The sequence below is a fragment of the Telopea speciosissima genome, chromosome 11 (assembly GCF_018873765.1).
Source record: "Telopea speciosissima isolate NSW1024214 ecotype Mountain lineage chromosome 11, Tspe_v1, whole genome shotgun sequence".
NCBI classification, from domain to species: domain Eukaryota; kingdom Viridiplantae; phylum Streptophyta; class Magnoliopsida; order Proteales; family Proteaceae; genus Telopea; species Telopea speciosissima.
Genome location: NC_057926.1, coordinates 40,930,953 through 40,994,514, shown reverse-complemented (window position 1 = coordinate 40,994,514; position 63,562 = coordinate 40,930,953). Strand labels below are relative to the sequence as shown.

At 42.0% G+C, this 63,562-nt stretch overlaps 2 protein-coding genes across 2 annotated transcripts; both read left to right on the top strand.

The window, feature by feature from the left end:
* Nucleotides 1-5,913: 5,913 nt before the first annotated feature.
* LOC122646576 (AT-hook motif nuclear-localized protein 10-like) lies at nt 5,914-19,393 on the top strand. Its single transcript, XM_043840153.1, has 5 exons — nt 5,914-6,657; nt 6,742-6,794; nt 8,481-8,612; nt 18,416-18,577; nt 18,671-19,393. Exons 1-5 carry the CDS (start codon nt 6,186-6,188, stop codon nt 18,938-18,940), a joined length of 1,089 nt encoding a protein of 362 aa, XP_043696088.1. The 5' UTR covers nt 5,914-6,185; the 3' UTR covers nt 18,941-19,393.
* An 8,968-nt stretch (nt 19,394-28,361) lies between these two features.
* On the top strand, nt 28,362-44,886 carry LOC122646486 (AP-2 complex subunit mu). Its single transcript, XM_043840050.1, has 13 exons — nt 28,362-28,694; nt 30,512-30,689; nt 31,542-31,632; nt 36,329-36,423; nt 36,720-36,809; nt 36,913-36,961; nt 37,078-37,216; nt 41,365-41,481; nt 41,909-41,999; nt 42,075-42,217; nt 43,061-43,175; nt 44,311-44,355; nt 44,450-44,886. Exons 1-13 carry the CDS (start codon nt 28,612-28,614, stop codon nt 44,528-44,530), a joined length of 1,317 nt encoding a protein of 438 aa, XP_043695985.1. The 5' UTR covers nt 28,362-28,611; the 3' UTR covers nt 44,531-44,886.
* The last annotated feature ends 18,676 nt before the right edge of the window (nt 44,887-63,562 follow it).

The window sequence follows — 63,562 nt, the reverse complement described above, 5'->3', positions numbered from 1 at the left end:
CAGGAAACCGGTAAACTTCACTCAAATAAAGTGAAAAAAAACCAAGCTCAAAGTTAATTAAAGAGGGAAAACTCCCACCAGAGCCGGAATAAAAGGCTAGAGAGCTGAAAAGCGGCATAACTGACCACAACGGCCGGGAGAAGAACAACTCATGATGGAGTATTAAGGAAACAAGTCCCCACTTAGAATTTTTTCAAACAACTTCAATTTTTTTTTTTTTTCTCTTTTTTTTTTTTTTTTTTCTTTTTTTTTTTCTCGGGCAACAGAAAGTGGAAGCCCCAACTCCACCAAGAACAATCCATCATCCAGCCAAAGTAAAAGAGCAGCATTAAAGCGTTCCCAAAAAAGAGGAGAGATAGCAGGTGAAAACCTAGGTAGTAAAGCGAAGACCCACCAGAAACCCAAACAGGGCAGGTACAACAAAGATGGCATGTTTTCGCATCTTCAACTCAGAGGAAGAAGAGCCCGATCTCATAAGATAATACTAGGCACAATTAGTTCCAAACCATCCTGCCAAGAACTAGTGACGAATCACAATATCAAGCCAACCCACCCCAGCACAAGGCCGACAATCTCCCAAGAAAAAAGCAGCCCAGACCATGGGGGGGGGGGAGACGGAGGGACAAGATGAAAAAGAAACGAAGGCTAAGAATGGGGGAACCCCAAAAGGGAGCAACCACTCTTAGCAAAAAGAATAACCAACCAAAGCACCGAGTAGCAAGAATCCACATCGAGGATCAAGCCAGGGTAAAGGGGGAGAGGAGAAACCCCAACAGGAAATAACCACCCACAGCAAGATAGATTGCCAACCAAACCACTGAGTAGCAAGAACCTACACCAAGGATCAAGCCAAAAAGCTGTGGAAAAGAGAAAAGAAATCAAGCTAGTGCCAAGGGAGAGCACAGTCGAGAACGACCAGAGCAAACCATGCCCAATAAGGAGAAAGAGGAAAACGCAAAAACAAGAGCAAAAAGAAAGAAAAGAACATGGTCATCAATTTTGGTCCTGAAGCATCTCCTCAAGCTCGGCATCCTGAAAATGACCTGGAAACACTTCACTTAACCCAGGAAAAAAAAAAAGGGGTATAAAAAACGAGAAAGACAAAGGCTAAAAGGGTAAAGAGTTAAAAAATAGAAGACTAATGTATTGGGATCAAACACGAGCTCCAAAAAGATCCCATCACGAGCTCCGTTGCCTGTAGAAGGTTAGGAATAAACTATTGTTATTTACGATATGACTCTCAGTTACTTTAGGATTGCGAGAACGGTTTAGTATGAAAAAGAAATAGTTGGGGTCTTATAGCTCTTTAGCCCCCAAAAAATTGCAAAGTTGATCCTAGAGTTAGGATTCCTAATTTAGGAAAATGCATTAATTAGATCAATTAGTATCCATAATGCACTTAATCATCTAACTTAGAGTTAGCAATTAAGATTAAGCCATTGATTTTAAGGGGCGATGTTCTCTGCCTAGGAGTGCACAGGGTGTAAGTTGCGCTCAGACACAGGGACGAGATGGCGCGGTCATTTCAGTCAATCAAGGGGGCAGCGCGGTCATTTTGCCCATAGTACATTACTACATTTTCCTTAATTTTAATTAGCCTAATTAAGTTCATAAATCTCAACCAAGATAGGTTAAACCTTTCAAGAATTTGGTTAACTGGGTGCAACATAATACATATAACTAACAAGTGTATAGCATATAGTGTGGTCTAGGAAGACCAACCATTAGTCAGGCAGTTGCTGGGTGCCTAACTCCTTCCTAGCCCATAACCTAACATTTACCCAGATATCTAGGGCAGACTAGCCATTGAGTCTTAGAGTTTATTTAGCGTTCCTTCTATGAAAGAGAGACATCAATTATGGATACTAAACCTCAAATATGGGTGGCAACTCCCGTTTTTCTCACCATCCTTCCAAACACTTGGGGGCAAGGCGGACCTTCCATCCGTACACCTACACCAATTAAAACATAGTTTTGTAACCTCTTTTTTTTTTTTTTTTTTTTAGGGGGGGGAGATTGTCTTTTTCCAAATCACTTTTTTTCTTTTGGTATATTGGCCAAATCACTTATAGTCTTATACCCTCTTTTAAATGAGGTGATTTTTGTAATTTCATTGTCCTCCCTTTATCTATTTTTCGTTTCCTTGTTTCAGAATTGGACTCTCCCCTACACCTTCTCCAAATTCCTTTTGGGAAATTTGCCAATGATTTGAGAATTTTTTTGGTATTATGGAGCTTTGTTGATTTTATACTGATTTTGGCTCTCTATTCACTGATGTGGAGGATTTATGTTCTCTACTTGGGGAACCGAAGAATGACTGTGTATCACTATCCAGTTACATTCCCTGGAACTATTGCTTTGGAACTTCTCTGAAGTTCGAGAAATAGCGCCAATGAGACTCCTCTGAAAGTCTTGGGTATGGTGCAGTTTGGGGCTATGAAGAGGGATTTTACTGTCAATGCTTTAGGAAGGTGAAGAAGCATGACTAGCATGACTATCTATGGCTAGATGATAGCTTAACTCTCTTTGAATGCTGCGTAATTTCAAATTGGCTTCCTAAATTCACCCAAAAAAATTGGCTTACTAATTGATTTTATTGGTAGACATTTCAGAGTTTCAGAATTCTGCCTTCCTTGATTGTGGGTGTGAAAATGGCACATGAAACTGGTCTAGACTCTAAACTCTAGTGACTATAACATCTCATTGAAGAATAAGGACCAATGGGCAACGTTTTGAATATTTCTTCAAATATGTGGGGATAGTTTCTATGCATGATTGTGCAAGCCGTGCATGTGAGAGGGCGGGGGCTTTGGGGTGTAAATTTGGGGGGTTTATGTTTTTTTGATTCCTATGTGAGAGGAAGACACGACCGTGCATGAAATCTTTGCCCTAAAGATATTTTAGGATTACCATTTCCAAAAAAAATGGATAGTATTCTAATGGGGAAGGATAAGCAAAGTGTGTCATAACCCTCAACCCTTCTCTCTCTCTCTCTCACACACACACACACACATTTGCTCTTCAAGTCCAGTGATTCCCTGAATATTCTTCATGGTTTTCCCCCTTTGATTAGTTTCTATCCTTGATGCTCTTCACTTCCCTGAAGCTCATGTGCCTATTTTGTTAGTTGGCAACCCAAGTTTGATAACACACCCCAAAAACGGTTCTGCCATGTTCTCTAATCGTCCACCGCTTCAAGCATCGTGAGTTGACCTGAAAGAGTTCTTGAGGTGGTCGACTGGTCGTGAGATCCAAGAGATGGATACAATTTTATAGCGCCACTACAACTTTGATGGGATCAAAAGTCATTTGAGCAGAGTTCTGATTAACCCATGAAATATTCTTAGAATGCATTCTAGCTAGGTCGATTTTGCATTATTGGACGATAAAAATAACTATTTTTATCGCCCAAGAATGTGAAATCGACTTGGTATGCATCCAAGAATGCATACTTTTTACACTCTACATTTCTTCCAACTGCACTAGAAAATTGTTGTTTTCTTTTGTCAACTAAAAACCAAGATATTTTTTTTTTGGGGGAAATTTCCTTCTATCACCCGTGGGGTTTCAAACAATTACGTCTATCACCCCTGAGGTTTCAAATAATAATGTCTACCATCCCTAGAATGTCATTTATTTCATAAACTTTCCTTGTATTTTGAAAGATTCTTACAAACGTATCTCCACAGTTAAATGAGAACGATTAAGTGACGATGTCATCCCCCAAATATTAACTAAATGCCCATAATTCCCTTTAAAGCTTTCATCATCTCCTGTCCCCCTGCGATTTGGGGATTTTGACCATAGAAACCAGAGCAGGTGAGGATCATTGGACCATTTCATCGAAAACACATTGCGAAACCAGTGGGAGATATTTGGGGACTTGAGGTTCTTCTCCAGAGGGAGATCGACTTGGGAAGTGAGCATCTTGGTTCTCCTGCAACCCAATTCAAAATATTCTTCTTTTGGAAGTAGCGAACTTCCATCTTTACATCTCTGAAAGCTAGAGCCTTCAGTTGTTGATGGTTTGACGTCCATCAATGCTGGCCGATTTTCTGACCCGATTCTGAATTCCGGCCGCCTACTGCCCTCTCTGGCTGGAGCTCAAAACCCTCTGCAACCAATGATTCTATCTTTCACAAATCCTTAGTAAAACAGAAATGGGAACTCAAGCCCACAATAAGAGGCCTTTCTGTCCTTTGTGCTCGAAGCCCGCTAGTCTTTGTCTCTGTGCACGCATCAAGAATTCCATCTCTGACATGTCTGTGCAACATATGGAGATCTTGGGTCTTCTTTAACTATGTATTCTTTTTCTTTGTTTATTTGATTGAATTTGTATTAATGAATTAGGTGAATGAAGAAGAGATCTATCGATTGTTTATCTATTGATCGATGAAGTGATCAGAGTTTTGAAAGGGGTCGAATTTTGGGATTCATGAGTTCCCAAGCTCAAAAGAATATTTATTTTTTCAAAAATTTTGAAAGTTCTTGAATAGATCTGGCTTGATCAACAACAAGGCTATGAGGTTAGCATTTTCAAACAAAAGAATGGGGATTTTCAATACAAAGAGTCTACTTTGATTGCAGAGAGGGCGAATGTTGCAGAGATTGAAGATTGCAGAGTTCGTAGGATGGCGGAAGTTGCAGGTAGGTTGCAGAGATGGCTCGACAAAGTCCCACCGAATCAGTAACGATAGAAATTGAACCCTCTTATCATCAGCAACGGCAGTAGCAACAAATGTCCTTGACGAAATCTAGAGGGAGCGGCACTTCTGAGACAAGCAAGGGTTCGGGCTTGTCCCTCTCCAGGTCTGAAAGCCGTGTTAAAGCCAGGGAATGTGCCAGAGAAAGAACAACTAAAGAAGAGGAGAAGGATAAGGAGGATGTTGTCCATCAGCACAATTTGAACCCTAATTTTCAGAACACATATTTCACTAAGCTACTCACCAGTGGTGGAGGTGCTGGGCTAGGGACAGGGATAAGTGGTGGTGTTGGCGAGTTGTCGAGGGCGGAGATGGGAGGCGGGACCAGTAGCAGGAGTGGTGCAGAGTTGTAGGAAAGGGGTTGGAGAAGGAAGAAGAAGAAAGAAAGAAAGGGAAAAATTGTCATTTCCTTCTAAAACTTACAGAGTTATTATCTAGGATTACAGAAGTAATTTTTAAAATTCCAAGGTTGGTAGACTTGATTGTTTGAAACCCCAGGGGGAGGTAAACGTGAATTTCCCCTTTTGTTTTTTAATTCATTTCTCATCCAACCAAACTTAAATATATCCAACCAAAGCATTTTGACAGAAATTAAGTGGGAATTTCGAAAAAGATGCGATCTAGACCAATGCCAAGCCAGTCACATGACTGGACTGGCCAATAAAAGAGACGTAAGAGAGTCAGTTTAGATCTAAAGATTACACGAGAAGTCAAACAAAAGCAAAAGTCAGTAGCCGCTAGAGCTAAGCACTACCAGCAAATCAAATTCAACCAAACAAACACCACGTGATCGATCTATCGAAAAACCCTAACGAACGTTTAAACATTTCTTTCATTCAAACAGAAAGGAGGGAAAAGACACAATCGTACAAGCGAAGCCCTTAAGAGTTAAAACCAGTTTGTTTTTCTCTCTTATTTTATAATAAATCCCTAAAATAAAAATCCAAAAATAAATGGATAATTATATCAAATTAAATAGATTTTAACAAAACCACTACGAGAATTATCTGCACACCTACAACAAGAAAAAATAAAGAAATTTAATTTAATTACGAAAATTTATCGAATTATTTTCTCATATCTGGACTCTGGAGTCTGGAAGGCTAGGGTCGGTGGCCAAAAAGAAGAAAGAAAAAAAGGGTTTTTCGTTTTAAACCCTAAATCTGACAACCCTTTTAAAGTCTAAACCCTAGAATATCCTCTTTTTTTTTTTTTCATTTCTGAATCGACCCAAGAGGGTACCTTCTCTTCCCTGCCTTTCCATTTTTATTTATTTATTATCCATTTATTAATTTAATTTTCGTTTTATTTTCCTTTTCATATTGGCGAATTCTGATTGCAAAAGAAAAACAGAAAAATTCCTCTTTTTTTTCTCAAAATTTTGTTTGATGTATTTCGATTAAATTTTCAGTTGAGTTGATTTGAAAGTCGAAAGGGGGTTGGAAACAAAAATTTTCATCTTTGTTTGTAAAATTTGTGAGAATGGATGCAAGGGAAGCTACGAGGTTAGCTTCATCTGAACCTCCAGGGATGATGGTGGGTCCCAACTCTTACGGGATGAGCTTCCACACCACTTCAATGCTTAGTCCCAGCTCTGCTGGGATAATGCAAAATCTTCGATTACCATATAATCAGGTTGTAACTTCTGTGTCGAGGCCTTCTGATGACCCTTCAAACTCTGCTGGGTTTCATGTCGAGGGCTTGAGACCATGTGGGTTTACTGTGAGCGAACCTGCAAAGAAGAAAAGAGGAAGACCCAGAAAGTATGGCCCTGATGGGAGCATGGCATTGGCATTAGCTCCTCTATCTTCTGTGGTTCCTGGACAAATCAACAACAACCACAACAATGACAACAACCATACTGAGAGCAGCACCCACTTGTCTGAGCCTCCTTATAAGCGAAACAGAGGGCGGCCGAAGGGTTCAGGCAAGAAGCAGCAGCTGGATGCTCTGGGTAAGTACGCATTCTTACTATTATTCACTTGTTTATTATCAATTTCACGAGTTAAAAGTGTTTATGAATATGCGTTGGTGACAGGGGCCCCTGGTTTTGGTTTTATGCCCCACATTATCACTGTTAAAGCTGGCGAGGTATGCAGATTTTACCCATCAATAGAGAAGTTTAATGTATTAACATTGTAATGGTGTAGAGATAAGAAGTGAAAGTGCTACTCAATGAATTGGTTTATTAGTTTGTTGTTACCAAAGAAGCAAGAGGTCATGGGTTCATTAACTTTTAGATCATTTAGTTATTTAATGTCCCTCTTGAATGTGTATAATTGATTTTAGATATTTATAAATTGCATTACAGGTCTTACACTGTAATCTTCCATGTGTTTGTAACCTTTCCCTCGTGTTCTAATTTCTTACTTGTTTCTTGGCTCTTCCATCATTAAATATCTTTTGACTTATGCACGATTGACTACTTATAATCCATTTCAAAGAACCGTTCATATGAGGGATCCCCTCGAATAAGGATGGTTTTGTTTGATTATTTACGAGGTCTTCGTGGCTTGTGTGTTGTTCTTGCTTTAAGAGCTCTAGTTTGCAAGTAGAATTTCAAATAAGGATATACACCAACCCCAAACATATTTGTTTGAGGAAAAGGAGGATATTGACTTTTCTTAACAGCAAACCTAGAAATATTAACCTAAAATAGGAGATTGTTGATTGAATGGCTGGATCTTGTGCAACAGAAACCAAAGTTGTAGCATCACTTTGGTGTTGGCTACATAAATGCCATACCACCTTTGCACTTTCTCAAGATCCCATCTTTTCTTTATCCTTATTCTTGTTGGCCTTCCGCTTGCCCTTATCCTTTGATGCATAGGGTGAGCTAAATGTTAACTTTTTTAATAATTTTTATAGATTTTTTTTTTTCTGTTTTCCTATTTTTATTGATTAATGAATAATGACTTTGTCAGGATCCTGGTGAAGTATAAATGTTTAGAGCTGAAGCCTATAGCTTGGCTTGAAAGCTCAATACCCATTAATTGGGAGCTCAAGTAATTTTATGTGCTATAGGCTGTTGCGAACGAGAAATCGTTCACACTGTTTAATGGTACACCATGATGAGTTGATAATCTGTTGTACATGCACACCAAAGAAAGGTAGTTACATATGCCTGTCATTTGTATGGATGACCCTTGGCAGTCAATTTTTTCATTATCTTCACAAAAAAAGTTGTGTCGATGCATAACTTGAAATTAGGCTGAAATCTCATTTGTTCCTCTATTCCTTCTGGCTGCATTCTCCTTGATTCATTAGTTCAAATTGTATAGCATATTTTTTGCACAGTTGCACATATCATACTTCAAGGGCGATCTTATAAATCAATCATTTAAAATAATGACAGCTGTATGATAAATGTGTTTCAATTATGATAGGGATCCAAGCCATGGGGTAAGGCTTCTGATTGCATTTGTTTTTCTTTGTGATATCATGGTACTTGGATCAAATGATTTCTAGTCTCATCATGATATAGGATAACAACCTTGGGGCTATTACATTGTTTGTGATTATGTACATTCACTTCAAAAAGAAGGAAAAAGAAAGAAAATAAAATAAATGAAAGAAGCAAAACGTAGAATTGTTTTTGCTGTTTCTATTATTTGAATTTGTGTTTATGGAATATGTAATAATATTAAGAATTTGTGCTCAAATACTACTATATGATTAATTGGTGATCTAAAAGGATCAACTGATGTTGAGATGGGAAGTTGTTTATTCACTATGTTCTCTTAGTATTTAATAAGTTTTCATTGTGTTGCATTGTAGGACGTAGCATCAAAGATCATGGCTTTCTCCCAGCAAGGATCACGGACAGTTTGTATCCTCTCTGCAAATGGAGCAATCTGTAATGTCACACTTCGCCAGCCGGCAACTTCTGGTGGCACTGTAACTTATGAGGTCTGGTTGAAACTGCATTTAAATCACATTTCACATCAATCTTAATCATATGCGATATTAGATTACTAACTATATGTATCTTGAATAATGATTATTGATAAAGATAAATACCTGGGCTGAATGTGGAATTTTTTTTTTCCTTTCTGATTTTGGCCATCAATATTGAAATGCAGCACATGGATACCTAAGAGGTCTTTTGAGAAAGATATCCAGGCTTCTTTAATGGAAGTCACCATGTTGGTGTATTTAATAACAGTAAAGGTTCTTTGTGTGGTTAATATGGGAAAGCTTTCTATGTGATCACCTAATTGTTCCACATGGAAGGATGATGTTGGAACTCTGACCATGTGATTCCTAGGGTATGGTCTGGATGTTCTATGGTTCAAATTTCATTGGCCAAATTCAAATATGCTCACTTCCATTTATTGGCACTTTCCTTGTATTTTCAACGATCCATTTGTTTTCCACCATTTTTCAGAAGATTCATTTTTCTATTGGATTTTATGTCCCATATAACTTCCCTTAGATCCATGAGTGGGGCCCATGCACATAGGGTATAAATGACCAAAATGCCCTCTGATTTCAAATTGATGTAATGTTTGCGGAGCATGTCCTAGAATCTTGAAGCAGCAGCAACCCTAAAACCAAAATGGTCCCTTCAAGGTCCACCCCCCACCTGGTGGGATCTTAAGAGGTCCCCAATAGTATGATGCTGTGGAGAGGGGAGTCCATTTGTTATGGAAACTATAAATAGTCCTCTAATCAAATGAACAAGGGAGAATACACGAAATTTGCAAGAGTACTGCCACTTTTTTCATCCTAACAAGAGAATGCTTGAACTTTCTTGTAAGAAGATCATACCTCCACAAAGATCTTTTATAGGTAAACAACTTCAGAGCTGAGAATGTTCTACGCCAGAAAAGCTGATCACATGCAATCAGAAGACAGTGGCTTATGCCATTGTTGTCTCTTTTTATTGATCATGGGTATACTCTTATAGTCTTATCATAAGAGTGAAAACTATGAGAAATTGAACCCCACTTACCATCAATCAATACTTAATTTATGCCTCAAATTTTCTGTCAGTCTCAATTCACGAATTTGTTTTTGATAGCATTACTTCTAGTACTTACTCTCAGCATTTTCATTCAGCTTTCTTCAATTTATTTATTACCATTTCCTTTCCTTTATTATTGTTTTCTTTCATATGAGCAGTGAGACCAACATTGAGACTTTGTTAGTAGGATAGAAAATGCATCCTGCCTATGTTTGCTCCTTGAGTTGGATTCTTTATAGGAAAGAATGGAAAAATGATCTTTTGACTTCTTGATGAGTGGTATTATTTCCCTTGATTGATGGGTATTAATTCGCTCTTAGGATCACATCTTCAAAGGTTTAAACACTTTCCTTAATTTAATGGGTTATAATTTAATAGTTTCAAATTTTTGTGAACTCCAACTCTTCTGGTTCCATTTGTTTCTAGGTAAAACCAGGTAAAATGAAAATTTTAGAAGTAAAATTGTATGTTGTTTATACCGATTTTACCTTATAATATTCCTCTATGAAAATTAATTTACATTGAATATGAGACAGTTGGCTGGTGATTACCAGAATTAATTAAAATAACCTATCAGTTTTCCAGTATGAACTGGTTTTCCATAATTAACATAAGAACGCTTCTACATGTATGGCTTATTTTCTGATCTCATTGGGCTTGTCCCAAGCTGATCCAATGGTCTAACCAGAGTACCTGTTGGTTCTAGTTCGGGTTGGTTTTAAAAAGACGTGGGATTATTGCTCATCTTTTGTTGAAAAACATCTCAACATGTAAATTTTGTTTTCTAAGAATATGGATAAGACGTTGACTTGGAACAAATTCTTCTCTACGTCAAAGAGGCAGTTTATTTTCTGGAATCTGCCTCGGAGCATCTGAATTATTAGATCCTTCTGCACGAGCAAAATTGTCACTAGATAATTCCTTCTATCAAGGGAGTAGAGGGTGTAGACCTGGATTGGAGGATGATTCTTTTTTAACTTTCAAGGGCTAGAACTCTTTGATTGCATGCAATGTGCCTGCTAGATCTGCAAGGCAAAATCTAGTTTGAAACATTAAAGTACACTTCTCTTCTGCTGCTACAATGTGCATTAGTGGGTGCATTGATTTTTGTGCCTTGTGTGTTCTATGATGGATATGGTGTTTATTGTTTAGACACTTTCTTTTGCAAAATTGACATGTTTTCTTCTGGGCATATCATCTAAAAAGTCATTGCCTGCAGTTGTCTTAATATTCATATGTTTCCTTTGTTGAACCCACTAATTATAAAGGGCCATTACCCAGTGCTGTTTACTTGCCTGTGCGGGGTCCTGGGAGGGGGGTGTTTGGAGTCTGTGCTAACCTTTGTCATTTTTGCACCAAGTGCCTGCCCTCAAGACTCGAATCTGGCAGCCCGAACCGTTTACCATTGCTCTAAGCAATTATGTGTTCCTTTATTGTTCCAGAACAATTTCTGGGATGAATACCCTATTCTTTGATCAAACAAAACTTAATTGAGAAAAATGATGAAAAAGATGCGGCAGATTACTGGCCATACTATACCGCATTGGCCCTGCCAAAACACTAAATAACTATTGGGCAGGTGATTGCCTTGCCGGCTGCATGGAATGGAATGCCCCATGCCAAGGCAATGGGAGCACGGGGGGGGGGGGGGGTACCGCACAGTTCATATATGGGGCACTTGTCAAGGGGGGAGAGAGTGAGTGTCAAGGAGGAGAAAGAGTGTGAGAGGGCACATGACTCCGGCTGTTTGGCCATCATTTTTCCATAACTATCTGAAGAGGCTAGAAAAATATTTTACAAAGTTTCGGAGAAGCTAAAGTTTCTGATGGAAGAGACACTGAAAACTTTCAATTTTGTTTCATGGGCAGGTGCATGGGAGGGTTCATTGCAATGTGACCATTAAATGACCTGTTGTTTCCGCTGAGCCATAAGTACTGCATAACTGCAGCATTAGTCATGGACCATATTTGTTTGCCTTAGGGACTGACGTGTGTTAATTTTCATCCTTAAAGAAGGTGCTTAAACTCAGTATCTTTTGCAGAACCTATAATATACTTATCAATCTTAAGACATCATATCCAGATTGCAGTATTGTGCCATAAGGCCTATAACCAACCTGGAATGTAATTATCGAATTTAAAAGTGCCTGTGTCTTCATTATGCTCGTCTGTCCATTTCATAGCTATGCGTCACCTGCCTTCTTTCCTAATCGTTTGGTCTTTCATCTTTGCTTTCAATAACCTTATCCTACAGTCTCTCTTGCTGTTCTCTGTCTGAGTCTGCAGGACAAAGTCAATGTCATTACTTTGTCTATCTTTGAACAATTTTTCTGATGCCCAGTTGACAAAATCCTGAGGCAGAGACACTAGTTTTTAGTCTACTATATATACGTCGGACTCATCCTCCCTGGCCTTCTATAGGAAATTCCTTTGGATTGACTCCATCTCGTTTTTAACAAATGTTTTTGGAATTTGGAAACAGACAGGGCATCTGATCGTTCAGGCCCTATGGTTGGTCACTCAGATTGTTTGATTGAGATGAATGATTAGACTGCCAGTGTGACAGTCCTATTCTATTTATAATAAGTGACATACAGGTACAAATACATTAATGCCCCTATGGGCAGATTTACCCTTATACACATATTACACCCGATATTATAACACTCCCCCTCAAGTAGGTGCATAGATATCACACTTGCCCAACTTGCATAGAATATGATGAAACAATTTACTACTTAACCCCTTCGTAAAAACATCTGCTAACTGATCTCTAGATTTTACAAAGGGAATACAAATCAGCCCTTGATCTAGCTTTTCTTTAATGAAATGCCGATCTATCTCCACATGCTTGGTACGATCGTGCTGGACTGGATTGTGAGCAATACTAATTTCTGACTTGCTGTCACAGTAAAGCATTATAGGAAGGGAAACATGAAGGTCTAAGTCTGTCAAGAGACCTTTAAGCCTCATCAACTCATAGATGCCATGAAATTCAGCTTCAACATTGGACTGAGCAACAACTGTCTGCTTCTTACTCCTTCAAGTAACCAGGTTGCCTCCCACAAATGTGCTATAACTAGTGGTAGATTGCCGATCATCTAGAGAGCTGGCCCAATCAGCATCGATAAAGGCCTCAACTCACAAATGGCCATGAGAAGAGAGGAGGATTCCCTTTCCTGGTGTAGACTTCAAGTACCGCAAGATCCGGAACACAACTTCCAAGTGTGAGGAGTAAGGATCATGCATATACTAGCTAACCAGACTAACAACAAAGGCAATGTTAGGATGAGTGTGGGATAAGTAAATCATCTTTCCAGCCAATCTCTGATATTGACCCTTATCCATAGGGTTACCAGTCTTACAACACTCTTACTAGTGGGGTGAACGTTTGCTTCAAGAAGAGTATTTGAAGGTTTACAACCAAACATCCTTGTCTCAGATAGGGGGTCAAGGGTATATTTCCGTTGAGATAGAAAGATACCCTTGGTTGAACGGGCAACCTCAATGCCAAGAAAATAGTGCAGCTTACCTAGGTCCTTGATCTCAAACTCTTGATCAAGGTAAGTCTTTAGGCGAGAAATTTCCTCTCGCTCCCAGAGACAACAATGTCATCAACATACACAATGAAGATAGCAATCTTGGTTCCAGCTTGCTTAATGAATAGGGTGCGATAAACATTACTTTGCATATAACTTATGGATACTATAGCTTTGTGGAATCTCCTAAACCAAGTACTTGGAGACTCCTTCAGCCCATACAAAGCTCTCTTGAGCTTGCAAACCTTTCCCTCAGTTTTCTGGCATGAGAAACCAGGAGGGATTTCCATGTAACTTCTTCTTCCAATTCACAATGAAGAAATGCGTTCTTGACATTAAGTTGTTGAAAATCCCATCTTAGATTCATAGCACAAGAAAGAATCATAAGGATGGTAGTCATTTTTGCAACTGGTGTGAATATCTCTACTGGTAATCCAAACCATGTTTGGATAAATCCTCTTGCAACCAGCCTAGCCTTGTATGGGTACACTGTCCTATCCATATTTTGCTTTACAGTGAAAACTCACTTGCAACTCACGGTCCTATTCTGAGGAGGAAGAGAGACCAAATCCCAAGTACCATTCTTTTTCAGGGCTTGTATTTCTTCAATCATGGCTTCCTTCTACTGCGATTCTGTGATAGCTTCCTGCCAATTTAGAAGAATGAAAATAGATGACAAGGAAGACACAAAGGTTTGATATGAAGGAGAAAGAGAGTTGTACGAAACGACCTTAACAATAAGGAGTTGAGTACAAGATCGCGTATCCTTTCGAATGGCAATGGGTAAGTCAAGAGATGGGTCAGAATAATAGGAGAATTAGAGTAAGTATTACCTGACCAAGAGTTATGACCTGGATCAGGAGATAACAGCTGGCTAGGTGGTGGTGCAGGTGTCACAGGAGCCACTAGGGTGGTGTCTATTTGTTGCTTACGATGATGACGGGCATAAACTTTCATGGGTGGCTGAACTTGAACAGGAGAAGACTCCCTCTGGACTGAAGGAACTAGAGAAGAGGAGTTAGAGCCAAGAATAGGCACAGCTGGAGGCACATCTTCACCAAACGGAGAAGACTCCCCCCCCCCCCCCAATGAAGAGGTGCCAAAGAGTAATAGGCAGCTGAGTCATGGAATACAACATCCATAGAAACAAATACCCGATGAGAAGGGGCTAGTAGCACTTGTAGCCCTTCTGGGTAGCAGAGTAGCCAATGACAACACACTTAAGTCCCCGGTGATCTAGTGTGCCATGAAGATGGTGCTTCCGGACAAAACAGGAACATCCGAAGACTTTATGAGGGATAAGAAAGGTGGAAAAACCCTGGAGAATCTCAGTCGAAGCTCTGAAGTCAAGGACACAAGTCAGCATCCGGTTGATGAGATAAGCAGTGAGAACAGCTTCACTCCAATATTGAGGAGGAACATTCATTTCAAACATAAGAGCACAGGACACCTCCAATAGGTGCCTATTTTTACGTTCAGCCACACCATTTTAACTAAAGTGAATTAATATAAAAGGAGAAGAACTTCTAGTATTCAAATTGGAATAAGTTGCACAAGTTTGCTTGGCTAAAACACAAGCATCACAAAAGACATCCTTGGGAATCTGGGATTACAATACTGAAATAAACTAGGAAAAGTTTTAACCAAAGGACCAATAGGGGTATGGCCTAAACGCCTATACCAAAAAGTAACTTAGAAGATATTGAAGGAGAACCAGTCTGATGAGCTTGACCCAGTGAAGATATGTCATCGTCAAGCAAATAAAGACCACCATGCACCCTACCACATCCAATCGTTTTTCCTGTCAGCAAATCCTGAAAAACACAGTGAGAAGGGGAAAAGGTCACTTTACAATTCAGGTTGGCGGTGAGACGAATGATAGAAAGAAGGTTAGTAGAAAAATCTGGAACATGAAGAACATATGCCAAAGTAAAGAGGGAGAACAAGTGATGGAACCCTTTCCAGAACCAGTGGAAAGAGAACTATCAGCCACTCTAACCTTGTCTTTACCAGAACAAGGGGAATACCTGAAAAAGAGACTAGAAGAGCCAGCCATATGATCAGTGGCACCGGAGTCAATAATCCAAGGATAAGAGACAACCAATGCACATTGACCGCCAAAGAAATACCTGAGTAGGCAAGGTGGGAATCAGAGGAAACCATAGTAGATGTAGAGGCAGAAGCAGGAGCAGTTGAAAGCTCCAAGCGAGTCATCAAACGCCTAAGCATAGCAAGCTCATCCTGGTACATGATTCAATAACGTGATTTGGCCTGAAGGAAGCGTTCTTGTTGTCGTACTGCAGAGATCACTCCTTTGTGTTTTTCACCTGTCTATTACTTGGGCTAAGAAAATGGTGGATGGTCATTCTTGACCCATTATTTACCCATCCCCAATATTGGTGCTCACCAGAGATGGCTAAGCTGATTAAGGAAGTAACAAGTGAGACGTGCGGTCTTAGGCAATTAGGATTTTCTGGTCTGCATACTAGCCACATCCATGATCGCGTTATGGAAGCTTTCACGAAGCCAAAAGTCTATGATCCGCTTAGATTATAATCAAGCGCTCACACTGTCAGTTTAGCTATATTGATTGGAGTCATGGTAGTTAGTTTCTCTTTGGGAGATTCTGTGACGGAGGCGGGAACACTCTTTATAGAGCTTTTTATTCATATATTGGCATGCATGCAAAGAGAGGTACTAGTACGATTAGGAGCCGGTTCAGAAGCCTCTGTGCAATGTGCAGCCTGGGAGGATTGACCACAGCCACGACCTCGTGAGGAAGAGGAAGTTGGACGGCCATGCAGTTTACAATAGAAGTCCTTGGTATGACGTTTCTTACCACAGTAGTCATACTTGACTAGTTCCCTATCAGAGGAGGCACGATCGGTAGAGAGATCACTGGATCGAGAGGTACCACCCTTAGACTGATTGGACCCAGAGAGTAAGACTGATCGGTCCTGAGTAGTGTGTTGTAACATAGCAGTACTGCGGCTGCCCTCTAACTGAATCAACGAGTAAGACTGCTCCAAGCTAGGGAAAGGGTCCCGGCTAAGTACCTGGGCACGAATCTAATCGTACTTAACATCAGCCCAACTAGAAAATCATAAACATGAAACTTATCTTCCCATTTCTTGAAGGCAGTCACATCCGCAGTACAAGTTGCCTGAAAAGTACCATAGAAATCAAGCTCCTGCCACAAACTTCGCAGCTCATAATAGTATTGGAAAAGAGTCTAGTCCTTCTGCTTGGTTTCATGATGTTTCTTGCACAACTTATAAACCTGAGCATCATTCGCAACCCGAGAATATGTTTCCTGAGCTGCCTTCCAGATCTTGGCGGTAGTATATAACGTCGAGCAATATGAGGTTGCACAGAGTTGATGAGAAAGGCCATCACCAAGGAGTTATCAGAACTCTAATTCCTCTGTGAAGCATCAACAACAGTAGGCCTTGCAGTGTCACCCGTCAAATAACCCGTATAGCCATGGGAATCAATGGAGAGGTAACAGGAGCGAGATCACATCAAGTAGTTGCTCCCATCCCATCGAACAAAGCTAACAAGGAATGAAGGGAAGTCATTATGAGTCCACGCCCCGATCCTTCAATCCCAGTGAATGTAGTAGAATCAGGCGACATAGTTACCACTCAGGTTGATGAAAGAGGTAGATTGAGAAGTGAGGCCTTGAAGAGATCTAAGAGCAACACAAAAGACCAACAGAAGGTCGAAAGAGGGATCAAAACCTTGAAAAGTCGATCCAGGCCTCAAAACCCTTAAAAAGTCTATCTACCCTTAAACCCTGAGAAAAGATGATTTTCATATATGGGTCTCTCAGATCATTATTCAAGGGAGATCTGAGAGCCCAATGGGAGAGAGGAAGACCCTCGGTGGTCTAGGATTGACCTTCCAAGAGTAGAAGATGAAATCGAGAGAAGGAAGATGTTGGGACAAGTTGGAGAAGAGAAGGTGAGAGGCCGATAGTTGAAACCGAGAGAGGAATGGAGAGAGAAAGTCGGCGGGGTAGGGCTGGGATCCTAAGGTGGATCTCAGCTCTGATACCATGTTTGTTTGAGAGGAATGATTAGACTGCCAGTGTGACAGCCCTATTCTATTTATAATAAGTGACATATAGGTACAAGTACATTAATGCCCCTATGGACAGATTTACTCTTATACTCATATTACACTCGATATTACAACACAAACAATTTGATTGCCCAACCTTTGTTCAACTGGAATTTTTTTGGAGAAACCATCAACTTTTGGGCATTTCCAGCCAACAGTAAATGACTTGACCCCAATCTAATTGCTTTTTACAAGTCCTTTAAAACACTGGCTTCAACTGCCACAAGAAATGTGTAAAGAGATTGAGGGATATGTGGGATGCTAGTAGGGGTAGCCTTAGCTAGTTGGATCTTTTATTTTCATGTCATCTTATTGATCACTGGTTCTGACGCTGCTTATCTTGTTCCTTCTTTTTTTATAAGAAGCATAAAAGAAAATTTTGAACTTAACTTGGCTGCCCATATATGGGTATGAGTAAGGTGTGGATACAGTTTCTTGTTATCTCCAGAGCCCAAAACACCTACGGGCCCTTCTAAGTGTTCTCTTTATTATTTGAAGTCAAAACGGAATCATTGTTTAGGGTCTGTGACATGGAATATATACAATTTCTAATGTCTCTCAATCCAAAGTTGTATCTTTATTCAGCAAAAAAAGTAAAAACATTAGGAAATTAATGACAAGATGCATAATACAACAGGGATGAGAATACTGCTGCTATTATATATGAAGTATCTCATGCCAATAATGACATTATATCCTGTCTAGGGCCTCTAGCTGCCACTTAGACTGTGTTCTTACTGGGCAAAAGCTATTTTGCATTAAACCCCAGTGGAAGAGGATAAGGGGGGACAGAGCCAAAACTCAATCTTCCCCAACATTTTAGCATGGTCTCATATAAGCAGTTTAGAGAATCAAGCTGAAGCACCTAGAGATACAGAAACTCTAGATTTTTCTTGGTTTATGTGGCTATGGACCTTGCGGGAAACCTTTGCTTAAAATCTGGTTTGTTGTTTCTTTTTGGAATTATCAATGAAACAAAATATTTCTATAATGAAAGCCGTATTTGATATGAGCTGGAAATTGTTCTTTAATGGTCCGAAGTGTGATTTCTTGGTTTAAATTCCATGTTAAAACTTTTTCATGCAGGGCCGGTTTGAGATAATATCTCTGTCAGGTTCATTTTTACTCATGGAGAATGGTGGTACCCGCAGTAGGACTGGTGGTTTGAGTGTATCTTTGGCAGGATCGGATGGTCGAGTCTTGGGTGGTGGAGTGGCTGGGATGCTAATGGCAGCGGGCCCTGTACAGGTTTCTGTCCAGGACCTTCAGTCTTCTTTTGTCTTATGTATTCAATTCTTTATTTCTCTACTAATGGTTGCATTTCTTGTTGGACAACACCAGGTTGTGGTGGGAAGCTTCCTGGCTGATGGCAAAAAACCAAAGCCCGTACACCAGCCTTCATTAACACCAGCACCCCAGCTTGTAGGATTAGGGGCACCACTTGCCACAGGTAGCTCCCCTTCTCAAGGGCCCACAAGTGAGTCATCTGGAGAGCCCGGTAGCCCCCTTAACCACAGCTCTGGAGCCTGCAACAACATTGGTCAATCAATTCATAGCTTTTCGATGTACCCATCTATGGGATGGGGCTCTCATCCTGCAAACCCTCACTAAAATGATGCCGATGTGACTTTGCTGCTGCAAGCTAACTGTATCCCACAGTCTTAATTTTAGTTAATAGTTTACATTGAAGGTGATATCATTCAAGGTGCTAACCGAGAAAAATTATTGAGGAGATCATCTTGGTCTTGGAAGGATTTCATCTTGGTCACTAGATGTAATTGGGTCTTCCTACATAATAGTTCACAGGGAGGATCTGAAGTTGCTCTCTGCCTAATTCTCATTTCCAATTTTGAGTTGCTGACACATTCTCTCCTTGGACTGAAACAAGTCCCATCTGTTCAAAGCCAAGAATATGGTTACATCACCACGCACACGTCTTCAGGAAATTCTTTTTCCTTTTATTATCAATTATGAGAAGTTTAGCTGTTATTTTTTATCCTCAAATGTAGCTTCTAGTTATTCTGTGTAGATGATTACGAGTATACTAGTTGAATCTTCTGCATCTATGGCTGTTGGTTGAACTTTCTAGTAGGCATATGGGAGATGTGTCTGCGTGTGTGCTTGCTTGTGCTTGTGGCCTTAAAGACTGGTTTCTGTGCAAGAACCAGGATGACAGAGACAGATCAAATGCTCAAGGACACCCTGTGTGCCACCTGCAGACCTTGTTGAGTTTCTGATTTCCCACTAAACTGAATGATTTGGTTTGGTAAAAGGCGCATGATGTCTGTAGCTCTTTTGATTGTGGTAAACTTTCAGGCCTCATGGTGTTCAACCCTTGGGTGGAGTACTACACCGGCTCATGGATTTACCTCTGAGGTGACTATATTAGTTGCTGTCCGAAAATTTGAAGAAAAAGATGCCTTCAAAATCTAAGTGAACAAAAATGTGTTGGGTAGTCAAACTGGATTAGACCATAACTGGGAGCCTTTGCAGGTCAACAACAGATTTAAAACTTCCTTTACTGATCAGTTCGTAGTTTTGCAAAACATGCTATTTGATTAATACTGTAACCTACATGTCCAACCATCCAACAATGTTTCAAAATATGGATTAAAGTGATAACTTACAATGTTAATGGAGAGAGAGAGAGCTCTGCTATGCTATCAGAAGGGCCTAAATATTTGTTATATGGTGAATTGTAAAGGGACTCAAATCTAAGGTTGTGTAGATCCCAAGATTCCCTGCTTTACATGTCAAGTTTCAATCCAAATCGAGTTTGTAAAGTGGCAAAATAAAGTTAGGGACGAGAGGATGGGTGCATGGATATGTGTGGATGATTATAAAAAATATAAGGATGCATGTACATATATGAGAGGGTATTTGGTCGAATTTGAACCTGAAATTTGACGCATTCATGGAAAGGAGTGAAATGAGCAAGGAGAGAGACTCGATTGAAGAGAAAATCACATCTGCTTGGATGTTTTTCATGGCATGAGGAACTCAGATTTTACAAAATCAAATCAATAAAACCATAAATCTAACCTTGGCCTCTATCTAATGGCTGGATTTGCCACATCAATTTACCATGTAATATAAAAATACTGGGCCATTTTGATAAGCTTATCAAAACAGACAAAAAAAAGGGGGTGTACCCAATGCACGAGGCCCCGTTACAAGGTCTGAGGTAGGTTATAATGTATGCAGCCTTACCCTTGCTTTCGCAAAGACTGTTAGACTCGAACCCATGACTACTTGGTCAGAATTGAGCAACCTTGCAATTGCATTAAGGCCTGCCCTCAACACAACATTTAAGAATGGTTATGTTTTATTTAAGGTTGAATCCAAAAGAGCATTTTTTGTGTGATTTGAGCTCATCCTCAATACCTACAAATCTATGTCACCTACTACTTTCAATCTTTGTAGGAAACCAAAAGCTCTAGAGATTTCTTTGACAATTTTGAATAAAAATATATGAGAAAACGTAACATCTAAGAAAGTTGAACATATATTCAAGAAATTCAGAATGTTGAACTGTGTTAACAAATGACACGATTTTAAATTTAGTCTTGGTTTCGAAACTGTAGAGAAAATTGGCCGAGTTTTGGGGATAGTAATACAAGTAATTTTCATAGAATTAGATAGAGTTGTCTCCTTACGTTAAAAAAGAGAAACTGCTAAGTGCAATTTGGCTAAACTTCCTAGGTTGCTTTTTGTTGGTATTAAATAAATTTAAAACAAAAGAAGTTTTAAAATACCTCTTTGTGTATTTCACTTGTTTTTATTTCCTACAAGTTTTTAACCTAGACTTTCCCAATGTTGCTTTTAGCAAAGCATCTGAGTGGGAGAACTTTGGTCTCACATTGGAAATGAAAGAGAATGAACGGAGGTTTATAAATTTAAATGGAAACTACATTGGTAGGGTTCCATAAAAGGAAGGATCACCATGCTCTCTTGTCTCGAGGCGTTAATGTGTGTGGTTTTTCTTTTTTGCTGGCGGTCAGTTTCAACGAAGTGTTAGGATGAGTTTGTATTGACATCGAACATTGGCTATTGAGTGTTGAACCCCGACCAAAGTGGGTTCTAAGTTGAGGTTTATCAAGAACCTTACTGACATGCATACACTTTGTTCGACGTTGAACAAGGTTTATTGGCGTCAGATGAGAATCGTTCGACATGTTGAAGCTTTGGCAATCTTGCGTTGGACAACATCTAGAATGCATTGGATGGGGGGGATTTGGGATCATGATATATATTTATTAAAATGGATGGAGTTGCCACTTAGGAGACTGTGTTCAACACTTTAGTGTGGTCTAGATTTAAATCCTCTCCAATTATTGTATCGCCGAGTGTGGTGCAGTTTGAGGTTAACAGGTCGACACGTGGGAGGTGCAAGATCCAACGGTCCGAGATCGATTGAGTCAAATTTTTTTTCTTTCTTCTTAAGCTCGGCACCATTGGATCTCACACCTACCACATGTCGACCTGTCAACCCCGAATTGCACCACACTTGCCGCAGTCACTTTTGGCGGCACCACGGAAGGCGAGAACTCTCTATAAATATTTAAATAGAGGGGCCCCTCCCCATTTCAAAGGACACCTCCCAAGCTTCGGGAAGTGCGCCCAAACCCCTGGTTTTGGCCTTTTGAGTGTGTGAGAATCCAATTTCTACCCATTTTGGCAGTTTGTCAAACCCCCACCTTGATATTCGCATCCTGGTACCTCTGTTCATGCCCTCAGTGACCCCTTTTCCCCCACCTTTCCATCACACCCCGTTTGGATAATTCCCATAGGTTGTGTGTGACGTCTTTACGCTAGCTGAGGAGCGAGTGTCAGGTCATCTAAACCCTTCGTGATGCCGTTACTCTACCTAAAGTCCAAGTAACAAAAGTCATAGTTTCAACCGTTGCTCTGACTGAAGTTCAAGTAGCAAAAGTCTACTAAAGAGTTATTACTCTGCCCAAAGTCCGAGTAACCAAAACTCATGTTACATTGTTGTTAATTTGTCCGACAAGAGAGAGGCAAGCTGTTTGTCCGTCTCCACCTGAGCCTAGAGATATTCATTACTTTGTATTTATATTGGTAATGCTTTTCCCGTATTTTATCTTGTTTGACAACGTTAGTAACGTTTCTGTTTTGTTTTTTACTAAAAACGCATTTTGGTGTTACTGTTACTAGAATAACGTTATTGGCTTCCTGAAAGGTGTTTGATAAACCTGTTTCAGAAACGTATCCAAAACACTATTAATATTGAAAAGAGTTTGATAAAAGCTGTTTCTGTAACAGTTTTGTATTGATTAATGTAAATTACAACATTGCCATTTTTACTAAAATACATATAAAATCATGGATGGTAGGACATTAAAAATTATTTTTAATAAAAAAAAAACTAAAAAAAAAATATTGAAAAACCATATAAAGAAAATTATGTGTAACCATTAATATTGTAATCCATATAAAGTAAATAACATTAGTACATTAGTTATAACAAACCCACATAAAGTATATATTGAAATAAAAGGTACACAATTATTTGAACAATCATCATTTTTTGTTTATGCTCATATTCTTAAGGTCTTCGAGGATATCATTGTATATTTTTTACTTTTCCTCTGAAACTTGAATTGCTCCTATTAAAATCTTTTTTTTTTCTTCCTCTTCTTGGATAACTTTCTGTAAATATTTATTAACCCGTACAGATGTAGGAGTTGAGGAAGAGGTGACTGAAGTTGAAGTGCCCACACAATCACTTGACATTGGGTTAGGCTGTTTATAACCGCACATGATTTCTTCATCTATCCATTTGAAAAACCTACAACCCGGGTTTTGAATCTGTATAAAAAATAAAAACATTCTTATTAACATTACATAATCTTAAAAGAATATAATCAATGTATACTTATGTGAATATTAGGCATACCCCTGTTGATTTTGGCCAACACCAGAATCTTCGATCGAGGTTTGCTACGATTTTTTATGTTCGTACCTTACATTGTCCTTCTCTACATTGACATAATCTTAAATCTTCCACCCACATGAAAAATTCTTTATGTTGTAGACATTTGAAAAAATGTTTACCTGTATTGGGACCTTTCTTTATTATATTCGTACTACAAATGGAGTTGCACACTTCACATCTAGCATGTGTAAGCATATACTGACTAGAAGTCATCTGGTCAATAAAAAGATGATTTAATAATAGGTATGATATAAAAAATATTTAAACATGCCATAAAGATATAAAGATGTTAAGTACATAACCATTAATCCATCAACATCATCAATATCCATAAGTTTGAAAGTTATCCAAATAAAGTACATAAAAATAAATCGATCACCAATCTCCATAAGTATCAAAATAACATTATTAAGTATACAACTATGTAGTCCAACCATTAGAAAATCTCCATAAGTAGGAATCTGAGGCAACCTCATATCGATGGTCAATTCGTTTACAATTTGGAGGAGTGCTACTGTCATTTATCTTGCATTTTTCCTCTGAGTTGTAGTTGCATTAACTTGTTCAAAAGATTGAGGGGCGGGATTAAGTTCATCTACTATGTGTCTTTCCCAACCATACTCCTCAGACAATTCATCCCTTCTTTGTTCATCTTTGATATAGTTATGCAACCCATAACAAACCAACACAATTGACGCTTGGTCATTAATGCTATATGCCTTCATTGACCTCAAGATTGGGAACCTATTCTTTAGGACTCCAAATGTCCTTTCGATGACATTCCTTAGAGAGGAATGCCTGTGGTTGAACAATTCTTTAGCTGTTCTTGCTCTCCTGCGCACTCCCTGAAAGTTTGGTAAGTGATACCTTTCTCCTCTAAACGGTGTTAATTACCCAAGTTGGTTTGCATAACCTGAGTCCACAACATAATACTTACATAGAAGCATTATGAATTATATATTAATATTAATTATAATAATCAAAATCTGACAGAATTGAGGAGTTTCAAAATCTATAATTTACCTGGAGGTGGATGAGGAAAACCTAAAGATAGATCTGTTCTTACAGCTTCAAAGACTCTAGCATCATGTGCACTACCTTCCCAACCCGCGTACACAAACGTGAAACGCATATCGAATGAATAAGCACACATGACATTCTGTGTGGTTATTCCCTTTCGATTTTGATAGCGGGCTTATTCTGCTGCTATGACTATTGCACTGATATGGGAGCCATCAATAGCACCGATGCAATCCTAAAAGGAATAGTTGATACATGTTATATTTTAAAGAAAAAAAATTCCAGTCATAAATTAACATACTAAAAACCCTGTAGTCAAAGTCGAGATTACCTTAAAATAAGGGTTGTATTTAGGGTTGCATTTTATTTCATTTAGTACTACCTCAAAAGAAGGTGGTTGAATGAGTTCATTTGCTAAATTGAGCATAGCTTGCAACACAAGCTGAAAGACAGCGCTAATTGTCTGTGTTGATCGCCGAAATTTAGTTGCCACCTTTCTAGTACCTAGAGCATGTCCAACTTTCATCATGAAGATCCCTAGTTGTTCATCAACTCGAATAAAATGAGTGTCTTGCAACCAGTTTCTCTGAACCATGAGGTCACGTAGGTTAAGAAATACGTGTCTTTCAACTCTAAACAACCTATAGCAAAAATCGGAATGGCCCGTCAATATGTCATGCATTAGAAGAGATGAAGTGTATAGTCCATCCATGCATGGTTCTCTAACTCTGATCGAATCAAGAACAGCGTCAACCATAGCTAAAATGACAATATCATCGTCATCTGATGAATCATCTTGGTTGTAATTATTAACTGACATATCTGTAAAGAATATGATAACAATTAATGCAATATTACATCGTACTACATAATGACATATAGTTAGGCATTGAACCAAATACCATAATCAAATAAAGTATTTTAATAGATGCCATAAAAATATCTAGATGTATTATCAACCATTAATTAAAGATAACATTGTTTAGGAATACGTGTCTACCATTCAAGTTTACCAAATAGCAGTATCAAATAAAGTAGTGTTAAAGTCTCACGTCAACCAAATACTACCAAATATTAATATAAAAAATATCAAATTTTAAAAACCAACATTGTTTAGGAATACGTGTCTAAATGTATTATCAACCATTAATCAAAGATAACTATTCAAAGACAGACAGGATCTACATCTTTCTATCTGGTCTTGCCTCCATAAATGAGATTCTCCAACCAGGGTAGTCAACCATCTTCTTGGTGGCAGCCGCATACACCTTTTTGCTAATGTCTTCTATGTTGTTCAACAAAATCTGACAAGCTTTGATGCCAAAAGGTCCATCATGGTGTGTCGGATCAGGAGGAGGCATAGTGAGAGGTTGCATAGTAGTGGTAGAAACAATAGGAGGTGCTGTGGAGGATGTGGGAGTGACACTATAATACAATACAATAGGGTCAATGGTTAGTTCTTGTTAGGTGATGACTGTTTTAATTTGAACCCATGTATATAGAAGCTTTTTGATTAACTTCACTAGTTGTCAATGTTGGCCACAGTCACATTATTGGTGGCCTTATCATGAGACTTTGCCAAGTGAGTGAGTTATATACATGCATGCAATGCAGCAAATAAAAGCAACAACCCTTTAACCTCACAAGCCTAATTATTCTATTGGACAACATTGATTCAAATTGGGGGTATAAATTGTGATTACTGCTGGCCCTGGTTGGGCTTAAGATTGGCTTTTCATCTCATATTACTTTCAATACAAAGTCAATTTACAGTTCGAAATTGATGAGCACTTTCGTTGCTGTATCGAAACAAAACAAAGCTAGCTTTAGTCTGAATAGATTTATTATATTCATTAACAGTTTGATATGAAGAGTAGAATAAGAACAATTGATCAATTACCCATCAACGTGCTCATAGCAGCAATTAACCTATCTACCTAAGTATTAATTTGCACTGGGGGCATTAGATCAAATCACAACATATATATATATATAGAAAGAATCATTATTGCTGTCATGTAAGCATAAACAATTTCATAAAAAACCCAATGAAATCTTTACCTTTCGATTGTTGAAGTTCCTCAATCTACCAGCACAGGGCTTACAGCAGGTCAGTCTACAAATCTCTGACACAAAAATTGTAGGAAAAAATCAGCCTTATACTTCACAAGCCGAGACTGACACAAGTTTAGCAGAGGTGGGAGGGACAAAATGGAGAGAATGTCCAGCTGAGAAACAGAGGTGCATGCAACATTTGGGGCTGCCGGAGAAGGGAGGAGAATTTCACAGTGTTTTCATCTCCGAGCCAGAGAGAGATGAGCGAGAGAGATAGAGTTGCACATTGGTGCATTCCCTCCAGAGAGTAAGCGAGAGAGAGAGAGAGTGAGATAGTGAGAGAGAGAGTGAGAGATAGCAAAGATAGAGAGGCGATAAACAGAGAGAGATGAACAAATAGAACCCTAATTCAGGAGGACAAACAATCATTCACACTTGGTCTGGTCTTCTATCGAAGAAGGTCAGACCATACTATATCAGAGAGCAAGAGAGAGATAGCGAATAGCGACAGAGAGAGAGGATACTATGGATCTCAGAGCATCGATTGCTTCTCTCAGGCCGTGAATACGTTGATCTTCTATGGTTTTGCAGGTCTCCCTTCTCCTATGAGTTTATTGCTTCAAGAAGGAGGTTGAGAGAGAAGAGCTTTTAGGAAAGGTCGAGCGAGAGTTATGCTTTTAGGGTTCTCTTTCTTCAATACACGGGTAACAGTTTTGAACTTTGGAATGAGAAGGGGAGGAGCATTTCACAGTGTTTTCATCTCCGAGCCAAAGAGATGAGCGAGAGAGATAGAGTTGCAGGTTGGTGCGTTCCCTCTAGAGAATGACACAGAGAGTGAGCGAGAGAGAGAGCGAGATAGTGAGAGAGAGAGAGAGAGAGTGAGAGATAGCAAAGATAGAGATGACCGTACCTTGAGAGTTGCAGCTCTCCCTTCAGATCGTCTCCCTTCTCCCTTCGTCTGCAAAATAGGGTTTTCCTTTACCCCTTTCCTTTTCTTTTGTTTGAGCGACCAATGAGCGAGTGTGATTTGTCGAGTAACAGTTTTTGACATTGGCTTGTAAAATGGTAATAACAACAAATAGTTGTTATGTCAAAAATGTTATTTTAGGCATAAATTGTTATAAATTTTGATTTTTGTTATAAAAAACAAGTGAAACAAAACGGATTTATCAAACGATTTTTTTTTGTTTCATTTGTGTTCTGGTAATGTTACTGGCAAAGAAAAAGTAAAAATATAACGTTGTCAAACGGTGCCTTAGTGTAAATAGTAATTTTTTTTTGGGAAAAGAACTCTGTTTGGGAGTGTGGCCTACGCTAGCACTCTCATGAGTCTATCTTTCTCCTCCCCATGTGAAAAGACACATCTGCCCCCTTATTTTGAAGAGGAGGGAGTTAGACTCATGGGAGTGCTGGCATAGGCCACACTCTCGGACAGAAAACTGCTTCCTTTGTTTTCTTGAAAAAAAACTTATAAAAATAGCATGTTTAATTTCTTTTTATATATTTGATGCATGATGATCAATTATAAGTTAGTGTTCAAATTTGGTATAAGACATAGTTATGGGAGAATATTTGAACTCAAACATCTAATAGAAAGACTAATTTAAATGGACGAGACGAAGTGCTAATACCTTCCCATTCTTATAACCTGATTACTTATCGAGACTCTCTGACCTAACCATATGAAATCTTGTATGCTCTTTGCACTCAACCTGGATTGGGCTACACCTGGGCCTAACTCCACATGACAGAGACGATCCTTTGTTTAGCAATCCAAATGCTCCAGTAATCTAATTATCCGGTCCAACCAGATTGCTGGAGCCTCAAAGTTGACCAGGCCGGCGGCCGGCCTACTTGGGATGGAACATAATTGCAGCCAAAACACAACCTGCAGCATGTCTCGTCTTTTCATTCTTGCCAACCAGTTTCAACCGGGGAAAAGAAACTCCAAAAGAGATTTGACAAAGAGTAGTACTTTTCAAAGTCTAATGATTTCACCTGGAACGATCAACATTTATCTTTGAATTGAGCAAAATTCTTACAGTTCTACATTTGGTTAAGCGACGACGTTTTCCAATCCAATTCACAGTCGCAAATCCAAAGCGAGGACGGCCTGAGAAGCCTTTCGGATCCAAAAACGTAAGCCCTAGATCCGAAATCCCAGCTCAGTTCGTCTTCGTCTTCTCAAAGATTTTCGATTTGAGTTTCTGAATATCGGAGGTTCTTCAGTTAGTGATCCACAGGGTCGGAGATGCCTGTGGCGGCTTCCGCTATCTATTTTCTGAATCTCCGCGGTGATGTTCTCATCAATCGCCTTTATCGCGATGATGTCGGGTGAGTATTTCGATTTTATGTATAAAATTTCTTCATTTCATCGATCGTTGATGTTATGGGTTGTTGTGAAGGAATTGTGGTTTATTGATTTGCATTTTTGAATTTAAATTTGGTTGTGATCGTATGTTTCAGTGGTAGTGTTAATTCTTCCATTACTAAGATAAGACATCTGAGAGACTTCAGTTAAGCTGGCAGAAATGTTTATCCAAAACCGGTATCTGTTTTTGTTAGAGTGAATTTGTGGTTTCGAGCAGAGCTGGATTTTAAACACTAGTGGTGTTTGTTAACGAGCTAGACCTTCTCTCGTTCGGAGTGCTAGAATAGAGGTTAAGTCTCAATTTAAATCTCTCTTTACACTTCTAGGCTTGCATACTTGCATTTCAAGTCTCTGTCTGTTTTGTCTTAGAGATCCAAGTAGGTAACTAATCTGCTTCTTTCCTCTTCTTTCTCAATGGGGTTGTGCGCTAACACACTAATAGCTTATGGGGTTAGATGGTTATACCCAATCAACTATCCCTTGTTTATCCAAATATGGAACACTCAGAACTTCAGTCAAAGGGACAGGGAATTTTTTGAAACTACACCCTCACGCAATCAATTGTAATTTGTGGAAAGAAAGGAACTGAATAGTCATTGAAGGCCAATTGAAATCAGCATTCAAAGTGAGTAGGAGACTAAAGATCGTGGGCTATACCTGTACAAAGTTTATGGGTGGAAGTGTATATTCATAAGACAAGGAAAGAGATCCTTTTTATCCCCTGTTAATTGTGACTTCTATATTACAAACATCTTAGACAAGCTCAAGTGCTCAACAATAAACTTACTTATTGGCACGGAACCATTGCCAATTGATTCAAAATTTTGAAATGGCCTAAGCATATCAAAAACACTAAATATAAAGAACCAAAAGTTGCCAGAGACTAAGATTAATCAGATATTTTTTGCTGGTTCTTTATAGAATTACTCTGTCACACCTTAAATATTTCCATCAGAAAATTTACCAAATAGCTAAATTGCTGAGATAAAGCTATCACATAGTTGTCTTACCTCTTAGGTTTGAATTCCCTAATAAAGCACCTTCACTGTTCCTAGGTGTGTTGAGTGGTTCCATTCATTTACAAGCATTGCCTCTGATTCTCGAGAACCATAATATGCTGAGGAGAGTGAGAGCACATTATGTTCTTTTCTTAGTTCTACTTCATAAAACAGAGATAAATCATGAGTACATTGTGTTTCTCCCTTCAAGTCTATTTCACAAAAGAGAGATGAGAAATGCTATACCACAAACAATTAGGGCTACAAAACTCAACGGATGCATCCTCCTCCTTTGATGTGGGCTCTAAAAAGTAGGAAAAATAAACATTTAGATTTTACAGCCATTGTGTAGGAGGAAGAGTGGGTTTGTTGAATTTTTAGCCTCACCTATTCGTAGTCTAATACTCCTCCAGTAAGATAAATCATGAACTAAAAAACTTCTCACTGTGGGTGAAACTAATGATCTGCAGATATTCATTATTTTATATGACCAAATTGGCATTACAGCCCTTATATTACAACACTATGCCTGTCAGCCTAATAGAATCTACTGATTTGGTTCTATATTACTTTTTTGAGTTGCTTCTTTCTGGTTCAGATAGAATCAGGCTGACCACAGTATAGTGCTTGTTAAAATTGGCATGTGTTCACAGCATTAATTAATGTTACCCTGGTGTTGTTTGATATATTGTATGATTGATCCTTTTCTCCATATTATGATTGTCCTTCTTTGTCTGGGGGTACTGACATGCATTTATGTATTAATTTTATGATTCTTTTAGTGGGAATATGGTGGATGCCTTCCGAATGCATATAATGCAAACAAAAGAGCTTGGTACATGTCCTGTACGGCAGATTGGAGGTTGCTCTTTCTTTTACATGAGAATTAGCAATGTGTACATTGTGATTGTTGTCAGCAGCAATGCCAATGTAGCTTGTGCATTCAAATTTGTCGTTGAGGTACAAATCATCTTCCTATTCTTGTTTGTGTGCTTCCAATAGTGATTTCATCTTTCTTCATAAACCTTGGGAGCAAGCTACAGTTTTAGTTCTGAAAACATATTACTTGGAAATCTATCTCAAGGGTTGCTATTGCAGTGTGTTTCACAAGTGTAGTCATTGAACATTGATCTGAATCCAGACAGAGGATTTTGTTCCACTTAGTAGTAGGAATATTCTCCATTTTCATTAGACTGCTCACTTGATAAAATCAGAAACCAACATCCATTTATTTGACCTCTCTGTCATTTTCCATCACCTCCATTACTGTGGTAGCTAATGTCAACACATGCGTGCATCAATCAAACCCATCAAAATGAGTTAGTAGATTTCTGTCATTGGTTGGATCTGCCTCTTTTCCTTTACAGTCTAGACATAAAGAAAATCCTTCGTAAAAATTGTTTTTGAAACTAGAATGTCTCACAGTGAGTCTGACATATTCTTAAGAGACATTCAACAAGAAAAAACATAAACTAAAAGAAAAATACCCACTTGGCACGAATGTTAACAATTGGGTCATCAGGCAAGTAAATTTTACAACAAATATTTAACAGAAATCCATAAAACAGAAATTTGATAAAGAATCTCGTTTGAAAATTGCCATGGCATTTAGATGAGTAAATCAACCTGTTTCCAAGAGGTTGTATTTTTGAGAGGGTTTGTTCTTAGATCATGATTTAATTTAATAGCTTCAAAATGAGGAAGGATGGACTCCTTTTTGTTATCAGAAGTAATAAAATTTCCTTTTGTTTTCTCAAAACCATTAACTTATTTCACAAGCTCATGCATCCATTTTCAATTATTTATGTGCAGGCTGTTAACCTGTTCAAATCTTATTTTGGTGGAGCATTTGATGAAGATGCTATTCGCAATAACTTCGTTCTGATTTATGAGCTTTTGGATGGTATTTATTATGATCCATATCTCTGACTTCGCACTATGGGCATCATTTGTTTCATAATGGCCTTTGTATTTTATATTTTTGTGTATATTCATGCATATACTGTAATAACTATGCTATGCTCTTGGTATTGCAAATGATCAGGATTGTAATATGATATGGGACAACAAGGTTCAAGGGATCGAGATCTGGGGTTGGAAGAATCCCAGCCAATCCCCAGTCTGGTCCATGATGGATCAGCTGGTCCGCTGTGGACCAATCAGATTATCCACTATACAAAACACTTTTGATAAGTCTGCCAATCCTGATCCAGACCAATCAGGATTGACCGATTCTTGAAACCATGTGGAACAATGCTTTGTAATCCTGATAAATGTTCTTTCCTATTATGATCACATCTGTCAATTTTTCAATAGGATGCCCCCCCCCCCCCCAGAATAGTTCAAAATACTAGTTACTACTACATAAGTAATGTAGCTCTAGATAGGGAGAGATCCTACTAGAGGTCAATTATCAAGGATCTAATAACAAATGAATCAAGGGGCTGCTGGTTCTGCAGCCTCAGTAGGACAGAATTGCAGTTTTAGGTCAAATCTAGGGTTAGGTTTATGAATATGGATGAATCTTATAGGGTACTGATGGGCAGGTCTAGGAGAAGCTATTAATGTAGGTTTGTATGATGTTTAACTAAAAAATTGAATTTCAGAAAATTAGGGTTAGGGTTTCGGGTTTTGGGTTTTAGAACTTAGGCTAATACTAGGGTTTTTAATGGGATTTTAGGGCTGGGGTTGGGATCGAATTTTCCAGGTAGGGAGGGGAAGGTTCGATCCAAATATGGGAGGTTTTTATTGGCTGGAAGTACTAATTCTGGAATTTAGGGTTTTTTTGGGTTTCATAGAGACAAGGCAAACTAGGGTTGGAGTGGGAGGATGGGGCTGGAAGTTGGACCAAATGGAGGGGATGTAGTATGGAGGCTGTGGTTTGAATTTGAAGAAATTCTGATGGTCAAATATAGCTGGGCAGCAAGATCTAAATGGAATTCAAACACAAAAATAAAAGGGATTGATTGGGGGGGGGGGATTAGAGGATTAGAAGAAGAAATTGGTGAACAAGTTGCAGCAGAAGTCCATTGGCAGCTGCTTGAACAGGGTTGAAGGATAGAACCACCTTCAGAAGAACCTCCCAGCCGTCACGGCATAAAGAGTCACAGGAGATCCACCTGCCCTTCTTCCTTGATAGAACCACAAGGCAAACACTCCAAAGAGCAGTAGCAGCAACAATTGGCAGCCAACAAATCTGTTTTTTTTTTTCAAATATTCAACTGTGGGGGAGCCTCCCACGATTCAATCTTTTGTAATAAAAGGCTAGTACAACTCTTCCCTCTTCATAAATCGTGGAGAGGTATAATTAAACTACTTCAAACAATTTAAAACACTTAAAGTAAGAAGATTCCTAAGTAACCAATAGGATATAAGACCCTATCAGCCAATAGGAACATTTCACTTAAATTGGACCAGTGGTTCAACTGGTTCAATTTAAAACATGAAAAATAAACTAAGTATTGGGCTAATCCCGTATGCAACCTATGTACCCCTACTTTAGGCTCATTAAAGTGGCCTATTACATAGAAAACCCTTGGGAACAAAGGCCCAACATATATATATATATATATATCCCAACCCTGGACTTATTTCTAAAGAAATAAGCCCATTTCGATGATGAATCTGCATCAATAAGCCTTAGGGTTCCTTCGTATAAAGATCATTGCAAATATTTTAAACTGATTTGGTTTCTGATTACACCACTGACCCTTCCTTGCCAGAATTTCTGTATGGATGTTATGACATGAGGTATTAATTATTGTTTACCAACAAAAGCATTGCTAAAAGGAAAATGTCAAAAAACTACCTTAGGTGCATCCTATACAATAATATGGGGTCTAAGTCCAATTGTCCAAATGTAAGCTTGTATTGGGCAAACTTATTGAGTTTTCACAAACAATATAGTTTGTTTGAAAGCTTAAACATTTAATTGTAAACCTCTGGTGGAAAAATATATTAAGCATAGGCAACATTCCAAAAAAAAAAAGAAAGCAGACTGATGTGCCTGAATGAGAAGCTAATAAACATTGCAATGTTAGCCCACTTCCTGTATTGCCAAAGAATCAACTTCTTGCCTTTTTTTTTTTTTGTTAAATGTGCCTTTAACATGCATCCATGAGTACTCATATGAAGCATTGAAATGGTTCAAATAATGGCTTTGCTCATGGTATTATCTAAAGGTTAAAATTGCTAAGATGTACAAATCCAACTCTAGCCATAATCGCTGCAATGACCCATTCTCTCCCTTGTTTTTATCTGGTTTTGGTGGCTAAATTACCACTTAATTTATATTGTCTTCTTGTTGAATGATTTGATTGGGTGTTGGAGAAGTTTTCTGTAATATTTTGTTAGAAATTTTCTCTTTTATTTCATTAGATTGTGATTGAAAGCAATTAAGTGGAAAGTATGTTTTGGATTATATTGGATATCCTGTGTGGCTATTGAAAGATTTGACTTCGAGAAGTTACTCTGGTGTTGGATTGCCTTCTTTGGTGTTAATGAAGAATAGATGAGAAATTGTAAGATCATCTCTCTGAAAGTGATGGGTTTTGAATGGTCACTCTGTGGAGAAAGCTGACAACTTTCCCTGGTAAACTGTGTGGGGAACAAAAAGATATTGATAATTGCAAGTGGAAGGTTGGATTAAGAGAAAACCTGTTCTACCTATTCTTTACGGCCCTGGCCCATTTGTTTGCAGGGGAGTATGGGGTGGGAAACTTAGGAAAGAGAGGGAGAGAGATCCCGGTGGATTTGAAGCTTCAAAAAGCAGAAAACTGGATGCAGAGCCAAAGGAAATGGAACTATCGAAGCGAAAAGGACAATAATTAATAAGTAAACCTATGCCGATGACAGTACTACCCGAGCTACATCTGTAGGCGCTGACAGAGATGCTCCAAAGCCACTGGAAGAACCCCTCTTGCTCAACCAAAAAATCTTCTTATCTGCAAAATCGCTACGTCTTCGGTTTTGCAGTGAGGAAGAACCCCTCTTGCCCTTCCAAAAAATCTTCTCGTCCAACGCCATAACTCTGGTATTGTTCATGGTATTCTGCGTCCTCACTGCTGCGACCACCACACCTTCCACCACTGCCCTCCCAGAAAATTTTATGGCCATTACTTCCCTCAAGTTTCCGCAAGAGTCCCACCAAATGGATGGGACTTTGAGAGAGATGGGCTGGAAAGAACAGTGCACCGACATGCAACCCTGACATTCTGAAGCTGTCTCCCAAGTTTCCCACCCCACACCTTCAATTGTATACAAATCACCATGTTTTGGGGAAAGTATGACAACTTTCCCACCCCATCAAAACCCCAACAAACAAATGGGCCATACAGGAACTGGTGGTGGAAGAGGCAATGCTTTTTCTACAGATTACATGTATGGGTAAATTTTAAATGTCACCCTCCATTTGTTGTATGACTATATGGTTATCTGATGTGGGGGAGCTGAGTGATACTAACGTCTTAATTAATAAAGTTGAAGGGAGTCAATGGTGTTCTAGAAGACCCAAGGGAGGTAAATGAAATGTTCAGGAACTTGTGAGAAGATCCATGATTTTGTTGGACCCTCGTATCATAAAAGGGAGTTTGTTATCAGCAACAATTGTGTTCATTCAGAAACTCACTTTCAGTTATAATCCACTTTATTTTGGTCACTTGCATAATTTTCCCAGTGATATTAGATCTGTTGAAAGTAAGGATTTAAGTATCGATATCGGGTACATATCGGATGAGTGATTTTAAGCTATGCAACTTTACCTGTTTATCACTTTTTTGCCCAAATCTGTTTTGATCTGTGATTTGAGCACTGTAAAGTCTGTAAGTCCCCAAAACCTGTTGAAATGGTGAAGATCAGGGTTTTTTTTTTTTTTTTTTAAAAATTATGTTAGATGATGTTCTCCGACTCATAATGAAGAGAAAAAACAAGTTTTTAAGGCCTTCGGTTGCTCTCAGTTTCGTATCTCACTCACGTTTCTGTTTTGCAAGTTTAAAGGAGGGTGTATCAAGTGTATATTACCTGTATCGGACTGTACCTTACCGTACCATATTGGTCCAGTATCAGACCATATCAGATTGTATTGACCCGTATCGGCTGATACATTTAAAAAAAAAAAAAAGTATCGTATTGATACCCACCGATATGTATCGGCTAATATAATATGTACTGATACTTAAAATCTCATTGAAAGCCTGTTGTACTATTAAACAAAATTTTTGGGTTTCTCTTTATGATAGAATAGAAAATGCATCAGTAGATCAAGCCTAAATAATTTTATGTCCAAGGGACATATTAACTGTATCGCTCATGGTCCGAGTATATGATGTTGTTTTGTCCTCATATGTTGATTTCATTTATTCTGCCAAGGCTACTTAGCACTTTTACTCGTTGGGACTTTTTGAATGTCTTATTTTCTGCAGTGTTTGGTGGAAATCTTCTCATGAGCTCTCTGTTTGCTTTGTTTCCTTCTGTGGCATTTTGTGCTTTCCTAATCATTATGCTTGAAATGGAAGGCCAGCAATACTTTCGCCTTTGTATTTTTTTTTTTGTTGGAATTAGGGTCATTTAAACGAACTAGTGACTCCTTTTCCAATATGCAGAAATAATGGACTTCGGTTATCCTCAAAATCTGTCTCCGGAAATTTTGAAGCTTTACATCACTCAGGAAGGAGTCCGCTCACCATTCTCATCCAAGGTTAGATTTGAGAGATATAATCTTCCAGATTCATGGTGTCTATAGATGGTCTTCTAGGCCTAAATTCTCACTTACATAGTTGATTGGTATAATGATGAATGACCTGTCTTGCATAAGCAGGCTAGCATTAAATCCCTACATATTACAGGGATGTGCCTGTTTTAGCATTCTTGTGTTATTACGTGCATGCATAAGTATACTTCCTTGCATGCTGTAATGCATTTATTTATTTATATATTCGTATGTATGTTGAAGGTTCTCTAATCATTTACTTTTGCTATGTCAAAAATTGGCAGCCTGCAGATAAACCAGTTCCTAATGCTACTCTACAAGTTACAGGTGCTGTAGGCTGGCGAAGGGAAGGCCTAGTTTATAAGAAGAATGAGGTGATTTAATTTTTCTTTCTTTTTCTATGTTAAGAGTTAAAACTCTAGTATGGGAAGGTGAATGTGCTGAATTTTAACCCTCGTTGTGTGACTTTTGTCACAGGTATTTCTGGATATTGTGGAAAGTGTCAATCTTCTTATGTCTTCGAAAGGTATGTGATGGATCTCCAAGATGTTTATACATGCCTTGCATAACCACAATACACTTTTGTTTTTGGATATATACAGTACAGAGTCTTGTTAGTATCTAATATATTGGTGGTTGCAGGTAATGTTCTACGTTGTGATGTGACTGGGAAGATCCTCATGAAGTGCTTCTTGTCTGGCATGCCTGATTTGAAGTTGGGATTAAATGACAAAATTGGTCTTGAAAAGGAATCACAACTTAAATCCCGTCCTGCTAAAAGGTAGCTTTTGGGGATTGTACCTACCTTATTCTTTTTGGATTTTATAGGTTAATATATCTATTTCAATTTCCAAACTTGATACTTCGTTTTTTGGGAAATCTTGTTACAACCAAAGTTGGCAAAAAGAAGTTGTACCCTTACTTTTTTGTCCTTTTAACATGAGGGTAAAATCCTATCATTTCATATTTGTACTAAAAAAGGCACATGACAATGACAGCTCTTGAGAATGACATAATAGTATGTCACTTTCAAATTCTTTTGAAAATCCTTTTTTACCCTTGAGTTAAAGAACTTTGAGGAATAAGAAAAGGGACGATCAAAAGAGGGTTATAACTTCTCAGTTTTCCACTTTGGTTACACCAAGAAGTGCCCTTTTTGGGAAAATAATGTAATGTATTTATGGGCGAGGGATAAACACACCGCCGGTGTGCGGTAAGCTAGCGTGCAGCACCAATTTGAGTGTGGGATGGAGTTTCATACAGGAGGGGCAGCGGGTCATTTCAAAGGGGGGAAGAGAGATGGATACAGTGGGCGCTCACTTACGGTACACTGGCGGTGTGCCTAGCCTTTTCTCTTTTTTTTTTTTTTTTTTGGGTTAGAGTTTTGCTAGATTCCATTATCGGGTCCGAGTTGGTTAACGATCAAAATGTTACTGGCAGTAGATTCTGGGATCTTACAGTTGGTGTATTAGATTTAAGATTGAAAATTTAAATCTCAATAAGGGGATGTGATCTTGTTGCTAACTAACTGGGATGTCTACCAACACCCACACCAGCTGGTGCAAGACAGGTTTGGGAAAGCTAATACAAATCCAAAGATTAAGAGAATTTGGATTTGGGAAGGTTATTGACACAAAATTCAAAACATACATGCAGAACATTAGGTCTAACAATTGCCATAAATGATATACATTTCCAAATTCAAGTGCAGAAAATTCATTTTGAGGATTCATGGAAATTGAATAAAGGATATATGATAGGTCACTATTTTCCTTGCTGTCACAGGAGTTGTAGTGTTGTGATCAGGTGCTAAGTCGCTACCGAACTCCAAAGAATGTCTTAGTGCCTCCGTGCTGTCAATTGATGAATCTCCATAGTGTTGGGGCAGTGGGGAAAACTGGGACAGGTATGAAAATTAGTGTAAACCAAGTTTAGGCTATTGGAGAAAGTTGGATTTCCTGAAGTTTTTAAGTCAAAAGATGGTGAATCAGGTCTCGGGATCCACATCAAACCACAAATCATTCCTATTCTAGCTCAAAGAGAAAAGGGATAACAATTTGGTACCAAATAAATAAAATGCAACAAAATTAAACAAACTACATATAAGTAAACAGAATATGCAACCACACTAGTTAATATTTAATAAGGGACATCTAGCCACGATGAATTGATGTTTGACCGTATACGTCTGCGTCTCCTCTGATATGTCTAATACCCTGAATGTATGTCCTCGTCAATTCTCCCCTGGTGGGAAGAACTCACCTCCAGTGAAAATAGACTTCGATATTTCTCTAAGAAAAGGTAGCCCCGAGCAAGTTGGGGTTGCATACTATTGAGAAGATAAGACATAACCAGGGAGTTAGCAGAACCCCAGTTCTCTTGGTCAACACCTTCAGTAGTAGGCTTCGTTTTGGTGCCAGTAACGTAGCCAAGATACCCGCGGGAGTCAATGGTGAGGTAACAGGATCATGACCACATCTAATAATTGCTCCCATCCAAACAAACAGAGCATACAAGGAAGGTAGGGAAGCCATCATTAGAATCACGAACTTGCCCTTCAAATCTAGATGCAGCAGTAGAAAGATCCGACATTGTTACCCCAAAAAGAAATCCACACGAGTTGTTGGAGAAGATCTAGACCATCAAACAATCACCAAAAATCCACAAAAAGATGGAAGCAGTCCTCCAAATCATAAGGGTGGACTGAACAAACAGAAAAGAAGAAAACAAAGGGGCCCTCGGTGGCTTAGAAAGACACCACCAAGGGTAGCGGAGATGGCGGTGGAGGGGGCGCTGGTTCTCGGCGGCTATAGAAGGGAGAAAGGGAGACGATGGGAGAGACTGAGAGGAAGGGAGGTGGTGGCGGTGCTGGGTAGAAACCGAGAAAGAGAATGGATAAAGAGAGAGGCACAATTAGGGTTGGAATCCCTTGGTTGATCTCTACTCTGATACCATGATGAGTTGGGGAAAATTGTGACATGTGGTTAATGAGACAACCATCTTTATTTATATTAGAGGAGAATATTCTAGAATGGTTACAAGACAGAATTACCCCTATTGACAATTCTACCGTTGTACCCATATTACACCACAACTCCTTATCCATTCCAATTGGTTAAGTTTATTGGAACTGTTTGGTTGTTTATTTATGCTAGCCTTTTGGTCCTGTGGGGGTTATTATGTTCTGCTAGTCATGGAGGATTACCCCTTTGCATAAAAAAAGGTCGTACCCAGTGCACAAGGCTCCCGCGTTTAGTAGGGTCTAGGGAGGGTCAAATGTACACAGCCTTACCCCTGTTTCCAGAGAGGCTGTTTCCAGGACTTGAACCCGTGACCAAGCGTTCAACAAGTGAGCACTTGACCAGCACGCCAAGCACGACCTTCATTACCCCTTTGCATAATTTTGAAATATTAGTTGAGTGACTTGGAGCTAGTCAAAGTCATGACGTGATCATCGAGAAAATGGCTGTTTTTTTGTTTTATGGGACATATCCTTTTTCTGTGAGGAGATGGGAGTTGTTAAGGCGTCGCCTAGGCATCCAGGCAGATTTCTAGGTGCCTAGGTGGCTACCGCCTTATTGGAGGGCCCCTTGCATTGGGTTAATTGGTATCGAACCAGGTTCTGGCACTTATTTATGCCAAATATATTTTAATTAAATGTTTTATATTTGTTATTTCATTTACTTAAGATATTATTCATAAATAAGCAAATACCCCTATTTGAATCCAATAAAAATATTTAAAAAATAAAATTCCAAAAGGATAAAAAGGTCAACCCCCCAGTTCAAGAACAAAAGCTGGATTTTTAGTGGTAGTTGAAATTTTCAACTTTCTAATGTTGGGGTTTTTCTCAAATCTAAAAATTCCATAAATCTTAATATGATAAAACATTGCTAAAAATAAAAAATGTGGTAAAATATTCATTTATTTTGATATCTAAAAAAACATTTTCATTTAGAGCGATGTTGACATCATTCGTGTTCACCAAATAAAGTTTGACCAAAACATAACTCCTTCAATATAAAACAGATTTAAGCAATCTTGGATTTATTGGAAAGCTGCTTTTGTGCTCTACCTAATACAAAAAGTCTCATGTAAAAATAAAATCATTTGGTCAATGAAATTTCTTGGAGAACAAAAATACTTCTCTAAATCGAGAGTAGGTTAATTACTTATTGATAAGATCATATTTTCTAAGAACAGTATAAACCAAATGTGAGACTAGGTATACCTGAAAATGACCAATTCCAAGAACATATAAACCAAATGTATGTTTTGATTGTTTCAAACTTCCAATAGCTTGCTTCTTCAGTTCTGCTGTCTTCTATTTTTATGTTGATTTTTGATGACTTGATGTGACTTAATATTGATTTTGATGACTTGATTTGGCTTAATGTTGATTTTTGATGACTTGATGTGGCTTAATGTTGATTTTCAATGATATAAGGTATATATTGTAGCATACTAAATAATGTTAGAAAAAAGGGGAAATAAAAAATAACACTTGGGCGCCTTGTTGCCTAAACGCTTAGACACCCCTCCACCGCCTTGGGTCACCTTGCTGCCTTGACAACCATGGTGGGAGGTTGGATATAGATGTCTCATTCATTATTGTAGAATGGTTTTTGTTGTTATCCAGTGCGCAAAGTTTTGATGTGAAGGATTTCCCCTTTGTTCTTTACAAGTAAATTGTGCACCCTCCCCCCCCCCCCCCGCGGAAATAATAATAATAATAATAAAAAAATAAAAAAATAAGAAAGTATCCTCATAACCCGAAGAGAAAATTTTCTTCCACAATATTCTGAGCATATTATCTTGGTCTTTATGGGCAATATTAGGTTTTCCAAATGAGTTGTCTATTTAGCTTAGAACTGCTCAGCTCATATCGTTACGGTGTTTGTAACTGATTGAAAGTGTTTCTTTTTACAGTGGTAAGACAATTGAACTTGATGATGTTACATTCCACCAATGTGTGAACTTGACGAGGTTCAATTCAGAAAAGACTGTTAGTTTTGTGCCACCTGATGGGGAGTTTGAATTGATGAAGTAAGAACACTACATTCCTTCATTATAAATGTCTGTATTAGCTTTGGTTCATATAAATGTTGTAGAATTAACATGAGCTACAGTAATGTTGAAATGGATCTAGAAATTTTATATCCTTTATGAATACTGTAATGGCATACTAATTTTATTTGTAGGATTGTAGGTTTCTTTTATTTGTAGAATTACTTTGGTAGTTAGCTTCTAGGTAAAACATCTCTTTGTTTAGGAGTTCCAGAACATTAAAACTATTTGATCTAGAAAAACATTTTGTTACTAAGAGAAAGTGGGATTGGGTTGTATGGTGATCGTAGGCAAGGCTTACTATAATTTACTTCACTACAATTGTTACTTAATTTACATATTACTAGTTAACATGGACTTCGTTTCCCCATCATTTCTTGTTTGTGACATTCTTTGCTATCTGTAGGTACCGAATTACAGAAGGTGTTAATCTGCCATTTCGGGTATTGCCTACAATCAAGGAATTGGGTAGGACACGCATGGAAGTAAATGTTAAGGTAGTTTGATGACATTTTTAAGGAGGAACTCGTCTGAATTTGGTTTGAAGTTATCTCACTACTATTGAAATTCAGGTCAAGAGTGTTTTTGGTGCGAAAATGTTCGCCCTTGGAGTTGTTATCAAGGTTCCAGTGCCAAAGCAAACAGCAAAGACAAGTTTCCAAGTTACATCTGGTCGAGCCAAGTACAATGCTTCTATTGACTGTTTGGTTTGGAAGTGAGTGTTCAATATTTTTAGGAATTTTGAATATGTAATATAGACCAAACTTCTAAGCTTCTATCGTATATAATGAAAACATTGTCTTGTATCTCATTTCTGCGTGCGGTTTAAAATCAGAAATCTCAATCTAGATCACCCAATCTGAATACGCAGTCAATCAGCCAATCTGGTGGTAATATCTGTTTTTTGTTCTTCGATAGGCTTCTTTACCAGACCAGATTGGCATTTCCTGGGTAATGATCTAGGGTCCTATCTGGATCTTTTTATCCTTATTTGTACATGATGAATGAGCTTTTTTGCTAACTATTCTGTTCATCTACTTTCTCAACCCCCCAAATAAAGGCTACTAAGATTCCATAGATAAAAAAGATTGAGCCCGACTGTCTACCCAACCTCTCTGCTTGCTCTGGAGGGAAAACTGAAAAAAAAAACTATGGTTTATGCAACATGTTGACATTAGTAGAAAGTAGACACTTTTTTTCTTAAAAATTATTGGAATAGGTCAAGAATAGAAGCTTCTGTGTTGTTTTCTTTGCTCCTTTTTTTTGGGTTAAAGAAAATAATTAGCAATATCTAGCTATTGCATTGAAAATACTAGCAGGAACTCGCTAAATTTGTTGAGCACTGGTGGCCTTTCATCCACTTGCAACTTTTACAGTTCGTTCATGCTCTAGCCAATCATATATCGAATTTCTTCTCTTTTAGCATGTACCAATTTTTTTTAATTAATTAATTTATTTAATTTTTGGGGTGGGGTTGGGGGGGTTGGGGACAGAGGATAGTTGATCGTTCTTAGTTAATTTCTGATTGATCTGTATACGGTTTTGATAATCTTTGCAGGATACGGAAATTCCCTGGACAAACAGAACCAACTATGAGTGCTGAGGTTGAGTTGATTTCTACAATGGCAGAAAAGAAGTCTTGGACTAGGCCACCAATCCAAATGGAATTCCAGGTGCCATTACAATTATCTATTACCTTATTATAAATTCTAGTGTAAGTCATTAAATATTGGGAGAGGATTGACTGTTGTGATTAAGCTCTTAATGTCAATTCTAACAGGCAGTGTAGCAAAAGCATTTCTGGGTTTTATATATTAAGTTTTTGACTCCTGTCCCTTTATTTTCTCTTATGGTCCAATGAATTAGACTATGGATCAGCTTTTCACAAGAAATTGGTGCTGGCACCAAGTTTTCTCAAAAGTGAGAAAGTGTGCTAACCTTGAGAAAATGAAATGAGCTATGAACCATTTCCTTACCAAAGGGAAGAGAGAAGAGGTTTAACCCCCTTCTAATGGAGAAGAGATTTTTCTGTTCCGTGTTTTCTGAGACTTGGTTGCTCATCAAGCAAGTGATGTACTGTTAATCCTGCTTCCCTGATATTGTACCTAAAATATAATAATAGTAATTAGAGGAGTAGTAATTCTTTTTTGGATGTTTTGGGGGGGGGGGGGGTGGTTTCCAATCCTATATATTCTTTTTGCTACTTTGGTGCTTGGGTCTGGACATTGTCAGAAGTAGAAAGAAGTTTCAGTCTCTTTCCTTATATTGCTAGATGAGGAAACTGTCATGTTAGTGTACCTTGTCGTCTTTAATTCTCAACTCCTGGCATTTCATATGGCATACCATCATATGCGTACCAATGGGATGCTGAATGACTTTGTAGACATACACATAGGCTTCTGTTAATCACTTTAATTGTTTTCATTTCTTGATATTTTAGAGGTGACTGCATTAGTGGCTTGTAACAGTGTTTCAACATTTTTTCAATTCCTTCTATACTGTTACATTTGAGAAATTATTAGAAGATTCTCTGAATTGAACTATGTATGTTTTCAATGATATGGTACTGTATTAATTAGTATTTGAAGGGTTGGTGTCGAGAATTTGTTTTTCTTTATTTGTTGGGAAAGGTGGTAAACGTTGGAGAGGCATAAAGATGAAAGGTGGAATTATATTGGAGATTTATTAGGAGGAAACTAGAAATTAAAGATCTACCATATTATTGATTTATTTTCTTCAGTCTTGTCCTTTGTAGATTTTTCAATGGCTCGGGAGAATAACCAATTTGGTGAATTGTGGTATCTGCAGGTTCCAATGTTTACCGCCTCAGGTTTACGCGTCCGATTTCTCAAGGTATGCATATGGAACTGTCCCTATCAGCCTATATTGCTTGTCTATTCAGTATGGATCTGTTTGTAAGAAGCTCTACCTCATCAACCTTCTGCAGGTGTGGGAAAAGAGTGGATATAATACTGTTGAGTGGGTTCGATATATTACCAAAGCCGGATCATATGAAATTAGATGTTAGAGAGTTGTGTTAGAGAGTTGTGAAGGCTTTTTTCATGCTTCTTTGAAGACTTGTCGAGGGTTAACATTTCTAAGCCTGTGACAGCCGAGATCATGGGGTGGCAATGGCTAATGTTGCCAAGTCTTTCGCGGTCCACAATCCCTTCAAGGTGCAGCTAGTGTTCTGCTTTCTTGTATTACTAGAGTTGCCTCTTGTTTTTGTTGTTGCACTAGAATTCTGTCAATATAATTACAGTGGGATCTTGATTCAATCCTGGTGTTGTAAAGGCTACTACTGCTCATCTTGATTTGTCACGATAATTTTTTGCTGTTTTATAGCACTGTTGATTTGAGAATGGTAGTTTCCTAATTCTTCAATCTTTGGGTTGTTCTGAGTACTACTTATCGAACCCCCAATTGTACTTGTACACCCACAGTGCTGGCTTGAGAGTTGAGAAATCAAATTTATTATGTAGACACTTATTAATTGGTTGACGATAATAGCATTATAGAGGATAAGGAAATTGGTTTAGCGTTATTATCATTCACAGACAAGGCTTTTGGTCATTTCAGGGAGGAATTCTAACAACCCTTCATGCTGAAAAGTAACCAATAAAATGCTCCATGGGGATTTTAGAACAGAAAAAGAAAAGCCTTCAACAGCTCATAAATTTAGCAGGTGGATGTCAATACCATTCAACATCAGAAGGAAAAGATTAATACTTTAACAACAGTCTCTTCTTAAATCAAAACTAATATAATATCTTCAATAATAATTTAAAAAAGAAAATGACACTAATCCTGAAATGTTAGGGAAGCAGTTTTCTGTACGGGAGTGTGGCCTATGCCAGCACTCTCATGTGTCTATCTCTCTCCTCCTTAAAACAAGGTGGCAGAAGTGTCTTTTCACATGGGGAGGAGAGAGATAGACTCATGGGAGTGCTGACGTAGGCCACACTCCCGGACAGAGAACTTTTTCCCGAAATGTTATTAGAATGAATTAGTCGAAAGATCTGGGGTGAGTTCAAACTCGCCTGTCAATTAAGTGTATCAACTTCATCGTACTTGGGGTACCCAAAGAATTTTCTGTCATTTGGTTTAGGATTCTACAAATCCATTACCTACTCTCTTGCTTCTTATTGATTTATGCCAATGAGTATAAATTGGAGACCTATTCTTTCTTCCTCGAAGGAACCAAGATAAAAATGTTAATCTTACCAAAAAAAAAAAAAAAAAAAAAAAAAAGAAGATAAAAACGTTAAAGTTAGAAAAAAAAAGGGTGAAAAAGAATTAATGGTCGTTTGGTATGCATTCTTAGAATGCATTCCAAAAAATCATACCAGACAGCCTCGACATCAAAAGTTTTAATATATAATTCTAACTACTTCTAAAATATAGCTTTGTGGTTCATTCTCTTTAACCATGATTTAAAGTTAAGATCTTTAAGGGGGTGGGGTGCTCGAGACCTACAAAATATTGAGGTTTATAAGATGAGATCATAAATATACATTAAATAATGGCAAGGGGTTGCTACTAAGCTGTGTGGGCACTGCACCAGCATAGGGGCCATTGGGAGCATGCACAAGGCCAACGACCAGAGGGGATTTTTCATTTTGTAGAGGGGCGGGGTGGTCATTTATGAGAGGTTGTGTCTAAGCACAAGCTGCACAAGACCAGACAACATTATTTTTCCCATTAAATAAATAGTGGGTCTAGGTGTTTAAGATCATGAGTAGAGCACTAAGGCTGTGTTTGGTATGATTTCTCGAAAAACATTATCGACCAAAAATGCATACCAAACGTAACCTTAAGTATAAATGGAACCTTTTCCTTAACCTTCAAAGGAGAGCTCACAAGGAAAAAGAAATGGATGGAGAAAAAAGAATAAGTATGATTGTTATCCTCATCTAATAAAAACTTAAATTATCGAAAAATGAAAAAAAAAAAAAAAAAAAAAAAAAACCTTAAATTAGGATTTCATCCAAAAAGAGGAAGAAGGATCTTGGCTCTTTTTATTGGCATCTTACTTGCCAAACCAATGGCGAATAACAAAACAATGTATTTTTTTTATAATGAAAAAGAGATAATATATTACTTAGAAAGGAAAAATATACAAAAGAGTCCTCATTGAAATTGTCATTCTGCTCAATGAGGGCTTTCCTAGCCAAACTAGTTAACATAGTCATAAGTTTAGCGTCATCTAGGTAGTTAAAAGAGACATTAGAAAAATTATTTGTAAGTCCTGCAAAACAGTGTATTTAATGAGGCGAGAAAGGAGACTAGCATATTTAATTGGGTGAAATAAGAAAGAGATAAAAGAGATTGTTAAAGGGAAAAATGGGTGGGTAGCGATTAAGCTTGATATGTTCAAAGCATATGATTGCCTTGAATGGGAAAATAGTCAGGCTTTATTTCTGTGCTTGGGTTTTTTAGAACAGTAGTTTGATCTCATTAGTGTCTGATGAGGCATAAAACATCCCGCCTATCGGAGGCTGCCACGTGGCCGACCCAACCTCAGTCCGAGAACAGAGTTGAGCCGAGCAGGAAATTGGGCCGACCCCATCTCCGATAAGTCACCTGACAAAGCCTGAGTGGAGCGAGCTAGCCGGTGGCTGAGGCCGAGATTGTACGGGTCAGCCATAGACTCCTAGCCGAGCTCATGGCCGAGACCAACCTCCCGGGCCGACCTCCATTGCCGACCCCATGGGCCGACCTCGTAGGCCGAGCCCTCCTCCATTGAAGCTCCCATAGCACCCCATCGGGGATCTCCGGGCCACGTCAGCACATCCCGAGAATCACGGGATAAGGACCGAGCCACGATCCTAGCGCATCACGGAATCGCACTCTACATGGACTCTTACCTTAATAAGAGTCCGACCCCGAAAATAACTCTCCACTCCGCTCTACGCGAGAGAACCTTCCGAAAGAAGGACTCCTACCATACTAGGACTCTTCCAACCGTCTCATCTCCTCCTTACTCTATAAATACCCAGGTATGGAGCACTATTCCTCGGCTGGCTTTTTATTACGCAGTTACGCTGTCGCGTTGGAGACCTGACTTGAGCATCGGAGAGTCCTAGGTCGGAGCCACACCGGCCCTCTTGCGCTCATTGCTTGGTTTTTGCGGGTTCATCCACGGCGAACCAAGCACCGGAGGTTTTCACACGCAATGATTTGGCGCGTCGTGGGAACGACATCGCAGCAAGCATCGCGTTTCTATCAATTCCCGAGCAATAATAATGGTGCACACGAGGTCGGGCAGCATGGCTCTACTTCCCGCACGGAGGAGCCGCAACCCGTTGTGCAGACGAGGCGATCACCGCCCCCTGAAGCCTCTCGGCAGGGGATAAACAGAAGACCCCCTAGGGCAGGTGGTGCGCAGCCCATCACGGGCACCATTCCCCCTCCAGAGAGTGGGAATGGGGGAGGTACGCTAACCACGGCAGCGGCTAGCCGGGTACAGGCCGAGCCAAGTTTGGACAGGAACGGCCTACCAGCACCGCCACCCTTACCGGAGAGTTTGGACCCAGAAGCCCCGGCAAATAATCGACAGGTTATGGATTTGCAGCTGCAGATGCTCCACACCAACGAGATGCTGCGCACCTTCATGAACCAGATGGCCCGAGGAGGGCTGATGGGCCAGCCGCGCCGCGCGCCCTCCAAAGATCGCGTGGCTTAAAGAAACTTGCAGCAAAATGGTGGCCGACGTAGAGCGGAGCAGAGTCGGGCCGCGTCCTCGCACCCATCTCGTCAGAAGACTACACCTCCGCGCCCCAGCAGAGGCGCTCGGCGGGGTGAACAAGAACATCGCCAAAGCCCGCGAACAGGGCAGGAAATCGAACCGGCCGGCTCTGTAGCTAGGAGGTCGGTATTTTCTGGACGGATCGGAGAGGACGAACAGCCGAGGAGATTCCGAGAACAAAGGAAAGACCCGGTTGAAAGGCGCGCGCCGAGACAAGGAGAAGGATCGCGTCATACTCCCCGGCGTCAGAACTCACCTCCCCGAGAAGAACAACAGGGGAGCCCCCGAGGGTCCAACTTCCAAGAAGAAAAAAGAACAAGGAAGGATGGTGAGGACCGAGCTGACCAGAATGGCCGACTACAATGGGACGACCGACCCTATCGACCCCGGGCCGAGGAGCCGGTTGGCCGAGCACTTGAGACTGAGCTGGAGAAGCGGCTACGAGACTTGGCCGAGCAAGTGGAGGGGTTGAAGAAACAGGCGACCCCAGACGCCTACTCTTTGGTCGGGCGTCACCCTTATCCTCCCGAGATCATGACCGCACCGCTACCAAACGGTTTCAAACCTCCCCCGTTCGACCGATATGACGGGACGACCGACCCGACAGATCACATCAACTACTTTAATGCGATGATGACCATGTACGGGGGAACCGAGATCGTTTCCTGCCGAGCCTTCCCTGCATCCCTCAAGGGTGCGGCGACCTCATGGTTCTCCTGGTTGTTGCCGAATTCCATAAAAAGCTTCGCTCAACTCTGCCGAGCCTTTGTCATGCGCTTCCAGAGTAGTATGAAACATAAGAAGACAACGGTCAACCTCCTTAGCGTGAAGCAAAGGCCCGAAGAGTCGATCCGAGCATTCGTCTCCCGCTTCAACAAGGAATCCTTAGATATCAAGGATTTGGATGAGGCCACGACCCATACGGCTATGAGCAACGGTTTGGCCGACATGGACCTTGTCAAGGACTTGGCCCGAAAGCCTACAAGAAACCTGGCCGAGCTCTTGGAGAGGTGCAACGAGTTCGCAAATATGGCCGAGGTCCTCCAAGCCCGGAAGGGCAACGAAGGTCGTACCAACAAGAAAAGGCCGACAACAGACGACCGAAGGGAAGACAAAAGGCCAAGGACGGATCGCCGAGCTGACAGGTCGGATCGAGCTCGGAGCCCCGACTACACACCATTGAATGCGTCTCGCAAGGAGATCCGGATGCAAATATAAGATGGGGGGTACATCCGCCGACCCCGACCGATGCAAGCGGGGTCATCTCGGAATCCCAACAAATATTGCCAGTTCCACAAGGACACCGGTCACGACACCGAAGATTGTTATCAGCTGAAAAGAGAAATCGAAGAGCTGATAAAAGCGGGCCACTTGTAGCGATATGTCAAAGGAGGCCGAGAAGATCGTGGAGGTCGGCGGCCTGATGACAGAGATCAAAGAAGAGCCGAGCCTAGCAGGCGAGTTGAAAGAGATGATGACAAGGTCCGAGCCGATAAGAAGGAGGACGGATCCGGGCCGAGCAATGACAAGGGAGCCCCCATATACACTATCCTCGGAGGGCCCGGGCAAGAGACTACTCGAAAGGCTAAGGCAAACGCGCGCTTTGTCGGAGTGGCCGAGATGCCCGCCAAGAAACTCAAGCCGACCTTGAAGGTATAAGTTTACCTCATGACGATGCTTTAGTGGTGCAGGTAGAAATTGCGAACAGACCCGTCCACCGTGTATTGGTCGATACCGGCGCATCCGTGGACCTTATGTCACTAAAAGCGTACCGACAATTTGGCTTCGGCGACGAAGCGCTCAAGCCCGAAGGCACCTCGCTTCACGGGTTCTTGGGAGCGGCCACGACCATCAAGGGCTCGATCGACCTACTAGTCACAATTGGGCAAGCTCCATGCCAGGCGACGATCCAAGTCAAATTCATGGTGGTAAGGTCGGTAGTGGCTTTCAACGCCATACTCGGCCGTCCTTCATTGACCACCCTCCAAGCCATCATCTCCCCGACACACTTGAAGATGAAGTTCCCCACCGAGAACGGTGTCGGCGAGGTCCGAGGCGATCAGAAGAAGGGACGAGAGTGCTACGCTACTTTCGTCAAGCAAAACAAGGGTAATGTACGAGAAATGGCCATGTGCGCCGAGCATCTCCCCGCAGATCAGCGGGATGAGCTGATCGAGAGAAGAGGACGACCCGTGGAAGACCTCACCCCACTTCATCTCAGCGAAGATGACCTAACCAAGGTGGTCCAGCTCGGATCACTACTAAATGAAGATCAAAGAAGGCGGCTCAGAGTTTTCTTAAAAGCGAACGCCGATGTCTTCGCCTGGTCGGCCGCTGACATGTCGGGCATACCCAGATATGTAGCTGAGCACCGACTCCATGTGGATCCGGGTCAAAAACCAATCCGGCAGAAGAGAAGGAACTACGCACTTGATCGACAAACCGCAATCAAAGAAGAGGTGGAGAAGCTTCGCCGATCAGGATTCATCCGAGAAGAGAAATTCCCGACCTGGTTGGCTAACGTCGTCATGGTCCCTAAATCGAACGGGAAGTGGAGAATGTGTGTCGACTACACCGATCTCAACAAGGCTTGCCCAAAAGATGAATACCCACTACCTCGGATCGACCTCTTGATCGACGCCACGGCAGGTCACGAGATGCTGAGCTTCATGGACGCGTACTCCGGCTACAACCAAATCATGATGCATGAAGAGGACGGGCCGACCTGGTTGGACCCCATTGTCAACTACTTGGAGAATGACCTGCTCCCGGGGAACCGAGACGAAGCAAGGAAGGTCAAGATCCGAGCCTCCAAGTACTCGATGATCGACGGAGTACTCTACAAAAGAGCAATCTCGGCCCCTCTTCTCCGATGTCTGGGACAGAAGGGGGCCGAGTATGCATTAGCCGAGGTGCATGAGGGAATATGCGGGGAGTCACATGGGCGGCCGAGCTCTTGCATACAAGATACTTCGGCAAGGATTCTATTGGCCAAGAATGCAAGAAGAGGCCATGAGATACGTGAAGACGTGTGAGAAGTGCCAACTGTTCGTGCCAATCCCAAGCCAACCAGCAACGAAGTTAACCTCAATGCTGAGCCCAATCCCATTCGCTATGTGGGGAATGGACATTCTTGGAGATTTCACCCCGGCATCGGGAAACAGAAAATACGTAGTAGTAGCGATCGATTACTTCACCAAGTGGGTCGAGGCCGAGCCCCTTGCCACCATCACTGAGAAGAACATGGAGAAATTTTTCCGAGATAAGGTCATCTACCGGTTCGGGTTATCGAAAGTTCTCATCACTGATAATGGCGCGTAATTCAATAACCTGGCCTTCCGAGAGTTCTGCGAGCACTTCCACATTGACTTCCGACCCATCTCGGTAGCTCATCCATAAGCAAATGGACAAGTAGAAGTGTCCAACCGAACATTACTCTCCGGCATTAAGAGAAGGTTGGATGAGGCCAAGGGGAGATGGGTGGAAGAACTCCCAAGCGTCCTATGGGCATATCGGACGACTGTAAGAACTCCAACCGGGGAGAGTCCATTTCGCCTTACTTATGGGATCGAAGCCCTCGCACCGGTTGAAGTTATGGCCTCATCGTACCGAGTGCTCAACTTCGATGAGAAAACCTATGAAGATGGGCTGAGAGCCAATCTTGACTTCCTCGATGAAGTCCGAGAAAATGCCCTACTCCGGAACGCGGCGTACCAACAGAAGACGGCGAGCTACTATGATTCAAGAGTCAAAGAGCGGCATTTCCGTCAAGGGGACCTTGTTCTCAGAAAACTCAGCGCATCCCAGCTGAGGCAACAAGGAAAATTAGCACCAAATTGGGAAGGCCCGTACATAGTCTCCAAGCAAATTCGCCCTGGCACATATCGCTTGCAGACTCCGGGGGGCAAGAAGGTACCGAGACCTTGGAACTCGGAAAATTTGAAGAAGTATTTTCAATAATTGAGCATGCTTGTATTCGGCTTCAGTTCCGACATTCGATTTAATAAAGTCTTTTCTCCAACACTTAACGTATTGGCAAGCTCCCAAGTCGAAGTCGTAAGACCGGTCCTCATAGACCAGGCCGACATCAAAGACCGACCCTCGTAGGTCGGCAGCCAAGTCGTAAGACCGGTCCTCATAGACTAGGCCGACATCAAAGACCGATCCTCGTAGGTCGGCAGCCAAGTCGTAAGACCGGTCCTCATAGACCAGGCCGACATCAAAGATCGATCCTCATAGGTCGGCAGCCAAGTCGTAAGACCGGTCCTCATAGACCAGGCCGACATCAAAGACCGATCCTCGTAGGTCGGCAGCCAAGTCGTAAGACCGGTCCTCATAGACCAGGCCGACATCAAAGACCGATCCTCATAGGTCGGCAGCCAAGTCGTAAGACCGGTCCTCATAGACCAGGCCGACATCAAAGACCGACCCTCGTAGGTCGGCAGCCAAGTCGTAAGACCGGTCCTCATAGACCTGGCCGACCTCAAAGACTGACCCTCGTAGGTCGGCAGCCAAGTCGTAAGACCTGTCCTCATAGACCTGGCCGACCTCTCAAGGGCCGACATCCCTATTTGGCCGAGCCTAACAAAGTACAAAACTAAGCTAAGGCATTAGGCTCGGCCAAGAAGGATATTCGGCCACGCGTCCGCTTATATGATAGCCTCTCCAATCGGACCGAAGGAAGAGGCGAATTAACCAACCAAAGCGAGGGTCACATCGACCTCGGGCGTGGCATGGCCGAAACCGCCGACCACATGAGGCATCGATGAAAAAGAGACGAGTTCCTAAGCTCGGCTAGTGAAACGACTCGGCAACTTGGCCACAAACAAAACAGAATACGCAAGGAAAAGAATGCTGAGGGCGCCGAGTTAAAATACTTAGACAAATTCTGGCAAAAATAAGTTGTTTTATTCATTGTAAGCCGACTGATCGGCACGGTTACAAAATGGGCAGTTCGGCCCCAAAAAACAAAAAAAAAAGAGAAAAAGAAAAAAGAAAATTTTTACATCTCCGTCTCCTCGGCGTGGGACTTGGAGGCGACCTCGGAAGCGTCCACGGTACTGGGCTTGGCAGCAGGGTCTTGGGGTCCGGCTCCCAGAGGGAAGACGTCGGCCGGAGCAGGGGCCTCTAGGGGCAGAGCTTGGGTAACCTCGGCTCCCTCCTCATCCCCCATCTCCCCTGCGAAGGTAGTCGCATCATCATCAAAACGGGAGAGATTGAGATCAGGGTACGCCGCCTTGATCTAGGCCAAAAGTTCAGCTCGGCCTGCCTCAAAACCCTCGGCGAAGGGTGGCTTCCTGATCTCATGGCAGATATCGGCTTACTCCTCCGATTGAAGATAGTCGCTGACTGCCGCGCTCCGAGCCATGGCCAGATCTTCCTTGGCCTTCTCCTTCACCTCGACGAGCCGAGCCTACAGAGCCCGGACCTTCTCTCTCTGTCTGGCCACCTCGACCTGAAAGCTCTCCACTTTGGCCTCAGCAGCGGTGAGCTTCTCTTGGGTCTCCCGACGCCTCTGAACGGCATCCTGGGCATCCTGATAAGCCTTCTTGCACTGGACGTTCAAGGAATAGTTCTCTGTCAGGAGCCGCTCGAAGCGAAGCATGGTCTCCACTGCTTTGGCGAACCCCTACAAAAAAGCATGAGAACAAAAATCAAGACAAATTACCCAGATCATATCTAATTACGAAAGCCGACAAGAAAACTTACCATGTTAAAATCTTGGAATAAGGTGGAGAGGAGCTCGGGGTCGGACAGCGCCTCGAGTTTATCCTTGTCGGCCGGAAGCCGACCTGCGTCAAGCCATTCCTTGGCGTGAGCGGCCGACGTCAAGGCCGAGTCCCCCGGGAAGAGGCGCCAGGTCGGCCTCACGGGGACATTGTTAGCCGAAGCCCTCCTCAGGATGTATCGGGAGATGTTGGTGGGAGAAGCCACGGGCAGAAGGCCGCCACTCGTCAGGTTTACCGAGAGCTTTTGACGCTTGATATCTCTCGGCGGGCTCCTCTCGCCTTTTCGGCCTTTCCCCTTCCTCGGATACCCGGCTGGACCCGTGTTCTTCTCGGCCTCCAGACCGACCACCGCGTCTGACGGTCCCGGCATTATGGCCTTGCCCTTGGAGGCCTTGGAGGACTCGCCCCGGGGTTTCTTCTCTGAATTCTTCTTCTTCCTATCTGCGATGGTCTCGGCCCTTAGCCGAGCTGTGTCCATAGGAGGAATATGGCCGATCACTGCAAGAGAAACCGAAAACATAAAAAACAAGTCAGAAAAGGAAAAGAAAACTAAAGTAAAGGGGTCAGCTCGGACTACAGAGACAAGCTCGGTAAGGGTTCCTACCAGGGGTCATATGCCAACTCTGAAGAAACCCCTCGTCCTGAAGCTGGAGGACATCGAAGGGCGGACGCTGGGGGATCAGGTCGAGCGAGGTCATCTCGTTCTCGGTCAGGGGTAGTACCCTATTGACATAGTTGAGGTTCATCTCCTTCCACTCATTTCGGAGAGGGCTGTTGGGAATAGAAGCAAAGAAAAAATGGGGCTTCCAATACTTGTTGAAGGTCGGCGCGCCGACCATAAATTTGTGGCCGCCTAAAGCCGCACTCTTCCCCGATCGGCGGCAGAAGTAGTACCACCCCTTCTCGGGAGACTTCTTCAGGAAGAAGAGCCGAGAAAAGAGCGCCACATTCGCACCTCGGCCCATCTCGCAGAACAAAGCATAGAAGCCATACACTGCCAGCCAAGAGTTCGGCACCAGCTGACCAGGAGACAGGTGGAAGTGGTCCAAGATCTGGTCCACCAGGCTGAGAACGGGGAGTCGAAATGCATACTTGAAGGGTGTCTCGTACAGAGCCACCTCGCCGGGCCTGATGAAGCAGGCCATCTCCCCGGGATTAGGAACTCAGAGCTGAATGTCCTCGGGGATGGCGTAGGTCGTCCTCAGATAGTCGAGGTCGGCCTCCGAGATCATGCTCGGAACAGTGCCAACACTGCCTTCCTCGGGCTCAGGGGCGTCGATAGACGAGCTGACCGAGCCAACCCCCACCTCGGACGAATTTCCCTCACTTGATTCCTCATCGGATGACGACGACCCTGAGTTCTCGGCCCGGTCTGCGGCTGTGGATTGGGCCGCGTGGTCTAACTCCATGGGTAACGGGGGCTCGGCCACCTCGGCCTGACGAAGCTCTACTATATCGGGCTCGTCTGAGGTCGAGCCCAATAGGTCTATGGTGGGAGAGCGAGCGGGGAGTTCTCGGCTCAAACTCGCGCCCTCTACCGCCCTGGCGAGCAGTTTGCCCATAGGACTACTACCAACTGACATACGAGGTGGAGAAGACTTACTGGTTGAAGAAGAGCTGAACGGGAACGAAACGACGGCCAAGTCGATCATGAGCAAGCAAACGATGAGATCTACCGAGTTGACGGATCCAAACTTGCCGAGAAGTCAATAACTTAAAGCAGTGAAGAATGAATAGTTAGGAGTCGCCTATTTATAATCCTTGGGTTTTACGGATCCAACGGCCGACCAGAGCTCAACATGATCCAACGGCCCAGATCAAAGGACGTTTCGAATTCCCGAGCCCGCCATAATGACTTTGCTGACGTGGTACAGACACCCAACCGTCAGATCGTGCAACGTCAAATCCGCAGCAATAAATAATCTCGGCTCAACCGTAAGAATCCTCCAGACAAGCGACCAGGAAACTTCACTCATCAACGCCGAGTCGACCCCTGATGAGTGGGGGGGCCTGTGATGAGGCATAAAACATCCCACCTATCGGAGGCTGCCACGTGGCCGACCCGACCTTAGTCCGAGAACAGAGTTGGGCCGAGCAGGAAATTGGGCCGACCCCATCTCCAATAAGTCACCTGACAAAGCCTGAGTGGAGCGAGCTAGCCGGTGGCTGAGGCCGAGATTGTACGGGTCAGACATAGACTCCTAGCCAAGCTCATGGCCGAGACCAACCTCCCGGGCCAACCTCCATTGCCGACCCCATGGGCCGACCTCGTAGGCCGAGCCCTCCTCCATTGAAGCTCCCATAGCACCCCACCTGGGATCTCCGGGCCACGTCAGCACATCCCGAGAATCATGGGATAAGGACCGAGCCACGATCCTAGCGCATCACGGAATCGCACTCTACATGGACTCTTACCTTAATAAGAGTCCGACCCCGAAAATAACTCTCCACTCCGCTCTACGCGAGAGAACCTTCCGAAAGAAGGACTCCTACCATACTAGGACTCTTCCAACCGTCTCATCTCCTCCTTACTCTATAAATACCCAGGTATGGAGCACTATTCCTCGACTGGCTTTTTATTACGCAGTTACGCTGTCGCGTTGGAGACCTGACTTGAGCATCGGAGAGTCCTAGGTCGGAGCCACATCGGAGGTTTTCACACGCAACAGTGTCCTCATATCTTTGGTATCTTGCTCTATTGAGCTGAGGGGCTCTTGCTTTAATTTCCTTGAACCCTCAAGAGATTTAAGACATGGTTGTCCGTTAAGTTCTTACCTTTTCATTTTGGCTATGGAGAGATTATCTCGGCTTTTAGCATTGTATAGAGGTCTTAATATGTTTAGAGGTATTAAGATATCAAGAATTGCTCTTTGCAGTTGATACCTTTATTTTTTGGTGTACAACTCTTAGTGACATTCAGTTTATTCAGGCTATTCTATTGTTGTTTCAGTATTTGGCTGAGCAGCAAGTCAATTTAGGAAAAAAATGAGACCTACTTTAGTAAAAATACTCCTCTCTCTACGAAAGTAGATTTGTCACCAACTTGGAACGAAAGAAATATCTTTGGGTGTAACTTATCTGGGGGGCCCTTTGTTGATAAGTAAATCTAAGAGTAGACATCTTTCTTGAGTTATTGACCGAGTACAAAGTAAACTGATTTGCTAGAAGATTCCTCTCCTATCCTGAGCTTGTAGATCTATCTCGAGTTAATCTCTTCATTCTCTTCTTAGTTCTATTCCTACTTGTCTTATGTTTTGCTTTTTATTCCAAAAAAGGATATATTAGATAAAATTAATTTCCATTTTTTGAGCGGCGAACATGGTGAACACAAAAAATTATCTCTTTTACTTTAGGTAGATGGGTTCAACCTACTAAGCGTGGGAGGTTTGGGGTTATGTTGGTGATAGAAATCCTAAACACTCGCATGTGGTGCGAATAGTGTGGGTGTGCCAGAACCTTTGCGCAGGTTCAAACGGGGCCGAGAACAACCTAATCTGACTCCTTACCAGGCTAGTAGGTTTCCCTCCTCCCTGAGTAGCTTAAGTTCTTTTGGGTTAAGCCAACAATTACGGACTACAGCCCGAACTGCTACTGCTCAAATAGAAAGGAAAGAACTTTGGAACACAAACAATAATGAACTGAAATAGTAAATGCATTGATCAATCATACCAAATACAAGTGTGAGCCTCGTGCATACACCCCTGTTGCCCTTAGTATGTGACCGTACATTCCCTTCAGCCTCAAATGACAACAGGAAAAGTAATAAAGAATGCAGAACAAAACAAGTAAAGGCAAAACGTAAAGAGAATAAAACAAATGCTGGTTGTCAGGTGTGTTTATGTGTCCCGCAATGGATAAGCTTTCTCCCTTATATAAGATAGGCCTTGGCGGTTATCAGTCCGTGCAACTGCTCCCTCTAAGGCCAGCCTCTTCGGTCTATGTCTCCTAAACTCCAATCAGGCGTTGCCACGCAAGCCATCAACCCTGCTCTTCCTCCAACTGTTGCAGCAATGGTGCGACCCACTAGCCTTGTCCTCGTTCTCGTTCCTTACGAGATGCGGCCCTGCGTTTGGTACTGCTTGTGCCTCTGACACGTGGGCCAGCCCCTAACCGTCAGGGTGCAGCCACATTCTAGTATCCTCCTTCGATCTCGATCCATCGATAAGTGTCCAGCCTTGGTTCTCTCCTGGCCCAACCTAGCTAGAACCGGGTGGTTTGGGCCGCAAACAATGCCCCTCACAATCCTCCCTGAGCGATGCCATGTGGCCGAAGCTCAGAGGAGGTTGTGGCCGAAACGGCAGTCATCTCCAGCTGATCCATTGCACGCAAACCCCTTCATCGCTTCATCTTCTCGGGCCGTTAGGGTTTTGAATTTTAAACCCCCCCGTCATAATGATGGTACAAGTTCCAGTCTCCCATTAAGACCCCTGCTGATTACCGAGGGTCCTTCAACAGAACACCCCTTCGCTTAGCCCGTCTTATCGCCCTTCGTCCATCTCCTTCTCCATTCTCTCCTTTTCATCTCTACCAAGCTCCCTGTCCTGACGCCATGGCCAAGCAAAAGGAACCAGTGATGGCAGAAGAAGCAGGAGACCTCCTGGCGCGGAAGCGCTCGCTCTTGCCCTCCTCAGTCCTGATCGAGGTACAAATCCCTTGCTCTGAGCCCTCTGTGTTTAGATTATGCCCAGCCTTTGCTTCTCAACCCCATGGCCTGTCCAACTTCCCGAAGTATGATCGGGAACAACTGCTTGCCCAATCACCAGACCCTCTACAACTCAAGGATAGGGCCTTTACGCGCTTGTGGCCCCACTACCTCCCAGATTGGAAAACCTGGGTTGATTGAGTGGTCTACGACTGCTCTGAGCTACTGATCAAACTCGGTGCCCTTCACGCCATCCAGGTCTTAACCACCTCCGTTCCTCTAGACCGTCCCCTGCTCCAGGCTGTGCTCCAGTTCTGGTCACGGTCCACAAACACTTTCCACTTTCGCTTTGGAATGGCAGCCCCAACCCTCTTGGATGTCGGAGCCCTTACCGACCTAAAGGCCGAAGGCGAGGAGCTCAATGGCTCCTCCCCTAGTCTGACCAATGCCAATGAGGTTGAGATACAGCACGACCTCAAATTTACCAAGTCTGCCAGTTACAGCTTCTATCTGCGGGCCTACCAGGAGACCCGTGGCTCTATTTCCCCTAAAGAGCTCACGGCTTTCTTCCTGTTTTGGATTTGTCGTTACGTTGCCTGTGTTCGGTCCAACAAGATTCCAAAGACCTATCTCCGTTTGGCCAACGCCTTAGGGCAAGGTCGCGTGGTTGATCTGGTCTCTTTTGGTCTGGTTGCCCTCTTTCAGGGTTGCAACGACATCACTGAGTCTGATTTTGACTACGACGGTGGCCCATTCTGGCTCCTACAGATGTGGCTCCATGCTCACTTTACTGATCTATACGCCGTGCCCTCGCCGTTTCCAGTTTACCTTGTGGCCGGTTATCTATTTGCATCGTCCCCCCCACCATGATCTGAAAACCCTACGAGAATATTATGACTTCTTCTCTTCCTTTGAGCCCGACCCAAGTGGCACCTTCTTTCTCCCCTACCGGACGGGAGAGGCTATCCCTGAGTGGTTCTCGTTAGCCATTGATTACCCTACCTCTGAACCAGACCTATGGGGGAAGTTCTTAGTCTGTCAGGATCTTCATACAGGGGTTACTTTAGAGCCCTCAGGCAATAACACTTGTGGCTTTGAAATGTACAATCCTCATTTCTGCGCGTGCCAATTCGGCCTCCGCCAGGCAACCCCTGCCCCAACTACTACTCCATCACGGACTGCGGGCTGGATAGGATGATCTACTCGAATGTGGCCGACATTCTCCATGCATCGGCCATGTATGCCTTAGTCCTCTCACAGTTCGAGTTGCAATTCTTTGTCAAGGACCCCACAACGACCAAAGATTTCACGGCCTGGTGGGATACATACTTCAAGTCCATTTTCCCACTTCGGTCTTGCCACAAAAGCAGCAAGCGCCCTCCTTCATCTTCAGGCACCACCAGTCATCAGAACACTGCCCCAAAGCAAAAGAAAGCATCAGTCTCCAAGCAAGCCGTTGGTAAGCCCTAACCTTCCTTTCTCGTTCTGCTGCCCTATCTGTCCTTTGTTGACTGTTCCTTCTGTGACCTCAGGCAAATCCTCAGCTCGGCCGACATCCTCCATTCAGTCAGCCCCAAGTGATCACGGGTCTACTCCAGAGGACTCTGAAGACTCTGAAGATGACCCCCCTCTGCTAAATAAGAGGCCAAAAAGCATCAGCCCGATAAAGTCTGCCCCACGCCAAGCCCTCCTCCCAAGTGTGTTTCAAGGAAGTCAGCTCGCAAGCACTAGGCCTCATGCCGCCTCCACAACAGCATCTCCTTCAGTCACGTCCCACTCGGTGAAAGACCGTACTCCGTCCAGTGCCCGACTGAAGCAGGTTGTCACCACGAAGTCCCCGTAGGTTGTTATTACTAGCTCCTCAGAATCTAAATCCTCCTCTCACTCAAACGACATCCCTGAAATTAGTTCTGAAGAAGAAGAAAAGATCGATGTTGACGCGCCTGGTACCTACAATGCAGCTGAGCCCAGTGGGTCCAAGACCCTAGTCCATGATCCAGCTTCTCCATCTCCTCTGAGTCATGTCGTTCCTGCAGTGACCCCCACGGTATGTGTACCTTAGCCCCAACGCTCATCTTCTAGCTGGCTTGAGTTCCTCTGATGATGAAAAAGAGACTGGTGACGCCCCAAACCCTGGACTCGTTCCTACCCAGGTGACCTAGGCAAAAGCGCTCCTGCACTCTTTCCTGCAATCACCCTTCCGAGAGGCCGTGGGTGCTGCCAACCTGAAGTCTATTGTCGAGGCGCTTCGCACTTTGTTGTCATTTCCAGACCTTCCCATCCCAATCAAGGAGTGGTTAGATGGGGCTATCGCTTTCATGTTTGATATGACCACTTCGGCCCCCCTCGCCCTACAAAATGCTCAGAAATATTAGGCTCTTCTCAAGGAGAGTGATGCCATGGATGAGAACTTGGGGAAATTATTGGACAACTTCAAGACGATTGTGGATGAGGTGAAAGAAGGATAGGACCGGCTAGCCTAAATGGACCAAGACATAGCAGGCTTGGAAGCCCAGATTGTGATGCTACGGTCTGACAGGGTTGCCTTAGACCAAGAGGTTAAACAGAGGCTCCTAGGCTCCCAGGCCGTGTCCGCAAAGGCTACTTTTACCAAAGCCCAAGTCAAGTAGCTGAAGGCACTGAGGCCAAGCCGTGAGGCCAACTTGACCGTAGCCAACGAGCGCCTATCAATGATGGAAAAGAAATGGAATGAGCTCCACGAATCCACCCGCCAAGACTTTCTTTAAGTGGGCATGCGTGCCTTCCCCCCCCCTTTTGTTGGAAGAACAGTGATACTTGGTTTATTTTCTATTTTTGATGTGTTCGGCCTACTCAGGCCGTGTTTGGACTTCTTTAGGAGTAAAGCCTGCTTTCCTTTAATTCGCGACCTCGCTCCGACGGTGTGATTCCTTTACCTCGTTCACCCCAAATCCTAGATCGTAGGATGAAAAGCCTTAAGGAACTTACCATTGATAGGCCTGATCTGGATGCCTCTTTCCAAGTCACGCAGCCTGTACGCCCCACCCCGGAGCACCTAACAGACCGTAAAGGGTCCTTCCCATGTTGGGGACCACTTTCCTAGTCTGGGGTCCTTTGCTCCGACCGGGAGTATGGCCTTCAGGACAATGTCCCCTTCCTGAAAGTGCTTTGGGCATATCCTTTTATTGTAGATGGCTGCAACCTTCCTCATCTAAACCTGCATTCTGTCCAGCGCGGCTAAGAGCTCTTCTTTCAGGTCGTCGATCTCAGCCATCATGGCCTCGCTATAGGCTGTTGGCGTAAGTCCCTGCTAGAATGCTACCTGCGCTGATCTTACGCTAACTTCAATGGGTAGCACTGCATCGTGGCCATATGTCAACGCAAAGGGCGTGGTGGCCATGCTGGTCCGCTGTGATGTCCTGAATGCCCACAATACCTCAGAAAGCATGTCTGGCCATCTTCATGGGTTGTCATCCACAACCTTCGCTAAACATCCCTTGAGAACCTTGTTACTTGCCTCGGCCTGACCATTGCCTTGTGCGTAGTACGGAGTTGAATGTGTGAATGTTATTCCTAACTCCGCTACAAATGCCACCACCACATCCCCAACAAAAATGCTTTCGTTGTCACATGTAACAGTCTCTGGCAGCCCAAACCTGTGAATGATGTGACTCTTGAGGAACTGGATGACTCTGGCCTGACTGACTCCCTTTATTGGCACGGCCTCAACCCGCTTGGTAAATTAGTCTATGGCCACAATAAAGAAGCAATGCCCCCGCGTTGCTGGCGGGGTAATCTTCCCTATGAGGTCCATAGCCCATCCCCTGAATGGCCATGGCTTGACCACAGGATTAAACTCCGTCGCTGGTAACCGCTGTATTGGTTCATGGGTCTGACATGCCCAACATCCCTTGGTGTACTTGACACAGTTTGCCGTCATAGTTGGCCAGTAATACCCATGGCGCCGAATCAACCATCTCATCTTAGGACCAGCCTAGTGCGCTCCACAGATGCCTTCGTGGACTTTAGCCATGACCAGTGTTGCCTCATTCAAGCTGACGCATTTGAGCAACAGGTCATCCTTCCCCTTTTTGTAAAGGTCTTCCCCAATCAGCATGTACCCCATGACCCTGTCTCTGATCCTTTGGTCAAACCTTGGCCCAGGGTTACTCAAGTATTGGACGATCAGTGTTAGCCAATCAGGCTGTGTATCTTCAACGTGGTTGACCTCCAGGCAGCTATTTTCATAGACCGCGGACCGTGCCTACCTTTTGATGATGATGGTTTTTTCTATACTACCTTCTGGTAGACCAATTCCAGACGCTGCCTGTACTAACCTGTTCGTGGCCTGATTCCTTGATCGTGGGACGTGGTGAACCAGTACGTCCTGAAAACCCTTGATTAGCTTTTTGGCCTGCATAAGATAGTCTACCAAGTGTTCGCTCTCACATCGATATTCCCCGACCAATTGCTTGATCACCAGCTGTGAGTCTCCGATGATCTCCACGGTGTTAGCCTTAAGGCCAAGAAGCAGGCCCAACCCTAGTATGAGAGCCTCGTATTTGGCCTGGTTGTTTGAACAAGGGAAGTCAAGCCGAAAGGCTACTTGAGTCTCTGTCCCTTCTTATAACCGTAAAATGACCCCTGCTCCAGCTGCTTGCTCGGTCTTGGATCCATCGAAGAAAAGCTTCCATGGCGTCAGGTCGACGAGGGAAACCTCCATTATATCCCTGGCATCTTCCATGGGTGGATGATCTGCCAGAAAATCTGCAAGTGCCTGCCCCTTGACTGCCTTCTGGGGCACATATTGGAGGGCGAACTCAGTAAGAGCGAGAGTCCATTTTCTCACCCTTCCTCTAGATATTAGGCGTGTGAGCATGTACTTGATGACGTCGGTCTGGCAAACCACGTCCACTGTTGCTGGCAAAAGATAGTACCTAAGCTTGCTGTAAGAGAAGAACA

Coding starts and splice junctions, on each gene's coding strand:
- LOC122646576 (XM_043840153.1), top strand. CDS start 6,186: ATGGATGCAAGGGAAGCTACGAGGTTAGCTTCATCTGAACCTCCAGGG. Junction 6,795..8,480: donor TCACTGTTAAAGCTGGCGAG/GTATGCAGATTT, acceptor GTTGCATTGTAG/GACGTAGCATCAAAGATCAT. Junction 18,578..18,670: donor TGGCAGCGGGCCCTGTACAG/GTTTCTGTCCAG, acceptor GGACAACACCAG/GTTGTGGTGGGAAGCTTCCT.
- LOC122646486 (XM_043840050.1), top strand. CDS start 28,612: ATGCCTGTGGCGGCTTCCGCTATCTATTTTCTGAATCTCCGCGGTGAT. Junction 37,217..41,364: donor AAATCCCGTCCTGCTAAAAG/GTAGCTTTTGGG, acceptor TTCTTTTTACAG/TGGTAAGACAATTGAACTTG. Junction 41,482..41,908: donor GGGGAGTTTGAATTGATGAA/GTAAGAACACTA, acceptor TGCTATCTGTAG/GTACCGAATTACAGAAGGTG.